Source organism: Lissotriton vulgaris, chromosome 4_1 (genome assembly GCF_964263255.1).
Source record: "Lissotriton vulgaris chromosome 4_1, aLisVul1.2, whole genome shotgun sequence".
NCBI classification, from domain to species: domain Eukaryota; kingdom Metazoa; phylum Chordata; class Amphibia; order Caudata; family Salamandridae; genus Lissotriton; species Lissotriton vulgaris.
The window spans coordinates 895100832-895172920 of record NC_141691.1 but is presented as its reverse complement, the minus strand read 5'-3'; positions in this window follow the sequence as shown (position 1 = coordinate 895172920).

The following is a 72089-nucleotide window of genomic DNA, read 5'->3' as shown; positions in this document are numbered from 1 at the left end:
TTACAAGCATGATGATGTACCCTGTGCAAGTAATATTTTGCACAGGGCTTGGAATTTTGTGTTGTGAATTCACAATCGCACAATCTCTCTTCTCCCCTGACAAAAGTTACCCGGTAAAACCTAGCAGCATTTATTGGAGAAATATTTTTTTAGAAAACAAATGAATTTCAGTGCAATAAATACCACATTGGCATGAAATGTTTCATTCCAAGGTGGAGAACTCTTGCAAAAGAAGGTATTTACTGCAGCGGGTAAATACCCCACCTGGGTGCGGTAAATACCCATCATGTTACACCCTACCTCCGGTAGGAGATTGTTTTAATGGGCATGCTTATCTTGGATTTAAGTATTTGATAGAAATACCATTCTTTTCTCGTAGAATCTTGGATATAGAACAGGGCCTAGCCACGAGCTAATCCCCCTCAAAGAGCTGCATAGAGATCATCACCTCATTGGAAGCTACATAGGATATACTTTATTAAATCATATGACACATCATATCACAAGCTATGTTATTTGACTCTGTTTTGACTTTTGGTAGAATCTGCTCTAGATAAAATATGGCTGTTTTGAAAAGAATCGTATTAGTTTTTCCAAAAGAAAAAATCCTTAAATATATACCAGTAACGGGCAGTTAGAGGTCAGCATTTTTGGACATTAAACAGTTCTCCAAGTGAGTACAGGCCTGAAGGAAAGTCACATTTTGGTGCAAATGAGGGTGAGAATGACACACTCTCACCCTGGAATAATGCATGTCATCACTTGAAACTTGCACAATGTTATGTTCAAACTATATGTCTGAATAGTCCCATGGATGGGATTATGGTGTATCATCGTCTTTTGTTTTTAACTCTCTCTGGTTGCTTTTAAAGAAATATATTTGCGATAAGGTATCTATTTGATTTTTTTTAATACCAATACATCGCAAGAGGGATGGAATATGGGTCATTTGGTTGTTGGTTACACACAATTTTAATCGGTTATCGATAAAGGGCTCATAATAATAGAAATATATATATCTTTAGGACTCAGTTTTTATGACATTGTTTTCCTGAGGAAGGCGTATTAACCGAAACGCTCGTAGAGAATAAGAGATCAATGGAGTACCCTTCACAAACTAAAATAAACAGATGAAGAAAAGCTGGAGCATCTTTTATACTCTGACTTTTGGATAGTATTAAATAATGGAAGGAATAAGATTTGTATTTATGATTCACTGTTTGGAACTTTAACTGCATTTATCATTCATTGTTTTGGAACTTCAATTCTGATGTATTTATCATAATTATTCTTGTTGATCAGAAGTCCAGTTTATGTGTATTATATGTCTAATTAACACTGGAAGAAATCACAAATGTCTTGCAGCTTGGAATTGTTGTAAAGATTATGTGTTATTAGTAGTGTGATTCAGCTGAGTTGTCTGTTGAGGTACGCTGGTCCGGTGTTGTAGAGTTCCTTGTGTGCATGGGTGAGGAGCTTGAAGGTCATCCTCTTGTTGACAGGGAGCCAGTGCAGGTCTCTTAGGTGTGGTGTGATGTGGCTGGGGCAGGGGATGTCGAGGATCAGGCGTGCAGAAGCGTTCTGGATGCGTTGAAGCCTTCTCAGGAGTTTGGCCGTGGCTCCTGCGTAAAGGGCGTTTCCATAGTCCAAACTGCTGTTGACGAGGTCCTGGGTGACCGTTTTTCTCGTTGCGGTGGGGATCCATTTGTAGATCCTGTGGAGCATGTGGAGGGTGTTGAAGCAGGAGGAAGAAATGGCGTTGACCTGCTTAGTTGTGAAGAGGGTGGAGTTGGGGATGACCCCTCGGTTGTGTGCATGGCCGGTGGGTGTTGGAGCTGTTCCCAGTGCGGTCGGCCACCAGGAGTCGTCCCAGGCCAAAGGGGTGGATCCGCGGATGAGGACCTCGGTCTTGTCCAAGTTAAGCTTTAGTCAGCTGTTGCTCATCCATTCGGCGATGGCCTTCATTCCTTCGTGGAGGTTGGTTTTGGCAGTGTGGGGGTCCTTGGTGAGGGAGAGGATCAGCTGGGTGTCATCGGCGTAGGAGATGATGTTGAGGTCGTGCAGTCGGGTGACGTGGGTGAGCGGTTCCATGTAGATGTTAAACAGCGTTGGGCTGAGGGATGAGCCCTGGGGTATGCCGCAGATAATCTCGGTGGCTTTGGAGTGGAAGGGGGGGAGGTGGATGCTCTGTGTTCTGCCGGAGAGGAAGGAGGTGGTCCAGTCCAGGGCCTTTCCTTGGATCCCAGCGTCGTGGAGGCGTGTGTGTAGTGTGCCGTGGCAGACCGTGTCGAAGGCGGCTGACAGGTCCATGAGGATGAGGGCCGCTGTTTCTCCATTGTCCAGCAGGGTCCTGATGTCGTCGGTGGCGGCGATGAGGGCAGTCTTGGTGCTGTGGTTGCTGCGGAACCCGGACTAGGAAGGGTCCAGAATGCTGTTCTCCTCGAGGTAGCCGGTCAGTTGTTTGTTGACAGTCTTCTCGATGACCTTCAGGAGCAGGGAGATGGTCCGGAAGTTCTTGAGGTCCGTGGGTCCGCCTTGGGTTTTTTGAGTAAGGCGTTGATCTTGGCGTGCTTCCAGGTCTCCGGGAAGGTTGCTGTCTCGAAGGAGATGTTGATGACTTTTCGGAGATGGGGTGCAATGGCTCTGCTGGCTTTGTTGAAGATGTGGTGTGGGCATGGGTCTGACGGATATCCGGAGTGGATGGTGTTCATGATCTTGATGGTGTCATCGTCGTTGATATTGGTCCAGGAGAGCATGCGGTTGGTGTAGATGGTGGTCGTGGGGGCGGAGGTCTCAGTGGTTGGTGGGGCGGTCGTGGCGTTGAAGCTGTTGTTGATGTCTGCGATCTTACGGTTTAAGAAGGTGGCCAGCAACTCGCACAGATCTTGCGAAGGTGGGATGTAGTTGGTATTGGAGCTGGGGTTGGAGAGTTCCTTCACGATGTTGAAGAGCTCTTTGCTGTTGTGCGCATTGTTGTCTAGGCGGTCTTTGAAGGAGGCCCTTTTGGTGGATGTGATGAGGTGATGGTGTCTGCAGGTGGCGTTCTTGTGGGCTGCGTAGCTGTCCGGTGTTCGTTCACGGAGCCAGTTCTTCTCCAGTTTTTAGCAGGTTTGCTTGGAGGTCTGGAGGTCTTCTGTGACCCAGCTGGGTTTCTTGCTGGTGTGACTGTTTGAGGGTTTCTTGAACAGGGCGAGGGTGTTGGCGCAGTCGTTGATCCACTGTCTGAGGTTGCGGGTGGCGGTGTCGGGGTAGGTGGGGTCGGCGGGTGGGCTCTGAGCGAGGGGGGTGACAAGCTGGTCTTCGGTGACTTTGCTTCAGCAGTGGTGGGGCATCTGTTAGGTGCGGTGGTGCGTGGTGTGCTTCTTGAAGGTGAAGTGGCTGCAGCGATGGTCGGTCCAGTGGAGTTCGGTGATGTGGTTGAAGGAGACGTGGGGGCTTGCGGAGAAGATGGGGTCAAGCCTGTGGCCGGCGGAGTGGGTGGGTGTTGTGACGAGTTGTCTGAGTCCGAGATTGGATGGGTTGTCAATCAGGGTGGTGGAGTTGGTGTCGTTTTTGTTCTCGAGGTGGAAGTTCAGGTCCCCGAGGAGGATGTAATCCATAGAGGCGAGGGTGTGTGTGCTGACTAAGTTTGCGATGGAGTCGCTGAACTGTGGTCAGGGTCCTGGGGGGTCTATAGAAGGGGGTTCCTCTGAGGGTGGTGTTGGGGGCAGTGTGGATCTGGAAGTGTAGGTTTTTGGTGGTGCTGAAGGTGTCATTGGTGTTGGTCGAGATTCTGCGGGTTATCTTGTAGCCTTATTAGCCACTGTAGAATTATGCAATTTAAAAGATAGTTGTCTGAGAACTTACACTATTAAAAGAAAATGAACTATGCCCTTTATGCCACTTTAATGTACACCAGAATTGATACTGTGAGTATTTGAATGGCTAGTTTGATTTACGGGAGAGCATTGATATATATGTGACCACTCGGGCAATCCTTTTCTGTAATTGTTATAGTGGTCACTGGAAGTGATAATGAAGAACTTGTTTGCCTAGAGAGGATGAGGCAATGCCTGCAACATGGCTGGGTTTTTCCTTGGATAGGTAAAGAGAATTATTGCCTTCCGAGGCTGTAGTTGTAGAAAAAATAGACAGACTTTTCCAATGCTTCTGTTTTTAATTGTACATAGTCTGTGTGCTTTGAGGGGACAAATGATAATCCTCGTTCAAGCATTGAACAGCGACCCATTATAACATGCTGGCCATAAACAAGCGCAAGCCATCTCCGCTCATTTTTTGGCAGACAGAAGAATGTCAGAATTTGATAAGTATTTGCTTAAGAACTGATGAAGCAAACTTATTTTGTTCACCCGAAACTAAAGAATACCGCCTTTCAACGAGAAATCAAAGCGCAAATAAATAGAAGAGCTACTACATTGCCGCATGCCGGTAGCACTGAATGTGACGTTAGCAAAGCAACATATAGGCTGAACAGAGAATGCAAAACGTTAGAGTACATACAAGCGAAATTTAGTAACATTGCCATTTACTGAAAAACTGAAGCATAACAAAATAGATTCGATACATTGTTACACGCCGCAAACAATGAGCATGAAGCCTACAAAGTAATATATTGGCTTAACAAGGAATGCGGAACGAAGTAGCACTCAAACGTGAGTGCTCATAGCCAAACTCACAGAAGGTGTCATTCTGTATAAAAGACATCACGAACATTTAGAGTACTAAAATAAAGGCACATAGCTTAAGAGAATAGGGAATCAGCAGAGCGAGAAGGAGCTGCTGGGGGACACAGGAGGGATTTCCCGGCGCATAACACTGGCCGCCATCTTGGGGGGAATCTGAGGCAGCAGGCTAGTTTCTTGGCGCATTACCTGCCCGCACCTGCCCGCAACCTATATAACTTGGACACGGTTGCCTGTGCAGTCACTAAGGGGATTCCTGAGGCGGAAAGCCGGGAATCATAGCTCGCTAGATTTCAATCTTTTGCTTTGTTATACTTTTTAAAAAACTCACCGCAGTACTTTTTCACATAGCCGCGCTACTCTACCTTCTGTACCGCAGCCGATTAGGAGCTGCTGGGGGACACAGGAGGAATTTCCCGGCGCATAACACTGGCCGCCATCTTGGGGGGAATCTGAGGCAGCAGGCTAGTTTCTTAGTGCATTGCCTCCTCGGCGGTGTATAAAATGACCCCATCAGACAACGCGCCAAAGGCAAGTCCGTCTACGCCCGTCCGCACCAGTCCGAGGTGGGAGGCCGGAAATGCTGCCCAATTCGCTCTGAAACCCTTGCCTGCTGGTTTCCTTTCTTATACAATCAAAGTGTTTTTGGAGATTAGAACTTTTGCTTTGAATAACAAAGGAGTGATAGCTATCTGCCTCACTAAATTTCCAGCAGTTTTAGGAGGGCCTGTAACATCTGTAAGTACCAGTGCTGTAATGAGGGGGTCGGTCTGATTGAATACTCTGCAGATTGTTTGCAAACTCCTACGGGGCCAAGCAATATTCTATGCAATGTCAGATCCCTGGTAAAACATTCTACTGAAATCTGGGATATGATGTACACCTACTCCCCGGACATATGTTTTTTAACAGAAACATGGCTTACCCCGCATAACTGTCCCGCAATAAATCTGGCAATTCCTGATGATTACAAGTTTATTCATTTGGATAGAGGGGGAAAGCCGGGAGGTGGAATTGGGCTAACCTTTTGTCTTGCCTTTGGAGATCTACAGGAACTCCAGACTCATCCCCTTTCTCCAAATTTGGTAAAACTTCCAACCACCAGTAATTTCTTTCCCTAACAGGAGCACTCTTCTTCACAACACCAGTATCACCAGCTAAAGCAATACGATTCATATGATGTATAGTACCATCATCTAATTCGACCGTGTTCCTCATAACCTTGGTAATAACTCTGGGATCCGAAAACTTAGACTGTATTTTTCCAGACTTCCTACTAGACTTGACTCTAACACATTGTCTTACTTTGACATTCACCTGTTTAGTACCATGTTTGGTATCGAAATACAATTTATTCTTACATTGAGATTTAATGATGGACTGTTTCACATGATCAGGATCCCATTCATACTTTTTACTCCTACCAATCCAACCTGGATTTAATCTACAATGAGGAAATCTTCCCCTCATCAATCCAAAAGGACTCTCTCCAACGGTATCATGTACCGTGACCCTATATGGCCAAATCAATTTGTTGAGTTCATCATCCCAATTCTTATTTCCTTTCTTTGCCAATTGCAGAACACCTTTCAAAACTCTGTTCATTCTCTCCACCACAGAATTTCCCCTAGGGTGGTATAGAGCCGTAAATCTTTGTTCAATCCCAGTATTACAAATACATTTCTTCATTAAATCAGACTTAAACTGCACACCAATATCGGTTAAAATGGAAGCTGGAAAGCCTTCCCTCAAAAAACACTTGTCCAAAAAATTAATCACCATCTGTGTATTCACACTTGTGACCACTTCTACTTCAATCCACCTTGAAAACAAATCAACAAGCACCAGAATGTACTTTGAAATGCCATCTTGCCAAACTACTGGACCCATTATATCCAAAGCAATGTGCTCCCATGGTAAACTTGGACAACCCAAAGATGACATTGGTGGATTAAGAGTTTTTTGTGACTTGTCCGCACTCTCACAATGGATACAGTCACGAACATGTCTTTCAATATCCAGGTCCACCCTAGGCCACCAGTACAAAACTTTAATATTTCTCTTGGTGCGAGAAACACCTGGGTGTCCTTCATGGTCCAAAATCACAATATTATCTCTCATGCCAACTGGAGGTATAATTTTCCCAGCTCTACACAAAAATTCACCATCAACACTTAACTCATCACGAACCTCCCAAAAAGGTCTCAACTTCGGATCCATTTTACAATCTTTACTCCATCCCTGAATGACCCTGTTTCTCACAATCAGCAATACCTCATCCTTTTTGTTCTCCTCATCCCAATTATCCGTAGATAAACCTGGGGTATCAGTAAACACTGCAGCAACACACACATCATTCCAAGGACCGAGTTCAACTTCTTTAAGAGGCAAAGGAAGTCTACTGAGGAAATCTGCAATGACATTCTTAGCACCAGGAACATATTGCACTTCATAAACAAAATCTTGAATCCTCATTGACATTCTTGCAATTCTCGCAGAAGCTTTGGACAAACTCTCTGTAGTGAGCAATTTTGTTAATGGTTTATGGTCAGATCTCAATAAAAATTTCTTTCCCCATATGAATTTTCTAAAATGGCCCATACACACGCTAATGTCTCCCGCTCTATAACCGAATACTTTGCTTCAGCAGGAGACAGCGAGCGGGATGCAAAAGCAATGACCACTTCATTTCCTTTTTCTGTGACTTGAGACAACGCACCCCCCCAAACCTGTACCACTGGCGTCAGTTGTAACAATATTGTCCGCCAGAGGATCAAAACCTTGCAGAGCAGGTGCATTCGCAATGGCTTTCTTAATACAATCAAAAGACTTCTGACAACCATCATTCCAGACAAAAGGAACTTTGTTCTTCTTTAGTAAACGCATCTCATATGTCTTTGGCGAAAAATTATAGACAAATTTCGCATAGAATTCTGCCAAGCCCAAGAATGAGCGCAATTCATCCTTTGACTTGGGAGCAGGGGCATTGAGTATAGCTTCCACTAAGGAACTTTTGGGTTTAATACCATCGCCTCAAATTTCATGGCCTAAGTACGTGACAGACCTTTCAGAAAACTTACATTTGGTACTTTCAGCTACCAAACCATTGCTCTTAAGAATAGACAAAACCTCTCTTAATAGAGCATCGTGCTGGGCTTTGTCCTTCCCCATTATCAGGATGTCATCTTGAAAAAATACGTCCTCTCTAATATGGCCAAATAAGTTTGACATGAGCCTTTGAAAAATGGCAGCTGCCGACGCCAATCCAAAAAGCATACGTCTAAACCTGTAACACCCGAAGGGTGTAGAAAACGAAGTAAATTGCTTGCTATTTTTGTCCAAAACCACTTGATGATATGCCGCCGAAAGGTCCAGAGTGGAGAACCATTTTGCACCACGTGTCAAGGCAAGCATTTCATCAATTCTGGGAAGGGGAAACTGGTCGACCAGGATGTTATTGTTAAGATACCTAAGGTCCACACATAAACGGGCCTTGCTATTGGACTTACGGGCAAAGACCAATGGAGAAACCCATTTGGCAGCTTCTATTGGTTCAATTACTTTGTTAGCAAGCATTTTGTCTAACTCTTCCTTGACTTCCTCCCTGATAATAAACGGAATATTCCTAACCTTATGAACTTTAGGACATGCTCTCTCCTTCAGGCGAATCTGATGTGTAAAGCCCTTTAATTTGCCCATGCGATTCTCAAATACTTCTGGAAATTCCTGTAATACCCACTTCTTAGTGTCTACACTTTCGCAAGATATCAACACCTGCTCTTTGCTATTCGGATTAAGGATTATGTCCAACATCTTCTGGTCCTTCCATCCCAAAACCGATGGCCCCTCCGTAGATATGCACAGTTTACCTGTACATTGTCTTTCCCTAAAGCGGAAGATCAAAGTTCTAAATCCTAACATGTCTATGCTCTTGCCAGTGTAACCTTCCGCCGCAATGTCATTTGGTTCTAAGCATTCTCCTATGTTGTTGATAAACTTACTTTTCCAAACATGTTGTGACACAATGGTAAAAGGCGAACCCGAATCAGCCGCCAATTGGATCATAACTCCCCCAAGGAAATGTAACACAAAGGTTTAGAGGAAGAATCACCACTGATATTAAGTACTACTTTCTTCATTTGTACCAAATTCACTTGAGTATCGGTGTCACTTGAGGATGAGGAGGACGTGTCCTGGACATACGCAACCTTCCCTTTTGAGGTTTTCTTGTTCTTGCGATCACAAACTCTAGAAAAATGACCTACCAAACCACATTCTATGCATTTTGCAGACTTAGTAGGGCACCTTTCATACGTAGCAGAATGTGAATAGCTGCCTCACCTGTAACATATCACAGTGTTAAACTTTTTCTGCACTTCATTACCTTCCCCTTTTTTTCTTTCTGGAAAACTCGTTTTCTTTTTCTCAAACTTCTTACTCTTGTTGCTTTCTATACCCAACTTTCTTTTCAAAAATGTTCCCAACAATTTCTTCAGTACCTTTTTTGTCTTGGGAGAGAGTGACTTTAGCACATCTTTCAGAAAGTTCAGCTTTCTTTACCATGGCGATAATGTCCTTGAGACCCTTATCACCCTCCACCCATAACTTGTCCTGTAGACTCTTATTTTTAGCATACATGACTACTTGGTCCCTAATAAGTTCTTCCTGCAATTGTGCGAACTTACACTTGGCGGCCAGTTTTTTTAATGCAGATACATACTCTTCAACTGACTCATGTTTCTCTTGTTTTCTATGAAAGAAATAATGCCTAGTAACTCCTATACACACTGAAGGAGAAAAATGATCATCAAGGTTTAACAATGCTTCCTTAAATACATCTAAATCCCCATCAGCCCTTTCTTGTGTATGTAAATCATTGAAAATGCGTAACCCCTCAGGACCAAAGGAATACAACAGCATTCTCCTCTTTCTTTCTGGAGTAAATGTACCATTAATATCCTCTAAATTTGCTATGTAATTTTGAAAATATTCTTTCCAGTCTAACCATGCTACTATAGGTTCGCCTGGAACAGATACAAATTCTTTTGCCAAGTTAATTTGAAGTTTAGGCACACTACTGTCCCCCGAAGTATTTGGTCTTGAAGAACTATTCTCCGTCGTCATGTTTTTGTATTATACTTATATGAGTCCACAGTCTAGTAACTTGATGAATGAAGTGAAAGTTATTTAAAAAATGATCAAGTTCCCAACAAGATGGAGATTCAATAAAGCTTTTCCACTTCAAGAAAAATAATAAAAACAACCTCAAGAATTTGATGCTTCATGCATATCTTTCTCCAAAATCTCTGAAAATACCTCTCAAAATCGCCGATGTCCAAAGTTGATTAAATTCGTTTTATCAACTTAATCAGCTTCACAGTGTTCGCTCGACAAAATTGCTTGGTTGTTATGGAAACTGAAAATCTTAGCTCCCAAAATGGCCGTTGTGCGTGACCTTTGAACGCGGTGAGGTGCGCTCTGATGTATTTCCTGGTGCATAAATAAAGTAAAGGAGGCCCCCTTAACTGTCAAATTTGGGACAGGGGAGAAAGCGTAGGAAACTGGAGAGCGTCCCACAAGTTTACCGCAAAATGGGTAGGAAATGGAAAACTAAACTGTAATGCGTTTTGCAATCCCTAGCAATACCAGTAGTATACTTCTATTGGTTGTCTGGACATAGAATGCAGAATATACGCTCAATTTTATACTTCTTCTCCCACCATCTACATCTATAGTTCTTGGTGGGAGAAGAAGTATAAAATTGAGCGTATATTCTGCATTCTATGTCCAGACAACCAATAGAAGTATACTACTGGTATTGCTAGGGATTGCAAAACGCATTACAGTTTAGTTTTCCATTTCCTGGTGCATAACCTCCGTGCAGGGTTAGCGCTGGTGAATGTTAAAAACTCCATGCTGGTGCACATCAGAAGCGACCTCCTCCTCGAGCCCACAGCACATACAGCTTAGCTGCAGATTCAAATGTACCATTAACATCCTCTAAATTCGCTATGTAATTTAGAAAATATTCTTCCAGTTGGTATGTGTCACGTTTCGCCACCGGAAGTCACTGACTGCCGCAAGTATGACTGAAGATTGCGATGTAGGCATTGCCGGACTACAAATCCCTACATTCTTTGCGAATCACGCGGAAAGTGATTCGTGTGACGTCACACGTGGAAGAAAAGACTGCGGTGAGAGGAGCTCCTGGCCGATAATTCTAGGATCTAAGCTGTAGCGGACCTGTGGTGAACTTTCCCGGTATTGTGCGGTAAGAGTGCGTTTCGCACTAAGGATCACCCGAGTGCTTTCGGGAGGCAAGTTGCGGTCCTGATTATGGTTGTACTGGTGGATAGAGTGGCAGCCTGAGGAGTTTCTGATATTGCTGCAGTACCGGAGTTCCCGGTTTTCTCGTTTGTCCTGATTCCTCTGTTGGCGGAGACTTTCATTGAGGTCTCTTGCAAAGGAAACTTAGTGTTGATTCTATGTGAGTGCCGATTCCTCTGTTGGTGAAGACCAGTTTCCCGGTCCTCTTGCAGAGGAACCATTTGTTGCTGGAACTAATGGGGTTCTTCAGTCACCATTCTTACGTGGTGCATTTAACCTCATAGGTTTCGGGCTCTGGAGTAAAATTAACCTTCCTGGATTTCATATTCTATAAACTTGTAGAGTAATTAAGGAACTATTGCTAAAAGAGTCTTGAACGGGTTCCTAATTATGTTTGTGGTACTGTGATCATAACAGTAACAAGCAGATACCTCCTTTATTTGGTACAGTGGACAAAACGTTGTTGTTCAAATAGCCATCAGGCTATCATTCATTTGTTCTCTTATATTTTACCAATTGTAGGAGGGAGTCTTCAGAGAGGGTTGGTGCCAAGCATAGGCAAGGCATTCTTGTTCCACCTCAAGCACAAGTTGGTAGGTGGACAAAGGGAGCAATTGGTTTATGTATATCCTGGTAAAACTAAAACCCCTGGAAAATGTGCATGTATGGCTATATACATATCTGTGTGTTCTTTTGTCTCCTCCTTAAGATATGCTTAGTTGCTTGAAGTGAATCCGCTATATCTCTCAGCTCTCTTCTACCTGATAAAGTTCCACCTTCTTTCCTTTCCGGGTGAGGGGTGGAGAAGTCATAGAATAAAGGGGGGGTAGTACCCACGACTGCTGTTGAAAGAGCGAAGTTAAAGCAGGTACTGATTTTGTATCCTCTACAGATCTCCCTCTCCGCAGGTCCTACCCTTTCCTTCCCCCGCTCGATTACCTCAACAGTCTGTGTGTTACATATGCCAGACTTGGGGTTGTCCAGAGGTGGGCCCCTATAGAGCATCAACACAACCCTGAGGATTTGGAATGGAGGAGCCTGACAGTATGCTACAGCGTGGATTTGCCAGATAATGGCATACGGTCCAATGTATTTTGGATGGAAGGCCTTCTTGTGACGGAACGCAAGGTGTTTAGTGGACAACCACACCTTATCACCTACTTCATAATCTGGTCCAGCACTATGTCGCTTTTTTTGTTTTGGGCGGGGGGGGTTTATATAGCGCAAACTCGACCCAGAGGTATTAGAGTGTTTTTCAACAGCACCAGTTGAGTTACAAAAGGACACGTTCATTTTGTTAGGCATGGGGAAATTAAGTAATTCCACCAGAACCACAGGATGTTGAGTGTCCCTGCTGAGACTTTACCCCCAGTTCCCCAGCTTCACGGTCAACCATCCTAGCCATTAGGCCACATTCTCTTGTCAGCTCTAGTGTTATACTGTTGTTTTGCTTTGTCCATTTGCTTGATTACTCGGGCATGAGTCTTTAGAATGTTCTTGCTTACTGATGTGACTGTTGGCACTGAGTCAGCTGCTGTACTGGGACTTTACATAGGCAAGTAATTGGGTTGGAACCTGTAGGTGCAGCAGATGGGTGAGGTTTATCTGGAAGAATGGCGGGCTGAATTGTATGCTATTTTCGGTAACCAAAGCATATACCCAGGACAGCTCTGCAGAAGAGACTTAACATTCAAGGTATTGTTTGAGAGTTTGATTTAACCTCCTCGGTTTGACCGTCTGATTGGGATGGTGACTGATAGATAATGCTGGGTTGATTTGTAATGCCTTGCACCAACTGGTCCAGACCATAGCCGTGAATTGGGTGCCACAGTCAGAAATGATCTTCTTAGGGATTCCATGGAGTCGCAATTGAGCCAATTCTCCAGAGGTGGGTACTTTCTTACAGGCGATGAAATAGTTGAGTTTAGAGAAACTGTCTATAACCACCAGAATGCAGGTATATCCATGGTCACTGGGTAAATCGGTACCACAATCTTAGGAACAGTGATCCTACAGCCTTTGTGGTATGGGTATGGGTAATAAGAGGCCTTTCTGCTTTCCATGGTCTTTTTTTAGCTCTAGCACAGGTTTCACAGTCTTTGGTTCATGCTTGGATATTATAATTCATTGTGGACCACCAAAGTTTTTGTTGCATATCTACCAATGTTCTCTGCTATCCTGGGTGGTCTGCACAGGGATGGTCATGATGCCAGCTGTAAACTATTTTGCGCAGACGTTCTGTTGGCACACACAATTTTGAGTCATGCGAGGGTAAATCATTTACAACTTGTCTTTTGGGCGCTTGGCTGAGCCATGTTGGCCAGTCTTGTATTTCGAAGCTGTCTTGCACAGCATCTAAAAAGTCTTTAATAGACACCATATTCACAACCTTCTTAGGATCTATGATTGATTGTGGAACTTCAGACAGGGGTGCTAAAGTGGAATCATGTCCTGTTAAGGCATCAGCCTTTTGGTTTTGAGACGCTGGCGCGGAAAGTGACCACAAAGTCGAATTCCTAAAAGAAAAGCATCCATCGCAGTTGGCGAAGAGTGAGCACTGTTGCTATTTTCATGAACTGTAGGTTGTGATGATCTGTGTATACGATGACAGTGTGTTTGTCTTCTAACAAATAATACCTCCACTGTTTAAAGAAATCCCTAATGACTAAGAGTTCTTTCTGTGTGATGGAATAGTTACTCTCCAATGGGATAGTTTCTTGGACATATAAGCCAGTGGGTAGAGCTGGCCAGTATCCAGGTGTCTTTGTGATAGTATGGCCCCAACAGCCACGTTGGAAGCATCAGCTCCCACGATGTACAGCAGCTGCAGGTTTGGATGTACAAGGACTGGCTCTGTGGTGAAGGCTGTTTTCATTTGTTAAAAAGCCTTTTGGGCTTTGAACCCACATTCAAATTGTACTTTTTTTCTCAAAAGATGTGTTATGGGGGTTATTACCTGAGAAAATGGTCATTAAAACGCAGATAAAAATTAGCAAACCCACGAAGCACTGGACATCTCAAACAGACTTTGGTGTTGGCCAGTCAGGAACTGCCTGGATTTTTTGGTCAGCCATGCGTAAGTCCTCTGGCGATAGGATCCCACTAAGAAACTCAACCTTAGTAACATGGAAGTCACATTTGTTCAACGTACAGAAATCCCATATGGTCAAATCAAATCAAAACAAGTTTTATTCGGATCACAAAATGTCCACACAAGCATACTATACAAAAATTCTAAAATCCATTTATAATTAAAAAGAAAACACATCTAAGTTAAAAAGAAGACATCAGAAAACATCAATTCATCACTTAGATTAGATGAACGCAACGCTAAACAAGTAAGCTTACGTAGCTTCGTAATTCAGACTTTCTAAATGAACAAGTTCATTCCTTTGTTTTATTGCCATCATTATATAACAGATAACTGCGTTACATGCTGAAATATTATCCAAGTACCGTAAATAGTTAAAAGCAATTTTATAGGAAAACAGGTCTATTAAATTTAAAAATGGGACCGAGATACATTTTACGAATTTCAGTGTAAAACTTACAAAACAATAATAAGTGAAGGGTACTCTGTTTGGACCTGCCATCACACGGACAATTCGGCATGATGGCGCACCACTTGCCCCTTATAGGAAATGCAAATAAAAAATGTAAAGTGCACAATCTTAATCTGGTAAGGTAGAATCTATGTTGTACGTTGGTTACAAAAACGAGGTATGGTTGTAAACCCTCAACCATGGGACCCTCAAGGTAAGAAATAACAGTTTTCTTAGAGTTTAAGGCCTCATCTCTACGGGTGGCCCTTACACCCAGAAATCTCCCTTTTAATTCAGCCTTACTAGGGTCATGATGTAGTTAAGATAGTGGTCACATGGGTTGTTTCTAAATCTTAAATAGGTTAAAATGTGGTTATTATTAACAATGCAAATTTGTCTAAATACTCGAAGAATGTCATTAAGGAAGAAATGGAAGGCTGCTGAGGTGTTGCAAAGGCCGAATGGCATCACCATATTTTCAGAGGACATACCAAGTTTTAAAAGCAGTCTACCATTCATCGCCTTTGCACATTCTCATCAAGAGGTATGGCCCTTTGAGGTCTACCTTATTATAAATAATAGCTGACTTGACCTGAACTAGCAGCACTGGAATCACGGGAAGGGGATATTTGTTCTTTACAGTTATTTTGTTCAGTGCCCTGTAGTCTTTACACTCGCAAAGCATGCTTTTTGCCTTTGGCACGATGAACAAAGAGAGGTTGCTGGGGATTTAGATGGTCTAATGAATCAGTTAGGCAAGTATTTGTCTAGGTACTCTCTTAAGTGGAAATTCCCCTTTTCAGGCAAGGCATAGATGTGCCAGTTTGGTACAACTGCTCCTGGTACAAAATCAATTTGGCAGTCATATTGCCAGTGCAGAGGTACGGTTTCAGCCTGTGTTTCATTAAATACATCTTGAAACTGTGTATATTGGTTCAGAAATAGAACTTATTTTTTGGCAGCTGTGATCACAGAATGTTTTTGTTCTCTGTGCAATGGAGTTGAGCAGTGCTGTTGACAAAAGGAGGATAGTTCTATGATGGGGTTTGAGACCCAGTCTAATCTTGGGTTATGTGACTGTAACCAAGGCATACGAAGGATAAAGCCATATTGTGAGGTGCTGATGAGGTTAAAATGAATGTGTCTGACCTGCTGTATATCAGAGAAGTTAAATTCTATTGACATGACATGACATGCCAATAGTCTGCACAGTAATGGGACCAGAGGTTAAAACCCATCCATCAACGGTCTGCTTAATTTCTGGTTTCTCTTTTAGAATGCATGGCAGGCAAAGGGCGTGTGGCATGTTTGCGTCCACAAAATTACATGTGGCTCCAGAGTCTATTTGTCCATGATGGAGTGTTTTATATTTGGTGGTACCACTAGTTCCAATTGTAAAGTCAGATGAGCTTAATGTTCACTAATTGCAGTGTGTATAGAGGGGATTTTCCAAGCGCACAAAAGATCCCCCTTCATATCTTTTGAGATTCTCGTTTGGATATCATTGGCATTCACAGCCTTGGCTGAAGGAACAGGAACTTTGATTTTAGATTTAGTCTGACACTCCTTAACAAAATGTCCCTTTTTGCCGGAATAAAGGCACTAGCCATTTTGCAATAAGAGTCCTTCTCTTGTTTAGTGAGGGCCAGATGGACTGAGCCTATTTCCATAGGCTCGCCAGGGGTTTCATTCGGATTAAAGACAGCTGTAGGTTGATTAACCCTGATTTCAGAAAGATCGGAGCATGAACAATCTTTATTTTGTTCTGCTAGGTGATGATCCTGTCGTAAGGTCAAATTGATGAGCTCAGCGTGGTCTTCGGGTTGAGGTTCTATTTAAGCTATTATATCTTTCATCTCAGCCTTAAGACCTTGATAATATACCACCAACCTTTACTCTTCCGGCCAGGCTGTCTCAGCTACAAGGTGGTTAAACTGGGTCAGATAGGTAATCAGATCATGGTTCCTTTGAGCTCTAGCTGTTCTCCATTGGCGGAAAGAATAGCTGCCCTTCTATAAAAACTTCTCAAACTCTTTTACAAAGGTCTTCCAATTGTAAAGGATGGGATTATTGCCTCAAAATAATTGTAAAGCCCATGCTGCGGCATCTCCTGCTAAGTAGGAACTCAAGAATGCCACCCTATACTGGGCATCAGGGAAGGATGCAGGTCTACACATGAAATAAAATTTAATCTTAGTGAGGAAAATCTGAACCTACCCTGGATCATCCAAGAACCATTCGGGCTGCTAACTTTATCTGTGGTGGTACTGTAACTGCGATAGTGGGAGACGAAGAACTAGTCCCGGGTTTAATGTCCTGACCTCCAGTGTGAACTACACTTGGATGGTTTTTACTCCATCAGGGTGACAGAGTAAATTATTTAATTTCCCTGTTGCAATACTGGCTACTAAAGTTTGCCAATACATTGGCAGAAACCGTCAAGGCGCTTCCCGCCAATGTATTGGAACTTTGCTCTATGGCTGCATCAAAGACGACGGGCTGTATGGTAAAGTTTCAAAAGTAAAAAAAAAACAATACCCCTTTCGCCATGGGAGACGACTCCCATGACGTGGGGGCACATTTCGTTTTTTACTGCAGCTTACCGGCAGGGTTTTCCTGGCTCTGACAGCCAATAAAAAATAGCAAAATGCCTGCCCATCTAAATTGGACAGGTGAACATGCCCTAAATATCTATGTACCGTTCGCCTCACCGAACTGGTTTAGATTTTACCACTAGCGAAAGATGGGAGGACTAGGCACTCCACTTCACAACTGACATGCTCTGACTTTCCTTAATGAGTACTGGGGGAGGGTGGGGAGAGGGGTTCCTGGATTGGTTCTCAGTTTATGTTACATTTGCCTTTGAAACCCACATGTCGAGCTCTGCAATACTGATCGTCTTGATTGGTACATGCTATATGAACAACGAGTAGGGTTGTATATATGATGTACTCTTATTCTCTTGACACATGTGAATAAAAGATTTAACCATAAATTGGACAGGAGGACAAATAGCAATTTCTCATCAGGCCATCAGAGAACTTTGGCCATAGCGGACACAGAGCAGTCTCTGCCGTTTCCAAACTATGGTATGCCTGTATCTAAATTTGACAGGCAGACCATTATGTTGGCAGCAAGTTTTCTCCATCGCCTTTACAATGGAGTAAGCTTACTGCCGACATATAATTCAGGCCCCAAATTTGGTATTTTTGGAGTAGACATGATTTCACCACAGTCAAAGGGTGACTGAAGAGGTAAAAAACAATTCAAAACTTTTCTACATAGAGGTGCCTACTCTTTCACCTTTAAGCAGTTCCAAAGCCACTCTGACTGTTCCGGAGAAGTGCTTAGTTAAAGACTGAGCTGATGCTAGTTTTGAATCAGCACTGAGCAAGGAGCTCTCCCCTTCGGGGAGAACGGGTAAATGCGTGTCTATGGGAGACATTGTTTACATTGATATGCGCTACAACTTATTCCATTACAATGTGGTTTTTACAACGACTGCGTTGTTACAAAGCGAACCATGACATCGCAAGTCGTTATAACGACTTGCTTAAGGGGGGGGGCGCTGGTGTTGGATTTACAATCCAACACTGTTAGACCCGGGATCCCTGTTGGATGAGGTAGGTACCTTAGGCCAAATAGGGACCCGCGTTTTAACATCAGGGAAAGGAAGGTCACCTTCTGAGATAGCCCCGCTCACCCTCTTGGTAGCTTGGCACGAGCAGCCTGGCTTATCTTCAAAGCAAATGTGTTAAGTATTTGCAACCACGCTCACAGCAACCCAATCATGACACCACAAATAGACTCCACACGAGTTTTATAAAAACCGAGTATAAACTTTATATAAAGAGATAAACAATAAGACCACACATTATAAAACCAACATATGCGTATTTGTAATATTTCTCCTTGCAGGCTGTTAGGCCAGCCAGCCCTTGCAAGTTCTGGTGATAATAATGAGCACTTCTAAACATTCTACTGTAATCCTAACACCATGTTATGCAAATCGTAATGCTAGAATCAGGCCCTTTTGCAATGTGAAAATAATGCAATGCATTTGCAACAATCAGGCAAGCTGCGATGTAAAAATAATGCAATCCGTAGCTCAACAATCAGGTACTTTGCAATGTAAAAATAATGCAATGCGTACTACAACTACCTGATACGTGTAAGGCAATGTGTAATACACTAATCAGGTAGTTTGTTATGCAAGAATAATGCACTGCCTAATATGCTAATCAGGTAGTTTGTTATGCAGAAACAATGCCATGCGTCATACACTAATTAGGTAGTTTGTTATGCAGAAAATATGCAATGTGTAATATACTAATCAGGTAATTCGTTATGCAGAAATGATGCAATGTGTAATACAACAATCAGGAACTCCGTTATGCAGAAATGGAGTAATCTGTACTACACTCCGGCACCGATCACAGTGCCTTAGGTGGTCTCTCTGTCACTCGTGCTTACTTGTGCAGGTAGCCTCTGACAACAGTTGCCCCCAACACGGATATGGTATACCACAAAAAGTGCAGCTCCGTGCTCCAGCCCCGGTACTGCCACTCCCTTGGCAATACGGGGCGCGATACGAGCCGAAGCAGAGGCTTGCGCTGCTGAAGTGAGAGAGAGGCCGAGAGCATCTCCCTCTGAGCCCGCGCCCCGCCCCAGGAGTCGACACACGTTACCTGGGGGACGCAAACTCACTCTCCTCTCCTCGTCCAGCGGTTTGGGCCTCTGATGCAATCTTTGGTACTTGGTGGGCTTGGGCCGGCGGCTCAGCTCCTCCGGGCTGTCGGTCTGCGCCACTACTGCTACGAAGACCTCAGGCTGCCACAGGGCACACGCACACAGCGTTGCTGAGACTTCCTTGAGCTACGGGTGCACGATCACCGGGCACTCCACACAAAGGTCTCAGGCTGCACGAAGATCACGCGGGCAGCGTCACTGAGACTCACTTTAACTCCGGGTCTTATCTTATTAAGTGAAATTTGTAGAGCACACTGACACTATAGGTTTCCTGGCGCTGAATGAAAGAGTGCAGGAATTGCTAAGGCGGACTAATCAGTTAGAGTGAAAAGCCGGGTCTTCAAAGATTTCCTGAAATTCAGAATAGAGCAGCTTGACTTGACTAATAAGGGAAGAGAATTCCAGAAGTTAGGGGCCAGATGGGCGAACCTACGGCCATCAAATGTTTTTAGTTTAAATGTTGGGGCGACCAACAGATGGAGATGAGCCGAGCGAAGGTTGCGCGCCGGACGGTGCCGCTTGATCAGAGTTTTAAGAAACTCAGGATTAATGCAATGGAGAGCCTTGAAAGTAGTGATCTTGAAGGCCGCCCTTTGCTCAACTGGCAACCAATGAAGTTTGCGCAGTAGTGGCTCGCTGATTGCCACTTTGGAGTTTTATGGAGGAGTCTGGCTGCCAGGTTTCGTACTATTTGGAGCCGGCTGATCAATGATTGTGGGAGTCCATGATATAGAGTGTTCGAAAAGTCGAGGCGGGATGATACCAGAGAGATCACTACCTGGATCAATGCTGCATGCGGTAGTAGGTGGGCTATTTTGCGGATTTTACGTAGTTAAAACATGCTGGAAGAAATCACAGCACCTACTTGAGCCTTGAGAGAGAGCTCTGCATCGATAACCACCCCCAGGCTCTTCACTGAGCTTGCCGGGGCCGGGGGGGGGGAGCCCAGTTCCTTGGGCCAGAACTGGGGACCCCAATAGGCTGGACTCTTACCAGGGAGGATAAGCTCAGTTTTTCCTGGATTTAATTTTAAATGATTATGGTTCATCCATACCTGTATATGGGTCATCACTGCTTGAAAACTTTTGGCGGCATCGGGGGAATCAAGAGGAAAGATGACCTGCAAATCATCAGCGTAGTTGAACACTGTGATGTCCCACCTCTTGAGCAAATGGATCAGTGGCCGGAGGTATAAGTTAAAAAAAAGGGGAGAAAGAGAGGAGCCCTGAGGGACTCCACAGGTCGTGGGTACCCTGGCTGCCATAAAGGGGCCAAGGCGAACAGCTTGAGCTCTGCCCGCAAGAAAGGACTTAATCCAATTAAGGGCAGGGCCCTGAATGCCGGCCTGTCTGACAAGGTGGAGAAGAATGTTATGGTCCACCGGGTCGAAGGCGGCCGACAGATCTAAGAGTACCAGGGCCTGAGGTAACCCTTTATCAGCATTCCCCCTCAAGGAGTCCAAAACTGCCAAGATGACGGCCTCGGTGGACGGAGCTGGCCTAAAGCCGGCTTGATTCGGTTCAAGATAGCTGGAATTCTCAATGAAGTGGAGAGGCACCGGGTAACATGAGCCTCAAGGAGTTTGGATAGATAGGGCAGGAGGGAGATGGGACGATAATTGGAGGGATCGGCAGGGTCCGCACCTGGTTTCTTCAACAAGGGCACCAGGATGGCCTCCTTAAAGCAACTGGGGACTGTGCCGGTGTTGAGGGAGGCATTCAACAGGGGCAATATGCAATCCGGTAGGGTGAGGCAGATGTCCCGGAGGACAGAAGGGCGGCAGCAATCATTAGGGGACCCTGATTTGACACGGGTCGCAAGCTAGACCAGGGAGTTGGGATTAAGAGTAGGGAACTGAGTTAAAAGCAAGTGATTAGTGGGAGAAGTGTCCAGCAAACCCGAGGGGGTAGAGGGAGAAATGGACTCCTTGATCTTGGCTATTTTTTCAATGAAAAAGGAATTAAGAGCGTCACAGGTCTCTTGAGTTGGAACCTGGATGGGGAGGGTTCTATCATCCCTGGTGAGCTCATTCATGATTTTAAAAATTTCTTTGGATTGGTTATGAGCAGAAAGAATTCTGTCAGAAATGTGTGTGGATTTGGCCAGGGAAATTGCACCTTTGTAGTCTTTGCGGGCCGCCACAAAGAGCAATCTGTCGGAGTTGGAGTAGTTATGTCTCCAGATCCGCTCTAGCTGACGCACCTTCAATTTCTGTTCTTTAAGGACACTAGAGAACCATCTATGTGAGTTACTGTGTCTAGTGCGTGGAAATCTGGTGAGAGGAGCGAAATGGTCACTGGCCGTTTTAAGCCAGGTGCAGATGTCACCTTCCATTGCCTCGACACTGGCATCAATGTCAGTGGTAGGTCGAGTCTTGGCCAGAGCAGCAAGGAAGCCTTGGGAGTCATACGAACTCCATTTACGTGATGACCCGCCTGCCAAGATAGGGGCCTTGACCCTACCGCTGACAGTTATGGTGGTGTCGATTAGATGGTGATCTGACCAGATGCAAGGAGAGATGGCTGGACAGGATAAAACTAACTCATGGGTCCAGATATGGTTGAGAATATGACCCTTAATATGAGTAGGCACGGAGATTTGTTGAACGAGATTGAGGCTTGTTAGAGCTTCAAACAGTTCCGTGACGTGAGGGCCAGCTCTCTCATCATTGAACCAATAGTTGAAATCACCAAAGAGGGCGATTCTGGCATGATCTGTCATTAGGTTTGCCAACTGTTCACTCAGGGAAATAGGGAACAGAGGCATGGGATGGGGAGGTCGATATAGAAGTACAATATTAAGGGCACCCGCCTCTGTTTCCAGACTGATGACCAGATTATCCACCTCAGAAATGGCAAGAGAAGCAGAGGAAATGAATTTGAATTGTTTTAGTATGATGGCTGCCACCCCGCCCCCAGTGCGACCAGGGGGGCGGTCAGCATGAAGGATGTAATAATCAGGGGGAAGGGCCGCCAAGATGTCTGGAAGAGAATCAGTAGTAAGCCATGTCTCTGTGATTAATAATATGTCAGGTTTTTCAGTAGTGAGGAGGATAAAGATGTCTACAGTACAGTTCCGGTCCACAGTAACAAGGCAAACCTTCACGAAGGTCTTGGTGCACAACGCACACACACAGGGTCGATGAGACTCACTTGGATTACGGATGCACGATAGCAAGGCATATCCTCACGAAGGTCTCACAGTGCACAACGAACACGCACACAGCGTCGATGAGACTCACTTTGATTCCGGTGCACACGATAACTGGACAATCCTCACAAAGGGTTTCAGGCTGCACAAAGCACACGCACTATGTGTCGCTGATCCTTGCTTGGACTCCAGATGCCCATGATCACAGGGCACACCTTACGAGGGTCTCAGGCTGCAACAAGCACACACACATAGGACCACATAGACTCTCCTGGAAACTTTTGTGTTCCTGTGTTTCAGCAACAGGGAGCCAGCTCACCTCAGACCCTTGGGACATAGCACACAGAAAAGTCCTTTCAAGCAAGGGGACACAGCAAACAGCAAAGTCCCTTTTGCCTTTCCTTGGTTAAAACAGCAAACTGCAGCCAAGCCCCAGAACACACAGCAAAGGTCAGTCCTCTCCTTCAGTCTATTTAGTTGTTTCTTCCTGGGCAAAGGTCCTTTTGACCATGAAGTAGCTCCAGTCTTGTTCACACTTGATCAAGCCTTTCTCAAAAGTTCAGGGGCTTCAGCTCTCGTAGTTATACCCCTCAATGGCTTTGAAATCTTTGTGTTCAGGGGGCACTGACCCCTGTTCAAACCAGTTCTGGGTGCCTCCCTGCCAGTGACATCTTCTTCCTATGATTAGTGGGGTCTGGATTCTCAATCCCTCAGCAGGAGATGGGACAATTGTTTTATAGCAGCAACCCAGGCCTCTTCACCTCTAGGGGCTTCTCCTCCCTCTACACTCCAGATGCAGATCAGCCTGTTGCTGTCTTACCTCCTCCCTTGGGTCAAGACATTCCCCGGATCCTATCGCTTTCAAATCCAGACAGTCAATCCACAGCCAGGCAGAGACACATAGGAATGTTAGAGCACAAAAACTCAGCCACTTCTAAAAGAGTGGCTTCTAAACACACACTGCAAAAAAACTCTTCATAAAAAGATGTGTTATTACATTGTGAGTTCAGGCATACTAAACTTCACTTTTGGGGAGTTAGGCTGGAAAACATATTACACAGCCGTCCCATTCTATCCTAAGGGCAAGATGGTGTTTCCACAGTGAAAAACGAAATGGAGATTATTTCACTGTCAGGACATGGCACACACCTTAGTACATGCCCTACCTTTCATATGCACTACACCCTGCCCAGGGGGTACCCTGGACCTACTATATGGGTGTCTGATGTGCATAGAAAGGGAAGAATGGCCCACCTATGGAACTCCCTACCTGATAAGGAAGGCCAACTCGGAATTTGCCTTCCGCAAACTCCTAAAAACCTGTTTTTTTAGCCTCCCCTAGCACTGAAACTTCTGGCAGTCTGTTTCCTCTTCTTGTACTCCGCAATTAGCGCTGGGACGCCTCCATTAGAGGTAGATGTGCACTCTACAAACTTAAAAATAAATTAATTAATAAATAAGGGTAAGGTCTGGCAAGTGAGTGCACTTGACAGAACAACATGGCAGTTTTACAAAACTGCGTGCTGGCCCTGCAATGGCAGCCCTGTGTTCCCTTTTTAAGGCTATTTGTGTGGGTGGCACAATTAGTGCTGCAGGCCCAGTAGTAGCATTTGCATTACCAGCCCTGGCACACATAGTGCACGTTACCAGGGACTTTACTAGTACGGCAAACATACCAATTATGGACAACCAATTACCATTACACTTTACACAGGGAGCACTTGTACTTTGACACTGTTCAGCAGTGGCAAAGTGTCCAAAGCCTCTAAGTTGGCAACACCATGTCAGAAAAAAGTTCTAGGGTGAAAGCAAAAAGTTTAGGGAACTTTAGCCAAAAAGTGCCAAGTCCTACAAACACGTTCCCTGCTGTTGCACAAACTGGATTAGGAATAGTAAATAATAATATTCCTAAATCCAGCGCGTCCCCCACAGCAAGTTGTTGTAACGACTTGGAAGTAATGGTTCCCGTCGTAACAACACGATCATTGTAACGACTGCGTTGTAATGGAATGCATTGTAGCGCATTCGTTGTAACAATATATATTCCATGTCTATAGGTCCAGGGTCATCGTCCCAGTTCATAACCTTTCAGACCACTGAGAGGAGGCTTAAAGAGAGAGGGAAAGCCAGCCGAATTACAAAATTCCCAGTGGTGTTGGAAATGATATTAGAGAACCACAAGATTCAGTTGCTAGAGGCATATGTCAAATAAATGTTGTGATAAACAAGTACACTAATCCTCTTCTAACAATGCTTTCTTTAAATTCATCCCTTTATCATTACATGTGCAACTACCCAAATTTAACCATTTGTTAGACATGTGTAAACCTCAGATCTAGCCATTGATCCTGCACCCAAGTAACTACTTTCCACTTTTCTTGAGCGTTGTGCTCCATTTCCATTATCAAAATGTCTTATCCATTGTCAAGAGTCAACCTCAAAGGATAGTCATAATATATAAGAAATTGCTAGGTTTGAGGGTACTTTGAGGGTACTTGGCCATTCCTTTTTCTGTGCTAACCTTAATTTAGCAATGTAGCCATGTAGGATAACTGTGGAATGTGAAAAGTGGTGCACAAGACTGAAAGAATGTAACCATTATGATGGCAGGAGAAACAAAACCAAACTAATTAGAAGAAACTTTTTCTTGTTTTGCAAAGGAATTGAGGTTCACGTGCTGCATGATAAGCAGACTGGCGCAACTACGAGTATCACAGCTGACTATAAGGATTGAGATCTCTGATCACCCATATTATTCCTCCTCCCTTTCAGAGATTCGCAGGAAGCAAAAGCTTGAGGATTTTCCTTTCCATTTTTCCAGTGGAATCAAATATCTGAAGGAGATTCCAACAGTAGATTTGACATCTTCAACCTTGAGCATAGTGTGGCTACTGACAATTTGAACATTTCCTGTATCTGTGGTGTTCAGAGAGTGGATTTCTGTTCCATTGGTAGTTGTGCCTTGGTCGATACATATCCTTTGGAAAAGAATGTGTGTATCTCTTACAGTGCATACCATTTTAAGACTCTCATTGGAACTCTTTGCTAGAATCCAGCTAAACATGTATCACTTATCCTTGACTCTACAATTGCACATAATTGCAGATATGTTTTCAGCCCCAGAATAAAATACATAAATCGTTCTATATTTAGATAAACACTTACAGTTTGCAGCAAGTAAAGATCGCAAGCAGACAGCCAAGAAACAGAATACTGAGACATAGGTGGTTTGAAATTCATATGAAAGCATACATTTGCACTAGTAGATGAAAGTAATTATCATGTTATTATGTTATATATTTATTTCGATACATTACTACTCGAACAAAGGTATCAATAACCTCTTTCCTCTAAAGGCTGAGGTTCTCTCTTCTCCTTTTCATGGGCATCATTTAGGGATCGCCAGAGGTCACAGCTGCAACCCAAACCTTGTTCCCTGCAACTTGTGGCACAGCTTTTGCAACCCCTGGGCTCAGGCTGCAAAGAGCAGCACCAAGAACAGAGGTACCAAGGCATTTATGTTTGATACAAAAGCTGCTTTGCAGGTGCTCTAGGCTGTCCCTGCTGGGTACAGGCCGCAGTTGAAACTTGCAACTGTTTCAATTTGTCCCACTAGCCAAGGAGTTGCTATCGTGTTGCGTCCCAACACAGCCTTCAAGGCCTCTGAGACCCATTGAGCAGGACATTAAGAATTTGTTCAATTTGCACATTTCAGTAGTCTCTGCTCACCCTTCTGTGCTGATGAACAGAGACAGCAAGTGTTTTTCGTTTTTTTTTCAGTTACCATTAGCTGCCAAGTTTTTAATTTGCTCAAGAGTGACTTTCCGTATTCTCGGTGTGCTAAGATGTTTCATTTGATTTTCTTATGTGTGACACTTTGAGTGCAAGGATTCAAAGCTCGGAACTAAATAATAGTGCCTCGTTTTGGCAGATAGTTCGTTCCCCATTCTTAACAGAAAAAGCCAACTCTCCATCAATTGATGTAGCCATAAGTCAACACGAATGGGTGAGCCATTTTACTAAAGTGTTTGCGAAAGATTCGACTGAAGACACAGACCAGCTTGAATCTCTGCCACACATTACCTATCCGTTAAATCTTCACTTTTCCCATAAAGAGGTCCAAAAAGCCCTAAAATCCTCAAAATCAGCTAAAGCACCAGGCCCGGATGGTGTTCCGGTTGACGTTTTTAAACACCTCCCAGATCTCTGGACCCCTTTACTAACCAACGTCCTGAATGCCACCATTGAAGTAGGCATTTTGGAGTCTTGGAAAACATCAACGTTGGTACCTATTTTTAAGAAAGGAGATCGAAACAGTCCAACATGCTACAGGCCGATCTCCCTCCTGGACTAACTAGGCAAGATGGCAGGACGAATACTACTCGACCGGCTCCAGGAGTGGGCCACCGACCACAAAATTATTTCAGACCTACAATATGGCTTCCGGGAGGGACTAGGAACAGTTGATCAGGCCCTAAACCTGTCCCTACTGGCGGGCAAATATCTGGAAGCTAAAGGGTCTTCTTTCCATATGGCATACGTCGATCTCTCCGCAGCGTTTGATTGCGTGGCACACTCAACGCTGTGGAGTACAATCCTGAAAATGGGAGTTCCTACGCCAATTGTGGATTTTCTTCGTGAATTGTATACAGGTACCACAGGTAGGGTAAGATTCGGGACAAAGGGTGAGCTCACTAACTCCTTTAGGGTGGAAAAGGGGGTCAGGCAGGGGTGCGTACTGGCCCCCTTCCTATTCACCCTTTACACGAATGGCTTGGAGGCTGCCATGCTACAAGGCAGCAAGGACCTCCCGTTAACAGCTCGCCGGCAGATACCAGCACTCCTATATGCCGACGATGCTGTTATTTTAGCAAGAACACCAAACGAGCTACAAATGGCCTTGAACAGATACTGTGACTTTATGGCAAGCCTAAATCTGAAACTAAACGCAAAAAAACCGTATACAATGCACGCAGGGGAGAAAAGAAACGCAAAATATAGGAAGCTATTGGTACAGGGCGAACATCTGGATAGGACTAAAACCTATCCCTATTTAGGGATAGTCATTGACGAAAAATTCAAATGGTCCCCAGCTATTAACGCAAGAAAATTGGTATTCCTCCGAGAGACATCTTCGCTAAAAACCTTCTCGCAAAGATTAGGGCAGAGACCAATTAAAGAACTAGTGCAAATATATAATTCAAAATGTGTAAGCACAGCAACATATGGGGCGGGGATCTGGGGCTTCACAAACGTGGACTCAATACAAAGAATAGAGAACTCTTTCCTCAGATATCTGTTGGCGGTGCCTAAAACCTGTTCCACCTATGCCTGCCACACTGAGCTGGGCATTGATTACATCACAGACATTATAAAATTGCAACCAATAATGCTGTGGCGAAGAATATGGGCTACCGAGCAATGCCATTTGACCAGGACGATTATTCAAGACATTTTAACGTTAGACTATTCTAAGAAGATCAAATGGCTGTCATATGCCAAAGCGTTACTAACGGATCTTGGATACAGGAGGTACTTTGATCATCCATCGCTGATAAAGGAAATCCCAAAAAAGAACTTAAAAAGAGAGTGTCTAATTCATCTACGTCAGCTACGCTTATTATCCGAGGTCCATAAGCCTTCAGTCCAACACTCCTTACTAGTCCAGGTTGTGTTTACTGCTGAACCCTACTTGAATTTTAAAATAACACAGTTTGAAAGAATGCTGCTTACCCGTTTTAGACTTGATCTGTTCCATTTATTAGTTGCATTTCCCGAGCAAAATGTTAGGACATCTACCCTTCCTATGTGCCCTTGTGATTTGGTGTCCACACAATCAACGATACACACAGTGCTATTCTGCAAATTCTTTATTGAGCCCCGGAAACGTTGGATACTGCCTATTTTGAAGTTCTGGGTTTTTCGTCAATGTCGCCCAGCGTATCTGGCATTACAGTATCTTGAAAATGAAAATTATGCTAAAGCGATTGTATTTTACCTCAAATTTTGTATACGCCATCGCACAAATTTATAAGTATGAACACCATTGCTATTTTGCACTAACGAAGGAACTGAGATAATAGGAAAACTGTACGTTACCGCACATGTCGTAAAAACTTGCGCAAACGGAACTGAGAAGCACTTGTTACTTTTATGCCTTCTTGTAAACAAAATGTACACTTAACAGCTTTTAACTTTTTCTGATAAACTTGTAACTGCGATTTTTTTTTTCTTTGAACTTTTATGGTGTTTTTATGAAACTACCGAATAAAGTTGATATTGAATTGAATTGAGTGCAAGTTTATTGCAAATAAAACTAAGCAATTGTGTCTTGGAAATGAGAAGAAATTTCACAAATACACAGCACAAAACAATGAGACACAAGTATGAAAGGATTTTGTGATCACAAAATCCCTATTTTATATGTACAAATTCTAAACCAAGAGTCGAAAAATGTTGCGACCCATACCGAATCGAAATTTGGAAGAGGTGTGAAAGGGGTGTTTCTACCAAATAGGAATTTAGTATGGTATGTGTCAATGGTTTGTGACTGTAATTCTGATCGCACATCATTTAACAATAATTGACTCCACAAAGGAAAAGGTAACTGATTCACAAAGGGGAAGTGGTCTCGGGAATCGGATTGGCAGGCTAGTGGGAGTAGGCAGTGTATCACTGCTTGCTCCCACTGTAGTTTTTGCAAATGGAAAACATTTTTTTAAAGCAGACCACTTTCTTTAAGATAGAAAAGATTTCCATTTGGCAATGTAAACACAGGGTCACAAATTGCATCGTTCCTAATATATATTTAGACAGGATGTAGGCTGGTTTGCAAAATGTGATTCCTTTTACAAAATTTGGATGCCGAATTTGCAACAAATACTTGTGAATGAAATCTTAGGCCATGTGGCCTATGGTGTTTTGTGTTTTCCTTCAGAGGTATTAGTATTTTTTACAACTGTCAAGGTCACCACTTCAGGTGTCAGCCCTGCCTAGTGTCACACATCACAATTAGTTCAACTAATTCAAATTAAGTAATTTGACCACATTAAAGCACTGATTTAAATGTCCACACATGTATTTAGAGCTCCAGATAGCCACTCTAATTTTCCATGGTACCTGGTAATAAATATTTGTCTTGCATGGTGTCTCACTGAGCATGAAATAAACTGAGGGGTAGCATTAGGTGCTACTGCCAATTTAGGTCCTAACACCAGTTAAGGGAAGGCCACGCTGTTGTCTGTGGTAGTGCTAGCAACATGGATTCATAGCCACAAATGAGTTCTGTGTGTGGTGGACTAGGCATGCAGCCTGCTTTACTCTCAGAGCTCTGTGATTGGGTGGCAGAGGGACACTCTGTCCCAACCCTGAGACAGGATTTACAGAGAAGCAGGACACTGTTGCAGTCTATCTGACAGTGTACCACTACTTCTTACTGACTCCATAAAAATATTCAGATTCAGAGTCCCCTGGCCGCCTAATATGGCTGCACTGCACCTGAGCAGAAAGAGTGCCCTCATGACATAGTAGCTGCACCCAGCAGCATGAGAAAAGGTGCCTGTGATTCATCACATTGCACACCCACTGATGTTTGTTTTGGGTGCAGAATGACTGCCTAGCCCACAAATAAGACATGTGCTGCTGCTGCGCTTGCATCTATAGAGCCACGGGAGGTCGGGTCCTATCAAACAAAAGAAGGGTGGGGGGCAGCGCTTCCAGGCTGATCACTGCCATCCTGCAGGTGATGGGTTCAGGAGCGAGTTGTGGAGAAACCTTTTGGGTACATTCGTATATGCCTACTTAAAATCTTTGCTTACTTTGCTGGGACTTTTCCTAGTGGTAGCTTGGCAATGCTGGTTGTCAACTGGTCCTATTCTCCATACTCCTATATATAATAATAATGAGCACTTCTAAACATTCTACTGTAATCCTAACACCATGTTATGCAGATCGTAATGCTAGAATCAGGCCCTTTTGCAATGTGAAAATAATGCAATACATATGCAACAATCAGGCAAGCTGTGATGTAAAAATAATGCAATCCGTAGCTCTACAATCAGGTACTTTGCAATGTAAAAATAATGCAATGCGTAATACAACTACCAGGTACGTGTAAGGCAATGTGTAATACACTAATCAGGTAGTTTGTTATGCAAGAATAATGCACTGCCTAATATGCTAATCAGGTAGTTTGTTATGCAGAAACAATGCCATGCGTCATACACTAATTAGGTAGTTTGTTATGCAGAAAATATGCAATGCGTAATACACTAATCAGGTAATTTGTTAGGCAGAAATTATGCAATGTGTAATACAACAATCAGGAACTCCGTTATGCAGAAATGGAGTAATCTGTACTACACTCCGGCACCGATCACAGTGCCTCAGGTGGTCTTTCTGTCACTCGTGCTTACTCGTGCAGGTAGCCTCTGACAACAGTTGCCCCCAACACGGATATGGTATAACACAAAAAGTGCAGCTCAGAGCTCCCGCCCCGGTACTGCCACTCCCTTGGCAATACAGGGCGCGATACGAGCCGAAGCAGATGCTTGTACTGCTGAAGTGAGAGAGAGGCCGAGAGCATCTCCCTCTGAGCCCGCGCCCCGCCCCAGGAGTCGACACATGTTACCTGGGGGGCGCAAACTCACTCTCCTCTCCTCGTCCAGCGGTTTGGGCCTCCGATGCAATCTTTGGTACTTGGCAACGGCGGGCTCGGGCCGGCGGCTCAGCTCCTCCGGGGCTGTCGGTCTGCGCCGCTACTGCTATGAAAACCTCAGGCTGCCACATGGCACACGCACACAGCGTCGCTGAGACTTCCTTCAGCTACGGGTGCACGATCACCGGGCACTCCACACGAAGGTCTCAGGCTGCACGAAGATCACGCGGGCAGCGTTACTGAGACTCACTTTAACTCCGGGTGCACAGTAACCAGGCAAATCTTTACGAAGGTCTGGGTGGACAACGCACACACACAGCGTCGATGAGACTCACTGGGATTCCGGATGCACGATAGCAAGGCAAATCCTCACGAAGGTCTCATGGTGCACAACAAACACGCACACGGAGTCGATGAGACTCACTTTGATCCCGGTGCACACGATAACTGGACAATCCTCACAAAGGGTTTCAGGCTGCACAAAGCACACGCACACCGTGTCGCTGATCCTTGCTTGGACTCCAGGTGCCCATGATCACATACAAGGGTCTCAGGCTGCAACAAGCACACACACATAGGGCCACAGAGACTCTCCTTGAAACTTTTCTGTTCCTGTGTTTCCGCAACAGGGAGCCAGCTCACCTCAGGCCCTTGGGACATAGCACACAGCAAAGTCCTTTCAAGCAAGGGGACACAACAAACAGCAAAGTCCCTTTAGCCTTTCCGTGGTTAAAACAGCAAACTGCAGGCCAGCCCCAGAACACACAGCAAAGGTCAGTCCTGTCCCTCAGTCTATTTAGTTGTTTCTTCATTGGCAAAGGTCCTTTTGACCATGAAGTAGCTCCAGTCTTGTTCACACTTGATCAAGCCTTTCTCCAAAGTTCAGGGGCTTCAGCTCCCATAGTTATACCCCTCAATGGCCTTGAGGTCTTTGTGTTCAGGGGGCACTGACCCCTGTTCAAACCAGTTCTGTGTGCCTCCCTGCCATTGACACCTTCTTCCTCCTCAGCAGGAGATGGGGAAATTGTTTTATAACAGCAACCCAGGCCTCTTCACCTCTAGGGGCTTCTCTTCCCTCTACACTCCAGATGCAGATCAGCCTGTTGCTGTCTCACCTCTTCCCATGGGTCAAGACATTCCCCGGATCCTATCGCTTTCAAATCCAGACAGTCAATCCACAGCCAGGCAGAGACACGCAGAAATGTTAGAGCACAAAAACTCAACCACATTTGGCACACGGAAAGAGCTAGACTGACCTGCAACGCTTGCTGCCACAATCACCGCTGGGGCCCTGACGCTGTGTGCTCTTTCCCGCCGCCGTTGCCTGCAACATTGCACGGCCGCAGTGGGGGAAGACTACAGCTCCCAGCGTGCACAGGGGCCTGAACCGCCCACTTCCTGGCAGAGCACGCCCAGAGGCGCTTAAAGATCAGCTGCTACCTCGGTGGAGCGGGGACATTTGCCACACGGAAAGGGGCTAGACTGACCTGCAACGCTTGCTGCCACAATCACCCCTGGGGCCCTGATGCTGTGTGTTCTTCCCCGCCGCCATTGCCTGCAACACCGCACGGCCGCAGTGGGGGAAGACTACAGCTCCCAGCGTGCACAGGGGCCTGAACCACCCACTTCCTGGCGAAGCGCGCCCGGAGGCGCTTAAAGATCAGCTGCTACCTCTGCGTCGCGGACGCGCACGGGTGGTGCCGGGCGGAGCCCGGGCAGAGGGCTGGCCGCCTGTGGCCGTCCGGGGATGGCGAGGGACGGGACGGGTCATTCCCCTAACATCCCCAGAACGCCAACATGGGTAAGCGTAAAATGCCTTCACCTATTAATGGAGGGGGAATAAAGGCCAAAGTACCCCGAAATGCATCTAGCATTATTTCCTACTTGACCACGGCAGTAGGGGCTTTGAACACTGAAATAGCGAATACTGAACGCGAACTGGGACTAGAAATCAATAAATCCCACATAGAGGAGGGGGTAACTCAGCCAATCGCCAGGTACCCTTGGAGCCAACGATTATAGTTGACCGCCCAAACTCCACTATTACTGTTACTACAGATGTAATCTCATTGCTAGACCCGGTCCCTGAAAATTGTGCATCTGTGCCCAGAAATAGCCCAGCAGAAGAGGTTTCAAATCCAGTAAGGAAATAGTGCAAAAGACAATATAAAAAGGGGAAGTGCCTAAATAAGGATTTGATGGCTAAAGAATCTGTTATCCTGAGCCCTCTCGAATCTTCAATCAAGGAAATGGTGGAAACTATACTCACTGAAAAAGTGGAATCTGTATTGACAACTATCGCTAGTGACATTATTGACACTTTAAAAGACTGTGTTGCGGGGATTTTAAAAAAATGTAAATGTTTGAATGCCTTCATGTTAGCTAAAGACTTGTTACCCCCTGTAACCTCAGGTGTCACCCTGATTCCTTTGGGGGTTCACTCCTCCAATGAGTTTAGCGAGCGGGTTGAGAGCCTAGTCCCATCGACTAACGTGGATATGGCTCTTGCTGAGCCCCCCAGTAATATACTACCCCCCCAGCTAAGTCAAGTTATCGAGGGACCAGAGCCACGGGGTCGATCTTTATTGTCCGGGGAAATTGATGTGAGGAAGGCCCCCATAATAAGTAAACCCTTGATCACCCAACCGACTATTAATTTGCCCCCGGAGGCTACCCCGTATGTTGCTATTATTATTAACATTCCTCCCATTGTAGCTGGTGAGAGGGAAGCACCTGAGGCCCTGTTGAAAAACATTAAGAATTGGTGTGAAGAAAACTGCTTAGGGGAAAAGAATACATATATCGTAGTATATTAACGGGGAGACAGGTGGGATGGTTGGGCCGCACGAAAAAAATTATAAAAGGAGATTGCGTTATTGTTAATTTTGTTAACCCGAAAGAGGCATCACGCCTCTTCTGGGATGCCTCACAGCTAGACACTCTGGACCAAGGGATTCGAGCACTACCATTGGGCTTTTTTTACCCAGATACTAGATTAGGCACTATGGGAGGGAGGCCCTTCCAGGCTAGGAACAGAGCTAACCTGAAGCACCCTATGCACATTTTACCACCTCAGCCAGATAGAGCCCAAACATATAGCTGGGCTACCATAAATACGGGACTACGTCCAAAGACACCTAGCGATTCTAGTAGGAAGAATACGGAGGCCCTGGTCTTACAGAACCGTTTTTCCCCTCTGTCTCAAGTGGGAGAAATAGACTGACTGGTTGGCCCCCAGAGTAGGCCCCAAAAAATTCATCATAAAGAAACACCTGTCAGGGGGGGGTGGAGATGAAGGTAAAACTGTTGAGCTGGAACATTGCAGGGCTACGCTCAAAAAGAGAAGATGACATTTGGCTCAATTTTTTAAAGTACTATGATATCATAGCTTTACAGGAGACCTGGGGTAGGGGGTATAATTTCTGGGTGACTGGATATTCCTTGTATTTTGTTCCTGCGTGTAGCTCGGCAGCAGGGCGAGATAAAGGGGGTCTTATGTTCCTGTTATCAGTTAATATAGTTGGAATGCCAAAAAGCTAGACACCGCCTCGGATAATTACTTAATAGTGGAATTAACTAGGAAAAATAATTCTAAACTTCTGTTAGTTAATTTTTATAATTCTATACTAGATGGGCAATTAAATGAGCATCTTTGCTCACTAGGAACTTTTTTAGAATCAAACCACTTTCGTCCATTATAGTCTAATGGGGGATTTTAATATTCATTTATGTAATTTGAAATGTCAATACTATGATCTGGAGGGCCCTGCACATTCAGTAGTCCAACACTTCGAACACAGTTCTAAAGGGGAGGTGCCAGAGGAACTTATCTCAAAGATTGATCTGTATGAACCAGGATTTCACAATAATAAGGATCGTGTTGTAACGTACTCTGCTAAGGAGTCCGAATCAATTATAGACTATATATTTATTTCCCCGGGATTATTAAGTCATGTGATCTTCTATAACGCTGTTTTATCAGCTTTCAGCGATCACAACCCGGTAATCTTGGAACTGGACAATAGCAATAATTTCCTTAACAAACCAACTAACACAGTAGCAGAAACCGCCCTAAAAACCAAAGTCCAAGGGAGGAGACTAAAGTGGAGCAAAGTCATTCCTGAAGACTTTGCTAATATTATCAATCAAAAGGCTGGCAATTAATTAAATATCTGCCTGGATCCATCTAGCCAGGGGGCGGGGAGTAATCTCTTCATTCAAAGCCATTTGTCTCCTAGTGGACAAAGAACTTACGGTAAAAACCCGTCAAAATAAAACCCTTGATAAGGGGTGGTTTGACAGTAACTGCTCAAGAGCACTGTATGTTAGAAGTTAACATCGCAGAGGAGGATTGGTTAGGCCTCTTTAAATCTATTTATGGTAGTGACCTGATTTTAGAACCTTTTGAGGCCGTTCCAATTATACCATCAAGACCGCAATTTGTTTTTCGGGTGAGGAGGTCGAGAAGGCTATCTTGACCACATCTGGAGGTAAGGCCCCTGGGCCTGATGGTGTCCCTGCGGATATGTATAAAGACAATCCTAGATACTGGGCCAAACTTTTAACTAATGTATTTAATTCCGCAGTAAGCTCTGGGTTCCCTGCATCATGGTCATGCTCAACAATTATTCCTGTATTTTAAAAGGGGCAAAGAGAGGACCCTAGATGCTACAGGCCCATATCTCTTTTAGATTCGTCCTTCAAAATTTTAGGGAAAGTCATCCTGGCAAAACTAGATGACTGGGTTTCAAAGAAAGACCTCCTTTCTAATGCTCAATACGGGTTCAGGGCGGGTAGAGGGACCGAAGACCAGTGCCTCAACTTGCAGTTAATAATAAATAAATACACGGTTGCCTCTAGAGGCTCGGTCTATCTGGGGTTCATGGATTTGTTCACAGCCTTTGACCTAGTCAATAGGTCAAGGCTGTGGACAATACTCCTGGATCTGGGTCTCGACCAGGCGCTTGTGTATTTCCTGGCAGAATTACACGGAGATCTATATGCCTCAATTAGAATGTCCCAGGAGGGTAAATGCACAGCAAGATTTAAGTCAGGGAGAGGGATACGCCAAGGGTGTATACTATCCCCAATTTTATTCACCTTATATATAAACTCTCTGGAAGACGCACTGGGGAAGGCCACGCTTGATATACCGCGTATGGGAGGAACGCCGACACCCGTACTCCTGTACGCGGATGATATCGTTCTTTTAGCTCGGACACCACTGGGCCTACAAAGGCTATTAAACTCCTTTGGTGAGTTTATGAAGTGTTTAGATCTAGTGATCAATGTGGGAAAATCACATGTGATGACAGTTGGAGTTAGAAAATATAGCACAAACAACTTCCACTGTAATGGTAGTGTGATCTCCAGAGTTAAGGTTTTTACATATCTGGGTGTAGTATTTGTTGATAGAGGCACCTGGGTTCCCCAAATTAAGTCTAAAGTTAACACCGTTAGAAGATCATCTGCTGCAATTTTAGGTTTTGCTAAGTAGTTAGGAGGGAAACCTTGCGAAGCAATCCTATCCATCTATAGAGCAAAAACCATCGCCATTGCCAGATACGGGGCTGCAATATGGGGTATAAAAACTCTGAGTCAATCCAGAAAGAGGAAAATAAATGTTTCCGCGCCCTCCTTGGCTTACCCCAGCTGATTTTAAGTGGATTAAAGTAAATTGTATTAAAACCAGAGAGCAGGAACGAGAGAATGAACAAGTTAGAAAACCTATGGTTAGGGAGCACTACTTATTAATCTCGACTTTGGGGTCGATTCCGATTCGGGAAAAACCGCTCCGAATAGCCGTTCGGAGCGTTTTTCCCATACGAATCGTACCCTGCAATGTCCCCCGTACGTACGACGAAGTACGATTCGTACCAGGAGCCGTACTCCGTACGAGTCGTACAAGACACCGTACGACTCTAATCTCCGTACAATTCTCCCTCGGAACCCGCTGTACGCGACATCTGTACGGTTCGCGGCTGGTTTTTACGACCCAGCAAGTATGATACGTGTCGGGTACGCACCGTACAACCCTTTTTCTATGGGAGCTGAAAACAGCCGTAAAAGCAGAGTTTGTGCCGAAACAGGTACAGAACGGCCCCCCGGGTACAGTGCGTACCCCCCATGATCGCAGGGGTACGCACCGTACCCCTGCGATCATGGGGTGTATGAGCCGTACCCCCATTGTACGATCAGTGTACGAGCCGTACCCCCATTGTACGATCGGTGTACGAGCCGTACCCCATGTACAAAGGGGGTACGGCTCGTACACCGATCGTACAATGGGGGTATGGCTCGTACACCGATCGTACAATGGGGGTACGGCTCGTACACCGATTGTACATGGGGTACGGCTCATACACCGATCGTACACCAATCGTACAATGGGGTACGGCTCGTACACCGATCGTACAATGGGGGTACGGCTCGTACACCGATTGTACATGGGGTACGGCTCATACACCGATCGTACACCGATCGTACACCAATCGTACAATGGGGGTACGGCTCGTACAGCCCATAATCGCAGGGGTACGGTGCGTACCCCTGAGATCATGGGGTGTACGGACCGTACGGTGTGTATGTGTTTGTGTGCTTTTCCGTACGACTTGCCCCTACCTGACGTGGACCGTACGAATTGCGTCCTCATACCTCGGTCCGGATCGTGCTCGTTGGGTCATACGGCATGTGTACGAGTCGTACTGTATGTGTACGAGTCGTACGGTTCACGGTTTCAGCCTTGCAATACGTACAGATCGCGACGATTCAGACGGATTCACGGAATACGGATCATACTTAGCGACTCGGACGGACGGGTACGATTCGTACGGTGAGGGCTCCGCATACAAATCGTACGGACGTTTTTTTTCCCAAATCGGAATTGACCTCTAGGTCTATCCAACCATATCTCACGATAGTTTTGATTCCTTTCCATCGTTGGGTATTGACAAAGTTTAGATTTAATCAGATGCATATACTTTTTTTTTTTTCTTTTTTATTATTTGTCCTCATACATGCCACCAGTTAATAAATGCTCTAAATAGGCGCTCTTCAAGCCACTGACACAAACTATCCTTCCCAGCCCTCGTGTTTGTGGATAGCCATAGAAGATTGCCCAGAGGTATGGTCGTTACCCGTCCAACTTCCTCTCGTGATGGTACTTGCTGCTTAGGAAGGACAGGACCACTAACCTCTGGCATAATCATTGGACTATTGGTTTATTTTTCAATCCATGCACTCAATGCTGACCACAAGTTGGCAGACTTTTCGCCCCCACATAAGATGTCAAGTTTACTCACCGCCATGATGTTTTTAAGGAAATCTGCAAACGTCGGGGGGGGATACAGACTTCCAAACTTTACAGATCTCTCTTCTAGCGATAACTATTACATAAAAAATAAACTGTGACAAGTTACTATTAAGTACATAATCAGATAGCAGACCAAAGAAGACTAATCTGGAGGTGCATAAAATTGGAACTGAAAGTACCTCCTCTAAAAACTTACACACTTGTCCCCAAAAGTTACTTATGTTAGGACATTCGAAGAACATGTGGATATCATTTGCGCCCTGTAAATTGCACCTTGGGCAAGAATATTGACCTGCAGAGATCCTGGAAAGTTTCGCTGGGGTCCAATACACTCTGTACATTGTGTATAAATGGTTTCTTCTTAGGTTAGAAGGTTTAATTATTTTTTGAGATATGGAGAAAGAATCTATCCACAATTTCTCTAATTCCTCGGAGGTCTGGACTGGGGAAGGGTCCCATAATGTAACAATCTCTGATTCCAAATTATCTTTGTTATTTAATAATAGATTATACCATTGTGCCGTCTCCCCTTTCATTCCTCTAGGGTTACTAAATAACTCCAAAAGAGGGTTCTCATCGTCTGTATCCCAGTTTTGGTTTCCCCACCAAGCCGAAAGTTGATAAAACTTAAACCTTGTGAGCGTACCACCGGTTAAACCAACTAGAAATTCCCATTTTAAAACTTTCGCTGCATCACATAAGTCCCCCCATCTCAAGAGACCAGCTCTTTTTAAAGGGAGAGCCAGTTGGTCCATTAAACAATCAGGGGTACCAGGGGAGTCCCAGATTGGGGAATATTGATGGTAGTACTGGATACATAACAACTTACAGATCTGCAACCAATAATATAAAGCTGCCTTTAGGACTTTCAGCCTAACTTTTTTTTTAAACTTTTTGTCACCAAACTTAAACAGAAAGAAATCAGTACCATAAGGAAGATCCTGCAGCATGGCCTGGAAAAGTAAACTGTTTGAGGTAAAGTCCAATTTATTGGCTAATATCCTAAAGTTTTTAAGCTGGAAGGCATAGCAATAAAGTAATAAATCCGGGAGAGCTAAGCCACCTAATTTTAATCCCCTCCTTAACTTCTTCCAAGCTATCCTTGGGGTTTTTGTTGCCCAAACAAAATACCCAATCCTACCTTGCAAGTTGAGGATATCTTTTCTACTAAAAACTAAAGGAATAGAATTAAACAAAAATGTTACCTTAGGTAAGATAATCATTTTAACTAGATTAACTCTGCCATAGATGTTTAAAGGCAGAGTATTCCACTTAGACAGAAGTTTTTTGATCTCCTTTACCACTATTTCCCAACTGGTCTTTGGAATATCATCTAATTTATGGGTTAAATGAATGCCTAGGTATCTCATTTTAAGCTTAGCTTCTGGAATTGGGACTAAATTGTTCCAACACATAACCTCAGTTTTGTCCTTGTTAATACTGTAACCTGAAACAAAACCAAAGTTCTCCGCAAGCCTAAATAATCTAGGAATTGCTTCAAGAGGGTTTGAAGTATAAAGGAGAAGGTCATCTGCATACAATGCTGTCCTGATTGATAATTCACCTATATTAAACGAAGAAATAATAGAATCTTGCCTTAAAGAACAAACGAAGGGCTCAATATATATGTCAAACAACAATGGAGACAAGGGACATCCTTGCCTTGTTCCTCTACAAATGTTCAGCCAGTCTGACAAACCACCATTTACCAGAATCTTAGCTCTCGGACCCCTGTATAAAGATTCCACACTCTTGATGTAAGTCTCAGGGAAGCCAAATTTCTTCATCGCTAACCATAAGTATTGCCAATTCACTTGATCGAAGGCTTTGGCTGCGTCTATTGCAACAATGGCGAGTGATTTTTTCTTCTGAATTGCGTGATCTATGACTCCGATTACTTGGAATGTAAGTTCATTTAGTTGTCGACCAGGAATGAATCCACGCTGGTCCGGATGTATAATAGTTTTTTTCACCTTAGCCAATCTATTTGCCAAGATACCTGAATAGATTTTTAAATCAGAGTTCAATAAAGATATGGGCCGATATGATTCTATTCTTTCTTGGTCTTTATTCGGTTTCACAATTAATGAGATGGTTGCATCCAACCAGGAGGACGGAATTTGCTGTCCCTGAATGAAGATTTCATTGAATAATTTCTGCAGTGGAGCTAGAAGTTCGTCCATGTTATCCTTGTAGATCTCTATCGGAAGCCCATCAGGACCTGCAGCTTTATTTCTTGCCATTTTCTTCAGTTGGGATCTGATCTCACCTTCAGTTATTTCCTTTGCCAAAGAGGATATGTCTTCATTACTCAACTGTGGTAAATTTCCCAGAATGTCCAGATTTTCTAATTCATCAGATGAGCAATTCACTTTTTCACGATAAAGATCTTCATAGAGAGATCTAGCCTCCTCCTTAATGTCTTTGTCTTCTGACAAAACAGAACCAGTTCCACGTTGTATTAAAGATTTAATGTTATTTCTAGTCCTCTCCGACCTAGCTTTCCAAGCTAGCAGTGATCCGCATTTCTCACCATATTCAAAGTTGCGCAACTTGCTTACCTCCCATTTATCTTTAAGTATTTTTTCGGTCCTTAATCTGAGGTTAGTTTGTAGGTCTGCTAGTTCTTTTTCTAATCTTAATATCTCAGTTTGCTCGTTGGAGATGGCAAAAAGAAGCTGCTGTTCTTTTATTTTAATTAAACTAAGATCATTTACATCCCTTTCTTTATTTAACTTTCTGTTCAGAACCATTTGGGAGCCATATATTCCTCTTAAAAAAGATTTAAGAGCATCCCATATGATATGATCTGGAGCTGAGTCATTATTAAATAAGAAAAACTCTGATATACTTTCCTTAATTTTAATGTTAAAGTCTTCATTAAGCAAAATAGTCCTGTCCAAGGTCCACCTATATTCTAAAGATTTTTTTGGGGGAATATTAATGCTTAACTTAACCACTGAGTGATCAGACAGCCCATTCGGAATATACGTGATAGAAAGTGTGTTTGCTAACATCGATCTATCGAGCAGAAAATAATCTATCCTGGAGAACTGATGGTATTTTTTGCTATAGAACAAATACTCTCTCTGGGTACCATGTTTAACTCTCCAAACATCACATAACATATACTCTTTGATAATATTCTTCAGGATAGAGATCGATTTCTTTGGACAATTATATCTGGCCTTTGAGGTGCGGTCCATTTCAGGGTCTAATAACAGATTAAAATCACCTCCTAGCACTATAGGAATGGTATATTGTAGCAGATAACTTTCTAGTTTATGTAAAAAACAAGGATTATCCTCGTTTGGACCATAGTAGACCCCACATAAAAGTTTGACTGCACTTATTGATACTACTGCGGCCAACCACCTTCCTGACTGATCTGTAGCCCAATCGTGAACAACAATTCCTTTATTGGCACAAATTATAATTGCCACCCCTCTCGTAGTGCCAGATTGTTTAGAACAGAAAATATCTTGAACCCACTTGTGCTTTATAAAAATATTTCTACATTCTTTCGCTTCCAAGTGAGTTTCTTGCAAAAAAATTAACGAAGCTCCAGCATGATGCATATACTTTTAACTGATTGTCAAATATGGTGTGAGCCAGAGGATGCTTCCCCCTGTAGGTGTGACGGGTATTGGATACTAGTAATTTCATGTTCTTCTGTTCTTTGCACAGACTAGCCAGAAGAAAGTTTATTGTTCCATCGTTAAAGGATAAGGGATTCCTGCAAGTCAAACCAGCACTACTTTATTTGCAGTTAATGGAATCCCCTGTAATCATGTATGGAGTGGCAAATTTTTTAGTGGCTTCCATTCGTTGTAGGAATCGGAGTGCGATGGATTAACTGATATTGTTCCTGTACATTTATTAAGTCTAATGAAATATGTTTTTTTAAAACAAAATGCACATGTATATATATATATTTTTTAACTGTTTTATGCGTATTAATGTAACCCCTCCATTTTCTTTATTGTTACTTTTATGATTTTTTTATTATTCGAATAAAGTGGTATTGAATTGAATTGAATTGAAAATCCAGACAGTCAATCCACAGCCAGGCAGAGACACATAGAAATGTTAGAGCACAAAAACTCAGCCACTTCTAAAAGAGTGGCTTCTAAACACACACTGCAAAAACCACCTTCATAAAAAGATGTTATTACATTGTGAGCTCAGGCATACTAAACTTCACCTTTCCATCTTAAGTCTTTGGGGAGTTAGGCTGGAAAACATATTACACAGCCGTCCCATTCTATCCTATGGGCAAGATGCTGTTTCCACAGTGAAAAACGAAATGAAGATTATTTCACTGTCAGGACATGGCACACACCTTAGTACATGCCCTACCTTTCATATGCACTACACCCTGCCCAGGGGCTACCCTGGACCTACTATATGGGTGTCTGATGTGCATAGAAAGGGAAGAATGGCCCACCTATGGAACTCCCTACCTGAGTTCATAATGAAGGCCAACTAGGAATTTGCCTTCCGCAAACTCCTAAAAACCTGTTTTTTTAGCCTCCCCTAGCACTGAAAATTCTGGCAGTCTGCTTCCTCTTTCTGTACTCCGCAATTAGCGCTGGGACACCTCCATTGGAGGTAGCTGTGCACTCTACAAACTTAAAAATAAATTAATTAATAAATAAGGGTAAGGTCTGGCAGGTGAGTGCCCTTGACAAACCAACTGTGTGCTGGCCCTGCAATGGCATCCCTGTGTTCCCTTTTTAAGGCTATTTGTGTGGGTTGCACAATTAGTGCTGCAGGCCCAGTAGTAGCATTTGCATTACCAGCCCTGGCACACGTAGTGCACGTTACTAGGGACTTTACTAGTACGGCAAACATACCAATCATGGACAAGCAATTACCATTACACTTTACACAGGGAGCACTTGCACTTTGACACTGTTTAGCAGTGGCAAAGTGTCCAAAGCCTCTAAATTGGCAACACCATATCAGAAAAAAGGTCTAGGGGAAAAGCAAAAAGTTTAGGGAACTTTAGCCAAAAAGTGCCAAGTCCTACAAACACCTTCCCTGCTGTTGCACAAACTGGAGTAGGAATAGTAAATAATAATATTCCTAAATCCAGCGTGTCCCCTACAGCAAGTCGTTGTAACAACTTGCAAAGTAATGGTTCCCGTTGTAACAACACGATCGATGTAACAACTGCGTTGTAATGGAGTGCATTGTAGCACATTCCTTGTAACAATATATATTCCATGTCTATAGGTCCAGGGTCATCGTCCCAGTTCATAACCTTTCAGACCACTGAGAGGAGGCTTAAAGAGAGAGGGAAAGCCAGCCGAATTACAAAATTCCCAGTGGTGTTGGAAAGGATATTAGAGAACCACAAGATTCAGTTGCTTTAGGTATATGCCAAATAAATGTTGTGATAAACAAGTACATTAATCCTGTTCTAACAATACTTTCTTTAAATTCATCCCATTATCATTACATGTGCAACTACCCAAATTTAACCATTTGTTAGACATGTGTAAACCTCAGATCTAGCCATTGATCCTGCACCCAAGTAACTACTTTCCACTTTTCTTGAGCGTTGTGCTCCATTTCCATTATCAAAATGTCTTATCCATTGTCAAGAGTCAACCTCAAAGGATAGTCATAATATATAAGAAATTGCTAGGTTTGAGGGTACTTGACCATTCCTTTTTCTGTGCTAACCTTAATTTAGCAATGTAGCCATGTAGGATAACTGTGGAATGTGAAAAGTGGTGCACAAGACTGAAAGAATGTAACCATTATGATGGCAGGAGAAACAAAACCAAACTATTTAGAAGAAACTTTTTCTTGTTTTGCAAAGGAATTGAGGTTCACGTGCTCAATGATAAGCAGACTGGCGTAACTACGAGTATCAGAGGAGGTGACTATAAGGGTTGAGATCTCTGATCACCCATATAATTCCTCCTCCCTTTCAGAGATTCGCAGGAAGCAAAAGCTTGAGGATTTTCCTTTCCATTTTTCCAGTGGAATCAAATATCTGAAGGAGATTCCAACAGTGGATTTGACATCTTCAACCTTGAGCATATTTCAACACTTCCTGTATCTGTGGTGTTCAGAGAGTGGATTTCTGTTCCATTGGTAGTTGTGCCTGGGTCGATATATATCCTTTAGAAAAGAATGTGTGTAACTCTTACAGTGCATACAATTTGAAGACTCTCATTGGAACTCTTTGCTAGAATCCAGCTAAACATGTATCACTTATCCTTGACTCTACAATTGCACATGATTGCAGATATGTTTTCAGCCCCAGGATAAAATACATAAATCGTTCTATATTTAGATAAACACTAACAGTTTGCAACAAGTAAAGATCACAAGCAGACAGCCAAGAAACAGAATACTGAGACATAGGTGGTTTGAACTTCATATGAAGGCATACATTTGCACTAGTAGATGAAAGTAATTATTATGTTATTATGTTATATATTTATTTCGATACATTGCTACTCAAACAAAGGTATCAATAACCTCTTTCCTCTAAAGGCTGAAGTTCTCTCTTCTCCTTTTCATGGGCATCATTTAGGGATTGCCAGAGGTCACAGCTGCAACCCAAACCTTGTTCCCTGCAACTTGTGGCACAGCTCTTGCAACCCCTGGACTCAGGCTGCAAAGAGCAGCACCAAGAACAGAGGTACCAAGGCATTTATGTTTGATAGAAAAGCTGCTTTGCGGGTGCTCCAGGTTGTACCTGCTGGGTACAGTCCACAGTTGAAACTTGCAACTGTTTCAATTTGTCCCACCAGCCAAGGAGTTGCTATCTTGTTGCCTCCCAACACAGCCTTCAAGGCCTCTTAGACCCATTGAGCAGGACATTAGGAATTTGTTCGATTTGCACATTTCAGAAGTCTCTGCTCACCCTTCTGTGCTGATGAACAGTGACAGTAAGTGCTTTTAGTTTTTTTTCCAGTTACCATTAGCTGCCAAGTTTTTAATTTGCTTAAGAGTGACTTTCCGTTTTCTCGGTGTGCTAAGATGTTTCATTTGATTTTCTTATGTGTGACACTTTGAGTGCAAGTTTATTGCAAATAAAACTAAGCAATTGTGTCTTGGAAATTAGAAGACATTTCACAAATACACAGCACAAAACAATGAGCTACTAGTATGAAAGGATTTTGCGATCACAAACTCTGCAATTTGAAAAATCACTGGATTTATGACCACTAAATCCCTATTTTATATGTACAAATTCTAATTCAAGAATCGAAAAATGTTGCGACCCATACCGAATCGAAATTTGGAAGAGGTGTGAAAGTGAAAGGGGTGTTTCTACCAAATTGCGATTTAGTATGGTATGTGTCAATGGTTTGTGACTGTAATTCTGATCGCACATCAGTTAACAATAATCGACTCCACAAAGGAAAAGGTAACTGATTCACAAAGGGGAAGTGGTCTCGGGAATCGGATTGGCAGGCTAGTGGGAGTAGGCAGTGTATCACTGCTTGCTCCCACTGTAGTTTTTGCAAATGGAAAACATTTTTTTAAAGCAGACCACTTTCTTTAAGATAGAAAAGATTTCCATTTGGTAATTTAAACACAGGGTCACAAATTGCATCTTTCCTAATGTATATTTAGACAGGATGTAGGCTGGTTTGCAAAATGTGATTCCTTTTACAAAATTTGGATGCCGAATTTGCAACAAATACTTGTGAATGAAATCTTGGTACATGTGGCCTATGGTGTTTTGTGTTTTCCTTCAGAGGCATTAGTATTTTTACAACTGTCAAGGTCACCAATTCAGTTGTCAGCCCTGCCTAGTGTCACACATCACAATTAGCTCAACTGATTCAAATTAAGTAATGTGACCACATTAAAGCACTGATTTAAATGTCCACACATGTATTTAGAGCTCCAGATAGCCACTCTAATTTTGCATGGTACCTGGTAATAAATATTTGTCTTGCATGGTGTCTCACTGAGCATGAAATAAACTGAGGGGTAGCATTAGGTGCTACTGCCAATTTAGGTCCTAACACCAGTCAAGGGAAGGCCACGCTGTTGTCTGTGGTAGTGCTAGCAACATGGATTCATAGCCACAAAGGAGTTCTGTGTGTGGTGGACTAGACACGCAGCCTGCTTTACTCTCAGCGCTCTGTGATTGGGTGACAGAGGGACACTCTGTCCCAACCCTGAGACAGGATTTGCAGAAAAACAGGACACAGTCGCAGCCTATCTGACAGTGTACCACTACTTCTTACTGACTCCATAAACATATTCAGATTCAGAGTCCCCTGGCTCAGGCTGCCTAATAAGGGGTCTTAGCCTGCTGCCCTGCACTGCACCTGAGCAGAAAGAGTGCCCTGATGACATAGTAGCTGCACCCAGCAGCATGAGAAAATGGTGCCTGTGATTCATCACATTGCACAGCCACTGATGTTTGTTTGGGGTGCAGAATGACTGTCCAGCTCACAAATAAGACATGTGCTGCTGCTGCGCTTGCATCTATAGAGCCACGGTAGGTCGGGCCCCATCAAACAAAAGAAGGGTGGTGGGCAGTGCTTCCAGGCTGATCACTGCCATCCTGCAGGTGATGGGTTCAGGAGCGAGTTGTGGATAAACCTTTTGGGTACATTCGTATATGCCTACTTAAAATCTTTGCTTACTTTGCTGGGACTTTTCCTACTGGTAGCTTGGCAGTGTTGGTTGTCAACTGGTCCTATTCTCCATACTCCTCAGATAACAGAAGCCCTTATTGTTAATAAGGCAGATGTTCCACTCCTCAATAGATATTTCCTCTCATGATTGTCCAGTTCAATGGTGGTAACTGCACAAAGCAGAAAATGTCGGGTAAAGTCAATGTAGAAACAACAATCACCCAATCAGTGGCAGGTGGAAGAGCTAAGACTGGCTAGTCTAAATTTAACTGCACTGAATGATGTAACCAGGATTAAATGTCAGGCATAGGCCCATGAGGTGCTGCACCATCACGAGGAAGGGTGAGGGAAATATATTTGACATACTCTGCTTGGTTTACTCAGCTAGGGCTGCATGAAAATGTTCAATGCTTGCAGTGATGCAGGCAAATTAGTAAAATGTATCAGTGTAACCCGGAAGATATTTAGATATTGGGGGCTGCAATTGAACATTGGGCTTTAATTGGACAGCAAGTGAAAAATTATGGCTGCCGGTGGGTATGTACTGGGTGCATTCCTGGCATGGTAGCAGCACTTTTGGTATATGTATATATAACTAAAATAGACTTCCCTTTCCAACTTTTTCATTATTTCATTAATCCTGAACATATTGAATACTCTTACCATTAATGTAATTTTTATTAGTTTGGTGAAATCAGTTTCTGTGACGTTGTGAGGGTTAAAGGTCATGTGACATCACTTGCTATTATGCAATTGGGGGATTATCTGATGTATCTTCCAGTGATACAATCACTGGTCAAAGGGCATGAGATGTCACTTCTACTGACCCTGGCATTTTTGTGAATCGACATCCATGCCCCTTTTCCCACAAAGTTTCATACTCCTATGAACTCATGCTAGGGATTGAGTCTGGGCGAAGATGTGGTGCTTTCATCAAATTCCAGAGTTCCATGGGAAACAGACTAGGTCTTGACAGTAGAAGGGTATAGTCATAAGTCCTTTTCAAAAAGCTACCCTGACTCCGTTGTTGAAATAATAAATGTAAGGTCAAAAGATATAAGTAGACACAGACTGATAGAAGAATTATAATAGTTTCACTTCAATAAAGATTAGTGCCTAAAGCCTTAAACACACAATTATTAGTCTTTTAGTAAAGAAACCATTGACCCACCCAACATAACCTATAAACTATAGACCCTTCTTGAAACTCCCTTTATTAGTAAAATTGTGAAGATAAGGCAACATACCAGCTACAGGATTTCATAGAATAAATAATACTGTATGTGGCAGGCAATTCGGGTTTGGTCTGGAGAGATTAACTGAAGCTGCAATAGCTGAGATCATAGAATACCTGCTCTTCTCATTTGATGAAAGGCAAACTTCAACACTAATCCTTCTTGACTTCATTGCACCACCCGCTACTGTGGATCAACAGGAAAAATGGAAAAGGACTAATGGAATGGCTGTCTATTGGTGCCAATCATTCTTGTCAAATCGCAATCCACAAATCAGAATTGGTTGTTCCTTTTTGCTAGTGAAATATATATGTTTAGAGTTTCCCATTGAGCTTCACTTTCCCCCACTTCTATCCAATATCTATGAGACCACTGTCCAGATTATATCCCAAAGCAACCTGGAGTTCACAATGTACAAGGTTGATAGCCACATTTTCATCAATCTGTGTAGCAATGATGATTGGGACAAAATATCACTACTTGAAACATGTACACTTGTACACTTGTGGTTGAAGCAGCAAAATTAAAGCAGATTCTTCAAAAATCGAGAACCGTCAGGTGTTAGCTGGCCATTTGATGAACAAAAGAACTAGGAGCCTCTCCCACCACTGGTCAAGCAGTAAAGAACCTAGCAGTATGAACAAATAACTCTGAATTCATTACAATGAATTCATGAAGTTTGAACACAACACATCAGAAACAGTGAGCAGAGATTGCTTTTTGACCCGCTGTGTGCAAAGTTTATGCATTAACTCCAAGAAATTCTGAGTTATATGTTTGAACTATCGGGCATATTATCAAGACAGGCGATAAAATTATCCCTGCTTTAGCGGCAGAAAACTGCAGCTAAAACGGCGATAATGGGCTTGCTAATATGCTCTATGGTATTCCAATTGAAGCCCAGGTTAGATGTCCTTCACATCTATCATGGGCTTCAATTGGAATTCCATAGAGCATAATATCAAGCCCATAATCGCCGTTTTAGAGGCAGTTTTCTGCCGCTAAAGCGGCGATAATTTTATCGCCTGTCTTGATAATATGCCCCTATGTTTCAACTTCATCTTGAAGTCAATATTGTGAAAAAATAAATCTTCTATAGTTGATTAACACAAACTTTGAACTTGAACTATTTTCCAACTAGTAAAATTGATTAATTTACTAGGAATAAGTAATGAGTGTTCATGTTATTGACAGAAACAAACATGAATCATCATGCATGCTTAATAACTTTCTATATTCGTTTGTTTAATCCACTCTATGCCACTCTATGTCATGCCACTCTGCCATTCCTCTCTATGGCACTACACCACTCCACTCTATGCCACACCACTCTTCTCTGCTCCACTGTATGCCACTCCACTCCACGCCACTCAACTCTAGCTATTCAAATCTATCCCACTCCACTCTACGCCACTCCATTCTATGCCACGTCAATTTATGCCACTCCATTCTACATGACTGCACTCTGTATTATTACACATTACGCCACTTCACTATGCGCTATTCTACTCTATGACACTTGACTCTACACCACTCTACGACACTCCACTCTAAGCTATTACACACTATGAAACTTCCCTCTAAGCCACTCCAATCTATGCCACTTCACTCTATGCACTCCACTCCTCTCTACAATATTTCACTCTATGCCACTTGACTCAAAGCCACTCTACTGTACACCAATTCACTCCACGCTATTCCACTGTACACCACTCCACTGTACACCACTCCACTGTATGCTATCCCACTCTACACTGGGAAACAGCCATTACAATGCAGCCGTTACCACGCAGGTACCGTTCCAACATATTCGCATTACCACGCAGGATTTTACACTGATATGCCTTTACCACACATGCATTTACGACAAATTTTATTCCACTCTTCGCCACTCTACTCTACCACTCTCCACTCTACAACACGTTACTCCATGCCATTCCACTCTATGCCACTCCACTCTACATCACTCCACTCTATGCTATTAAACTCTATGCACTTCACTGTATTCCAGTCCACTCTGCCAGTCCACTGTACGCAGTTCCACTCTATGCCACTAAATTCTACGGCACTCTACTGAATGCCACTCCCCTCTATGCCACTCCACTCTACACCACTCCACTCCTCGTTATTTCACTCTATTCCACTTAACTCTATGCCTCTGCACTGTACACTATTCCACTCCACGCCAACACACTCAATGCGACTCCACGCTACCCCACTCAACTCTATGCTATTGAACACTACGCCACTCCACTCTACAGCACTGTATTATATGTCACTCTACAACATTCCTCTCTACACAACAGTACTCTACGATATTCCATTCTACGCTACTTGACACTATGGCACCCTACGGTATTCCACTCTACATCACTCCACGCTATTTCACCCCACGCCACTCCACTGTATGCCACTCTACGCACTCCACTCTGAGCTATTCCACTGTATGCCACTCCACTCTATGTGACTCCCCTCTACTCTATTCCACTCTACGCTACTCAACACCACTGCACCATACGCCACTCTACTCTATGCCACTCCGATCTATGCTGCTCCACTCTGCGCTGTTCTACTGTAGGTCTCTCGACTCAACGTCACGCCACTCTGCGCTATTGAGCTCTGCCACTCCACTCAACCCCACTCCACTCTACACCACTCCATTCTATGATATTCCGCATTACACCATTGACTATGCCATTCCACTCTATGCCACTACACTGTACTTTATTCCATGCTATGCCACTACACTTTATGCCACTATACTCTACACCACTCCACTCTGTACTGTTTCACTGTACACAACTCCCCCCTACGCCACTCCTTTCTACATCACTCCACTCTGTGCTATTCAACTGTATGCAATGCCACTCTACCCCACTGTACCATACTCCACTCTACACCACTCCAGTATATGCCATGCTACTCCATGCCACTCCACTCTATACCTCTCTCGCCACTCCACTCTATGATACTACACTCTGTGCCACTCCACTCCATACCACTGCACTATGTGCCACTAAACATTACATCACTCTGCCCTATGCTACTCACTCTATACTATTCCACTCCACACTTGTCCACTCTAACTTAGTCCCCTGTACGCCACACCACTCCACTCTACGCTATTTCACTGTATGACATTCCACCCTACACAACTCCACTCAATGCCAATCCACTCTACGGCACTCAACTGTACGCCATTCCATGCTAAACCCATACACTCTATGCCACTCAACTCTATTCTATTCCACTCTATGCCACTCCGCTATACACCACTTGAATACACACCACTCCACTCTAAGTCACTTCACTCCATGCCACTCCACTGCACACTATTCCACTCTACGACACTTGACTCTACGCCACTGAATGGTACGCTACTCTACTCAATGCAACTCCACCCTATTCCACTATACGCCACTTCACTCTATGCCACTCTATACCACTCCACTCTACACTATTCCGCTCTACATCACTCCACTCTATAGAAATAATATGTCCATCATATGCTTGAAAAAGCATTTTATGTCAAAAGAAAACACTGAATTTTCATAATGAATCGAGTCAAACACCATGAGCATTTAATTATAAGCTATAAAATACATAAACTACGAAAGAACCAACTAACTAAAAAAATTCCAAGAGCTTGGACACATACTTGAAGCACTGATCCATACTTCCGTGAAAAGAGTTACCATCACAATAATAAATGTGTACTTTCAGTCACACGTGAAGGCCGGTGTTATGAAGCCTTACATGGAAATTTAGTAGAGGAAGTAAAAAAAGAACAAGTAAAAAAGAAACAATATATAGTTTGTTATTTGCAGAAACAAACAGAACCCCAAATATGAATGGAAATGCACTTCTATATGTAATATCAGAGACACATCCATTATGAATCTAAGGACATTTCTAATAACATATAAAATGTCAATATTGCTGACAAAAATCAAACTCCTCCAAAACTTAGATGTATGCTAATTTCTGAATATTACTAACCTCCAATGACATTCTTCAGAATGTTGTAGAATTCACATGTGTGACACCTCATTCCATCATGTCAAAAGGGTCTCCACATTTCATTCAATGGTAAGAAAACTTGTGCAGACATAACAAAACACAATCATTTTAATTAGAAGAACTGAACTATGCTCGACTTCTGTCTAATCCAGCACAACTCAAGAATATTACGGACTATATCCAATCCAAATACTTTGAGGTGCTCTCTGAGAACAATAATGGTCCAGACGTTGCCTTTACTCAGAATGAATCCGAAAATCCATAAATGGACTTAGCCAATTAAAAAATTATTTTTCTTGAATGTCAAGAAACAATTTCTGAAATTCATAATCAGTTTTGCATTTGTTGCCAAAGAACACATTATAAGTAGCAATTAAAAGTTATTGATCTCTTTGAAAAAACAAAAATGACGATAAATTGGCATGGAGCAATCTAACTCTCTATTTTCTGAAGAAAGATACAATCTCTGCGAATGCTATGTAATCAGCAATTACTGCCTTGCAAAACTCTACCATAATTTAATGCCTTCACATGCAATTCATAACAATTTGTAAATATATCTAATCCTTTCAGCATTACAGCAACCGAATATATATGAAAGCATTTAATTCAAATAGTACATCCTTTTCAACCAATAGTTACAATGCAACCAAAATCTTTACATTTTCAGCCACTTGAATTTGTATGCACACTGAAAGGAAAAGTTGTTTTGTTTTCCTCCCATTATATTTCAGCAAACACATAACCACTCTTGGAATTAAATGCAAAATAGAGGAAACTTTAGTGGTTTAAGTCAATGGAATACCTACAAAAGAATAAAACAGGCCAACTATTAATCAGCATAGTTCAGACACCACTACACTATCTTTAGAAAAACAACATATACAATGCAAACTACATCTCTTCTACATACTCATTATTTGGAAAAGCAAATCAAGCAGGACAATTTGAACGGGTTACTGAAGAATAACATGAACAAATATATGAGCATTATAGAATACAACTGCTACACTAAAGAGACATGATGGGTGATGCTGTAGAACTGTATCAAATGAAGGAACATAAAGAAAGCCTATAAGTGTCTGGGAAACAGCACTACAAGCTTGATGTTTTTCCCCACTGGAAAAGGTGGACAATATAATGTTCGTCCAGTTCAAATGACAGCATGTGAGTTCTGATCTACAAGATTATATTCAGAGGATACACACTTTTGACAAGATATTTCTTATATTTTCACACTGCTATATGAATGGGAACTTTCTGTAATTTCTTATGCTATTGCACATGCAATGCAGGCTGGAACTAGCATTACTAATATAACAGCACAGGATTTTGTTGAAAAGATGCATGAAAATGATGTAAATCTAGAATTTAACTTAACATTATGGCATGTCAATGAGGAACAAATGAATATTTTGAAGACACAGAGAATTGAAATGTATGGTCAAAATTGTAGGAACACCTACTTAGTTTATTACTTTAAGCTAGGCTGAGTATGGCTGGGACGATTTGTATTAATTTCTTCTTGAAGCTAAAGCAAATATGCTGGACATGAACTACAAAACACCCACAGAAATATGTAAGCCCGTGTGGTAAACTTCTCTCGGCACGCTGAGTTTTCTGAATTCAGGCACTCTGCGGAGTAATGCGGAATTCCTGAATTCCACCATTCGGGTGCAAAGCGGAGTTTTTTTCATGTTCTTTCACATTTTTATATGTTTGCGCGCTTGTGGTTTTTTTTGGTGCTCAACCATGAGCGGCAAGACTCTCGGCCGCTTGCTAGCATGTCCGAGACTTCTCACACCCTTAGAGAGCTCCCGCAAGACTTTCCGCTTATTCACACGGTTTCCAACTGCAACTGCACTAATCTAGCATTCTTAGTGCCGATCACTGTCACAAACGGAAAGGTCGAGCTGCTTTTCTGCTTGAGAATGCAGCTAAAAAGCATTTGGAGTGGATTTTCTCCTCAAACTCGCAGATGGAGGTTTTTTGTTGCGAGAAGCTATTTTTTTAAAAACATTTTTTTCCCAACCAGAAAGAAGTGCCCCAGAGACTCCAACTTCCTCTTCCTGTCCAGTAGGCTCCTCCCACTTTTTTACGTTGGGATTTGGAGCTGGAAGGATTACTCTCCTTATCTGTTGCATATATACCACTGGATTTAAGGACTTTGTTTTGGGATATCACAAGAAAGATGAAAAACTGGTGTACAAGGGGTTTGTTTGTTTGACTGGGGCCATGCACCTGGATTTATTTGTACTTTTATTGTGGTGGGTGGCCTGCAGTTTTCTTTTGCAAAGGAAAAATGTTGCACAGTTCAGTACATTTTCTTCTCCATGTTTTTTAATAAGTTTGCAATATTGATTGATTTAATTCACTATGTGGCCTAGTTTGCCAACGTGCCTTCCAGCCAATAGGCCCTGTACTATTCATGGGTTCATGAAACAACTGTTTCTGGGGTGTCTGTAGAATTGAAACATCATTCAGGCAATGTATGGCTTTGGATTAAATTACAAAATGTGTTTTTGTGGTATTTCACATTTTTTGTTCCTGCAAATAGTGTTTAGCTGGGTTAATACCTTTGGAGGCTGGTATAAACTGTTTTATCCCTGTTAATTTCAGTTTTCCGCATTGCTTAATTAATGCTGTTTTCTCTGTGTTACTATGCTTCTTTTGTCTGGGCAGTGTATGGGTGTATGTGTGTTTGGCATAGGCCACCATTTGCCTTGTTGTTCATTATGTTGTGTGGCCAGGGGCCATTTTGTATAGCCTTTGTCCTCCCTAAGCCTGCATGTGTTCTTCATTTTGAAGGCCTCTTGCTTGATGTTGTTCTAACCATGTGACTGGCGGCTATTATGTGTAGCCAGCCAGTATGCTTTCCCCATAGGCATACATTTCTTCTTTGCTTATGGCCATGCCTCCTTGCTGGTTGTTGTGACCATATGACTGGTGGTGATTCTGTGTAGCCAGCCAGTGTGCTTTTCCCATAGGCTTGCATTTCTTCTTTGTTTGTGGCTATGTCTGCTTGCTGGTTGTTGCTGTTGTCTGACCATGTGGCTAGCGGCCATTTTGTGTAGCCAGCCAGCATGCTTACTGCATAGGCCTGCATGTCTTCTTTCTTTGTGGCCATGCTTTTCTTACTGTTTGTTGTTGCTGTGACCATCTGATTGGCGACCATTTTGTGTAGCCAGCCAGTGTGGTTTTCCCTTAGGCCTCTATGTCTTCTCTGTTTGTGTCCATGTCTCCGTGTTGGTTGTTGTAGTGTTGACCACATGGCTGGCAGCCATTTTGTGTAGCCAGCCGGTGTGCTTTTGCCATAGCCATGCATGCCTTCTCTGTGTGTGAGTGACCATGCCTCCATGCTGGTTGTTGTTATTGTTCTGACCTTGGGCTGGTGGCCATTTTGTGTAGTCGGCCAGTGTGCTTTTGCCAAAGGCTTGCATGTGTTATTCTTCTATCATTACGTTGCGGCCATTCCTCCTTGCTTGCTGGTTCACTATGTGGTGATCGGTGGCCATTTTTATGTAGGTAGCTAGTGTGCTTTTGCCATGGGCCTGCATGTCTTCTCTTTGTTCCCAATGCCTTTTGCTCTGTGTTGTTGTTGATGGCCATGTGGCAATGGCAGGCCATATTGTGTGTCCAGCCACTGTGGCCCTTTCCCATCAGTGGCAGCTCGCAGGGGGAGTGCTGTGGGGTGGAGGGGTAGAGCGGGGCAGGGTGGGGGGTAGTGGAGTCGTACATACGACGTCCATAAGTAAAGTAAGTAAATAAAATGAATTACCTTGCGCTCCCTTCATCGCCGAGTTGGCGATGCATGGAGCGCAAGGTAAATAGTCTTATTTATTTATTTACTTACTTTACTTGCGGATGTCGTATGTCTAACTCCATTACCCCCCACCCTGCAATTCCCCAGCCCCACTGCCCGCAGCACTCCCACTGCCAGCCGCCACTGTTTTCCAGAAGCTTGCATGGATGGTTGAGCAGTTTAATACATTAAAATGAATGAAATGCATGAGGATAATGTCACTTATTTAGAAATTTTTTATCTCAATGTTTTTCAAATTTAGTTTTTAATGTTTTATTTGCTTTATTATTTTAGATTTGTAATATATTGTTTTTGGCATTTTTTAAAACCATTTTCATAACATCTGGCATCAATTAATCAAACCCATGTCTGCTATTAGTACACAGCATTGACATTGTCTCGAGGGGTATAATTTAGTAGTGAAATTATTGAAATGCACAATAAATTGCAGAAAGAGGGTAATGGACCCAGGGAAACAAAAGACCATAAAGCGAAAAGATTTAAGGAAATGCTTTCAACATATATTTAATTATATGACACAATCAAAACATAAATAATTAAACAAACAATCAGAAATGCGCTGTGTTACATTAAATGTCATGTAACCTGTGATGTTGTGCTCAGGTGCTCGTGAGAGGTGAATGGCGATAGTGACACATGAAGGAATATATACAGGGGGAAATGAGGCGCAACCAGGGTTATTCAGACAGTGAAGTCATCTATGATGTCCGGACAGTTTGTAAAATTAAGGACAAGTTAATTCTTCTGGGCAATCACAAAAAAGGCGGTGCGAATTATGCTCTGGGGGTTGATAGTGTTTTGGCCTATATACAATGTCAGGCCATCATCAGGACCAGGTTACAGATTTGGGACATACTGTGAGTGAGAATTAATCGTAAGTCACGGAGGATGTCCAGACGGGCGGTGCGTTAGCAGGATAGGTGGTGAATCGCTGCTTCAAAGGTCAATTGTATGCACAGCAGGCTTCCGATAAGGGCTCGTAATCGAATTAAATTGCTGGGTGAAATAAAGTAGTCCAATTAGGGATCTCAATTGCCAGAAACTTGGTAATGACGGGCGTCCAAATGAGTCATGTTGATCGTAGGGGCAGCCGGAGTCAATCACCAGGGGACTGGAAGCCGGGTTCAGTCTGCTTGAAAACAGAGGGCCTTATTTATGAAGGCCTTGCCCCGCCGGTGCGTCACTTTTAACATGGGAAAAAGTGACGCACCGGTGGCACAAGGCTTTCATAAATGAGGCCCAGAGGGTGCCATACGGAGGAAACTGTAATTCAGTCTCCTCCGGACTCACGCCGGTACCGCATTGCTCCCTCTGTTTTCAAGCAGACTAAACCTGGCTGCTCCAGTCCCCCGGTAATCACAGGTTACATGACATTTAATGTAACTCAGTAATTATTTATGTTTTGATCATATAATATGATTAAATATATGTGGGAAGCATTTCCTTAAATCTTTTTGCTTTACGGTCTTTTCTTTCCCTGTGCCTCTTTGCCCTCTCTCTGCAATTATTGTGCAGTTTAATTATTTGACTACCAAATGATACCCTTCGAGACATTACCCCGATCTCTATCGGATTTATGGGTAACCTCCTATAGTCTGCTACTATATGCTATAAGTGCACAACAGCATTCATTGTGCAAGGATTATATTATTGTCATTTGTCAGCTGCACCTCCCTGAGTGCCACATCCCACGTGATGCACGTAAAGCAAACTATTACATCTGTATGTTTTGTTGTTGTTGCTCTTTCGTATGCTTCCTGAGTGTACGCCATAAAAGTTTCTGTTGGTATAGTTTTCCGTTTTATGAATGAACACTGTATTGTTAATTATGTATAATACATTACCACGCTAAATTATATTGTTTGTTTGTACTACTACTTGAACTGCAACAATGCCACATTTCACTGATATTTTTATTGCTTGTTTGCTTTTAGGTGCACAAGAGAAGAGACATCACCCACAGTACTGCCAGACAGAAGGCCTGTGCATGATGTGACTTGTGACTGACTATGCAACATGGTCCTATCTTCATCTTGTTGTGAAGCTAAGTGCCTCTGCCAATTGACAGCTTAAAGATGGCCCCAAATAAAGGTGCTGCCAAGAAAGTAGCTAGTGGGGAGCTTAAGAAGAAGAATTCCACCACTGGCGTACTGACCCCAACATTTTTCAAGAAAGCTGTGCCTGCCGCACCGTCCCCCGGCAAGCAAGCTGAGAGCAGCACTCCTGCGTCAACAGCACCACTCCCCAATCTAATCCAAGGACCATGTCTGTCAGTGAGGCAGCCAGAGCAATCATGTTGACTGCAACAAATAATGATGTTGAATTAGATTTGTCCTTTTTGCAAAGTAGTACTCAATAGTTTCAGGAAACACAGCAAAGTGGATAGCAGCCACAGCCAGCAATGGTACATTTGTCGGATGTTGGAGCAGAAGAGGAGTTTGAGCTTTCTTCATTGTAAGAAGTTGAACCTCCTCTTTTAGAATCATTGGCTCTCAGTTGTTCAGCAAGGGAAAGGAAGGGTATTACAGCACCATCTTCTCCAAGCACCACTTCTGATGATGATGATGACAGGGAAATGGAGTGTACCCTGACAGAGACCAGGAAAAAACACGAGAGGCAAGGGAAAAGAAAAGTTCCAGAAAGACTTATACTTATGAAAGGGGATGAAGAAGAGGATGACGATAATGAGGTAGCCATGGTGGAATGTGACAAAGAGGAATCTGACTTTGCTATTCAACCAGCTCTGAGGGACGTGGCACAGGTAGCACTGCTTTCAGCTCCCAAATTTGCAAAGCCCCAGCTGAGACCTGAACCAACCCCTGCCTCAGGAGAAGCAGAGAGGCAACCAACAACATGCCCACCTACCTCCAGTTCTTCTTCAGGCATTGGCAGAGGCATGGTAAAAATGTACTCCTCCCCAGTTTGGGACTGTTTTACAGTTAGCAAAGACGGGAAGCACCCTGCAGTCTGCACCATTTGCTACACAAATGTTCGTCAAGGTAAGCCTGGTACACATTATTGTACTGGAGGCAACACGACCCATTTAAAAAAACATCACACAATCAAGTGGGAGAAGCACCTTAAAAAAATTGCTGAACATGGTGGTGGTGGTGGTGGGGAGCAGGGCCGGACTGGGAACTGAAACCAGCCCTGGCTCGGCTGGCCCCCCAGGATGGGGGGGGTTTGAGGGGGTGCGGCTGAGCTGTTTGCAAGGGCCCGTTTCTGCCAATTTTGTTACCATGGACCGCTATTGCGGGTCTTGGTAACAAAAACAGCCCCCCAGTGGCCCAAAACCGGCCCCCACCCTGGTGGCCCATTGGTGAAACGCCTGGTGCCCGCTACAGCCAGTCTGGCCCAGGTGGTGAGAGCCCGGGAACATAAGCTACAAGTTCAATCACAGAAGAAGGTGATGATGAGATGATGATGAGGATCAAGAGGGTGACATCTTCACGCAAAGAAGCCCTGTCCCCAGCAGTGTGCCAGCCGAGTCACTGACTTCAGTGACTTCACAATAGCACAAGAAGACTTAGAGTGAGATGATGGAGACACCGCAGCATACAGTGACTGCCCCACCCATACAACGCACATGGAGTCTACCACTAGCATCTGCTTCTTAAAAGACACATGTGTCATTGCCCCATGAAAAGAAGAAAATCCAGGTTACTATTATGAACATGTTTAGGCAGGAGAGGCCCTATGAGTCAAACCATCCAACTGAATGTTTGTACAATTGGAAACTGGCATAAATGTTAGCGCTGGACCTCCTCCTTTTTTCTTTTGTGGAAGGAGTGGGATTCTTAGAATTTGTTGTGTAAAGAAACCAATAGCAAGCTTCTAATTAACCACATGAAAATATTTTTGGTGCAATAAGACAGTAGATACGCTACATACCCTACAGAAGATAAACACTTGGTATATCTTCTGTATGATACATAGTGTGGTTACTGTCTTATTGCACCTAGAATATTTTCATGTGGTTAATTAGAATCTTGCTATTGGTTTATTTACACAATTAATTGTTTCCCTGCGCACAGCAAGAACATTGTTGTGGTAGGGGTCCGCTTTTTTCTAAAGTATTCTTAGAATATGTGGCAGCCATCTACCCAAAATGGAAGGTACCAAGTAGGACCTATTTTGCCAGAGTGGCTGTTCCAGCGCTGCATCACAAGCGCTGCAGTTGGTTGGACAAGCTTTTCAGCAAAGTGTTGTTCACACCATCCACCTGACAACAGACATGTGACCAGTTGTCAGGCGACTGATTACATGTGCATCACTGCATTCGGCGGCATGCAACAGTGGCCATGTTCGCAATGGAGAAATAACACACAGCTGTAAACATCTTGGAGGAATTTACCAGCAAGGTGTATGAATGGCTGCGACCCAGAGGTCTTAGCATTGGATTTGCTGCCATAAACAATGGCAGTAACATAGTCAAAGCCATGTCAGATTGAGGCTATTTTAGGATCCTGTGTTATGCCATTGCATCAACCTGGTGGAGCAAGACCTCCTCAAAAAGGAAGACATAGTCAGCAATATACTGAAGGACTGGGTTATTTAGAACCCAGCGGTGCCAGGGCACAACACCTGAAACCTTCGTGGGTAACCTGCTCCGGCGTATGAATCACAGAGACACGGGACACTTCCTTCGGCGTCAAAGATTCAAGGTTTATTTGCTGCAGGGAAACACAGAAATCACGGAAGTACAACAAGTGTAGTTCAGAGTGTCTGCTTCAAATTGGTTCTGCGGATCGCTCCTTTTATACATGGTTTTCCCATAGAGTTACATTGAACACAAAAGTTTATGACCCGGTTCCCATAATTATCCCCCAGAGGGGTCGCTTTGGTCACTTTGATACACACAAGGCCCGGAACATAAGTGCGGAAACATTTGGCGGTTCCCAACTGTAAAAACCCATCTTCCCAACATTAGTGCATTCCAATCGGCAATAAAACAGATCAGAATAGGAACAAGAACAGGTGTAGAGGAAGACGGAGACAGTGGGGAAATCGGAAAGGGTGTAAAAGGGAGGTATCGAGAAACACGAGATACAGGCATCAAAGGGACGTGCCTAATGAGATGCACGGCTAAGACAATAAACCGGCACGGCGAGATGAGCCTCGAGCGGGGCCATCTGCCTTACAGTATCATCCCCCTCATCATAAAGACACTTACAAAAGACATGTGTCTTCCGCAAATATCTTGGGAGTCCCAGGGTCGCGAAGCGGACAGCGTCCGTTCGCTGGCTACTTGAGGGCAAGAGACAAAATGGATGCCGTATCTAAGATGGAACCCGTGGGTACAGATAGAAATACCCACGTAACAAACGAACGGTTTAGGTTAGCGCAGCGAAACTGCGTACACCCACTAAACTCGTCATTTGCGGTTCATAGATACCAGACTCAACCATATTCGTGCGAGTCGAAAACACCACTTACAATTGTCACGGAACCTCAGACGCTCCTTTTGCCCTCATGTAGGCAAGCACTAGTCGGAATCATACTCAATATTCATCAGACCATCTAGATGTTGCAGTAGCATAGCTCTGTCCAACCGAGTCCCCTTGGTAACAGGAGGCTGTCTCATATACGTTGTAGCACAGAGGCCACATAAGGCAGGACCGCACTGCACACAAAGGCAACACGTGAACAGGAACGCCACAACGACTCCGATGATCATCAGAATCTTCCAACCCCAAGTTGACATCAGGCCCCAAAACCACCCAAGTAACGTCCAATCCCCTACATCCACGTGTATGGATTCGGAGATCTTATGCAACTTCGAGATGGCTTGATAAACGGTCGGAGCATTATCAGGAATGAAAATACAGCAGCTCGAATGGATCACCTTACATACCCCACCACGATCTGCTAAGATCACGTCTAAAACCATACGTTTTTGTAACGTCATAAGTCTATCCGCCTGAAGTTCTGTGGTGATATTACCAAGGGCACTGGCAGTAATGTTAGCTGTCGATTCCACCACTCGAGTCAACTGTCTCAGGTTCCTACTATTAACCATAGGTCCCCAAAACGGGAGGAAACCCTTGAAAAAGTCTCCTGCCTCTTGACCGGCAGTGTCCTCTTCGCTAATTACGCCTCTCACAACTCTAGTCTTGTGATAATCTGCATCTACGGTAAACGTCGGAGGCAACAAATTTGCGATAAAACATGAGCACATAAAGTCAGAGGGCAACCATGCATACGCACGATCATGGCAGATAAAGTATGTACCCTTGGCAGCCAGAAACACAGGGGACGAGACCATCGGCAGAATGTAATTTTCAGTGCAAGCACTCTCTCCAAGTCGGGCTTTCGATCTTCGGCCACGACCTATGAGACAAAAATTACCAATGTGGGGTACGACCCATATCGGAGGTGAGCTTTTGAGCTGTTTTTCACTAGTGAACACGCTATACTCGCCTCTACTCAGGACCCTGTAGGCTTGTACCTCTTCTTCAGGAATAAGCGAGGGATCATAGATATCACTATCTAAATCCTCTATTGCTATAGACAAAGGTTTTTGATACGAGGTAGGACCAGAGTAGGGAGAGCGTGGTTCTCGAATGGGGTGGAAACCTAGTGCGCTTCGAAACATTGTTTGAAATGCTCGAGCAGACCCTTGGGAACTATACGGCAACACCAGATATGGGATTCCCTTATCCGTAGTATGTGGCATCAACCCACACACCCAACAATTAGTAGTGTTAACCACTAACTGATGCTGATGGAGGAGCTGAATAAAGGAATTGTTGCGGAATTCTGCACGTCTAGCCTGCTCGTGTTCAGGTAAGATATGAAAAGAATGAGGGGAAGCAGTGGAGGTAAGTTTAGGGTCAGGGGTAGGAGTAGGTGTAGCAGAAGGTAAGAAATAAGACATTGTGTAATACACCCCACCCGCCATTAATGCAGAAACAATCAAAAACAATACGAATATTTGAAACATAAAACATTTGGTACGACTAAGTTGCTGCAGCTTGAATCTTTGAGCTTGAGCTTCTTCCAAATCCATCAACTTCGAAAATGCCATTCCCTATGACCGTCCGCAACGTTTCTTGACGCACTTCATTCTGCGTAGCAGTAGTCAATCCCTAGGAGTTCCCAGGAACCGACGGTCTTTAACCTAGCGTCAAGACCAACTAAGCAGAAGGAAGTACGCGCGCGGCCCTACGGCCTTTATTTCACAAATATATACATATATATATGCGCAAACAATGTTTCTCAGCTGTGGAAGCAAAAGGTGTAAGGAACGAAACTCAATGAATATATACAAAAATAATCACAATAATACAAATGTTCAAAACTGATCACGGAAAGCGGGATAATACAATTGTCAAGGGACAGAACAGGATCTTTTATTAGTCTCTGGTGCTAGATCGCAAAAAGTATCGGGTTTTCCCAGGACGTGTCTGTTCGTCAAACAAAGGATCCTTTGATGAGACAACGTCCTGCTGATCAGTTGAGTGTTCTGGTCTTGAGTCTTTTGATGACAAATGTTCAACAGTGTCTTTCTGCTGCACTGAGGATTCTCCGACAGGTTGTGCGTCGCTAAAAGGTACAAACGCCGGCAACCCTTCGGTTTCAGTTGATGCAATGCCTCTCCTCACCCACGGGTCTGCCGGCAAAGGGATAGGGACTTTTTTGGTGTGGGTGGCGTGCACCCAGTTTTTCCGTCCCTCAAGACGAACAGCAGTCCTCGTGGCAAGGAGAACCTGGTAGGGTCCAGTGAACCTCGGATCCAAATTGTTCTTGCGCGAAAAGTTGCGCGTCACCACCCAATCTCCGGGCTGGAGCTGGTGGCCTGGACCCTCCGTCTGCGTCGGCAGTGCGTCGTGAACCTGTTGGTGAATTAACCTCAGTTTAGCAGTCAAGTCATGAAGATAATCGATCAACATTGGATATTCAAGATCACAGAACATACCTGGCCTAGGAACCCCCAAACATTCGCAGGACGACCGAACACTATTTCATAGGGACTAAGCCCTACTCGGGAGTGTACAGTCGCCCTAGTTGACAGTAATGCTAAGGGTAAAGCGTCAGGCCACGAAAGACCAGTCGTAGCCTGAATCTTTGCTAGTTTCAGTTTAAGGGTGCCATTATACCCTTCAACCAAACCAGCTGACTGGGGATGATTGGCACTATGGAATTTCTGATTAATTCCAAGGCCCTTACACACACTCTTCATCACACTTCCCACAAACTCACTTCCGTTATCTGACCACACGACTCTAGGCATTCCGTACCGAGGAAAGTATTCCTTCAGTAGGATTTTCGCAGTAGACAAAGCAGTATTGTCTTTGAGAGGATAGGCCTCGATCCATCGGGAGAATGCGCAAACCACAACTAAAACGTACTTCAGGTTATTGCATCGCTCCATATGGATGAAGTCCAGTTGAATCACCTCAAAGGGACATGAAGGGGGAGCAAAACTGCCAGGAGGAGTTGGGGTTCCCTTGCCAGGATTGTATAACATGCACACCATACAATTCTTAACCAAGCGTTCAGCACATTTCGCGATACCATCATTCCTCCACACCGGAGACAACAACTTACAAATACCTTTTGCGCTAATATGTGCTAACCCATGTGCCATTGTCACAACGGCCAGTACATACGCATCAGGCAACAACCATCTTTTCTGATCCGACAAATCAATCCAACAACCATTCATATCCAACTTTCCCGTACTTTCTTTCCACTTCGTTTTTTCAGTCTCGGTGGCCTCTTTCTGAATTTCTTTCACACTCTCAATAGTGTCTTCGCACATACTCGACTCTATAGGCCACCTAACCGAACTCGTCACATACATTCGAGTGCTAAGGTTCCGGGCAGTCTCCTTAGCAATCTCATCCGCAAACGCATTACCACGACCAACATCATCCGTCACCTTACGATGCGCACTACATTTAACAATCGCTACCTGCTTAGGCAACGTAAGTGCATCTAAGAGGTCGTTCACAAGCTGGCCATGCTGAATCTTCGTACCATGCGATGTCAGAAAACCTCTCTCTCTCCACAACCGTCCAAAACTATGGGCGACGCCAAACGCATATTGGCTGTCGGTAAACACATTCACACGTTTCCCTTTCGCTAACACGCACGCTCTGGTGAGAGCGATCAGCTCTGCAGCTTGGGCAGAATTCTGATTCAATCTTGCAGTCTCAACAACAGTATTCAACGTTACAACAGCATAAGCAGTAGTCACATCGCCATTCGGCAACTTAAAACACGAACCATCCACATACAGCGTTCCATCTGGGTCTTCCAATGGGGTGTTTTTAAGGTCCACTCGACCTTTTGTTTCCTCCTCTGTCCTCAAATAACAATCATGTTCTGTTATTTCATCTGACTCTGAGCTAATTGGTAACAAAGTTGCCGGGTTCAGGACATTACAACGTTTTATTTGAATGTGGCTTGCCAACAGCGTCAACTCGTACCCAGACAACCTCGCACTCGTCAAGTGCTGAGTTTTTGTACGATTCAAAAGAGTGTCGACTGCATGCGGAACCATCACCGTAAGCATATTATCCATGACCAATCCTGCTGATTGTCGGATGGAGACCGCAGCTGCCGCTGTTGCTCTCAAGCAACTCGGCAATGCTCTAGCTACTGGGTCCAAGGTCGAGGAAAAATAGGCACATGGACGTTGCTTACCACCAAAAGGTTGCGTTAAGACACTCAACGCACAACCTTCTCTTTCGTGAACATATAATGTAAACGGCTTGCTATAGTCAGGAGTACCTAACACAGGAGCCGAACACAATGAATCACGTAATTCAGAAAAACTTTTCTGACATTCTTCCGTCCATGGTAAAGGAGTTGAAACATCCTTGCACGTAAGAGCCACTAATGGTTTCGCTAGCAATGAAAAGTTAGGAATCCATTGCCTGCAGTACGACGTGATACCTAGAAAGGCACGCACATCTCTTTGGGTTTTTGGCACAGCCATTCGTGCAATTGCTGCAATTCTCTCTGGGGTCAACCGCCTTCCCTCCTTTGACAATAAGTGACCTAGATAGGTTACTTCTTGACAACAATATTGGAGTTTAGAAGGTGACACCTTGTGATTTAACTCGCAGAGATGTTGCAGCAACGACACCGTAGCAATTTTGCAAACGTCCTGAGTATCTGCAGCCACCAATAGGTCATCGACGTATTGGATTAAGGCCGCACCAGCCGGCAACGTAAACGCATCCAGCTGACCCTTCAAGGCTTGACTGTAAATCGATGGACTTTCACAGTAGCCCTGAGGAGCGCGTTTGAACCGGAAGCTGCGTCCACCGAGAGAGAAACCGAAAAGGTCCCTGCTCTCCTCTGCAATCGGGATGCTGAAACGCATTCTTCAAGTCAATCACCGAAAACCACGATGCAGAAGCTGGAATCAGAGTCAGTAGCGCCGTGATGTCAGGCACAACGGGGAACTGAGGAATCACAATTTTATTTACTTCCCGTAAATCGATAACAAAACGATAAACAGGTGGCTTCGAAGGATCAGTACGTTTAAGAATGGGCAGTACAGGGCTGTTGCACACGTTTCCCCGAGTCTCTTCAATAACGTCTTTCTCGATCAAATCATAGATGATCGCTAACAATGCTCGTTCACCATCAAGAGAGATCCGATACTGGGGAATACGTGGCAATCGCACATTAGATTTCAACTGAACAACATAAGGGGAGATGTCAAGCAGGCCCACATCATTGGGACCCGTTGCCCACAAAGACGCAGGAAGAGAACTCAATTCCGGTGGAAGCTTATCGAGGGACAAATACATAGGAGAGACAACCCTCTCTCCTAACGTAAGCTTTACACCCGCAGGAGAACAATACAAAGTTGCATACAAACGTTTAAGCAAATCCAGACCCAAAAGATTCTCACCACAACCAGTAGTCAAAATCAACTGAGCTTCTAGCTCACGAGGCCCAATTGTAAGGGGCAAAGGGCGCGAAACTGGATTGCTAACGGGGGCGCCAGAGAATCCAACGGAAACATTTGTTAAGCCAGACAAAGGTGCGCCAGGGAGTTTCGAATGCATAATGGAACTTTTCGCTGCACCAGTGTCCAACAGAAAAGGCTCAACGACGCCCGATGTAGCAACTGCGACGTAAGGCCCTCTCTGATCAACCGGAACTGATACCACTCCCTCTCCTTGTCTTTGGCTGTCCTAGTAATTACTGTCGTCAGTTCCCTGATCGACGTAATAATCGTCTACATTGTACTGCGCAGATCGTCCTTGCGATGATCCACGTTGATCAAAACAGTTATTAGAGTTTGATGAGTTGTCTGAACGATCATTTTGAACACCGCGACCCCTACCACGTGGTGCCTGCTGTGAACCACCACGACCTCCTCTAGACGAATTACCAATATTTCGATCGCTCAGGACGGGACAATTGAATTTGATATGACCCTCCTGTCTACAATAGGCACATTGATTGTACCCTAACGAGGATCTTTGGAAAGAGGAGTCATTACGAGGTTGTGATCGGTTCGATTGCGACTGCGATCTATTCTGTTGGGGCGCATTTTGATTCGAACGTGGAGGAAACGCTTGCTGAAGCAACACTTTAGTTTTAAGCTCTTTCGTCTTTTTATCAGCGCGGTCGTTCTCTTCTTTCTCTCTGTTCTCATAATATTGTGCCGTGGCCAATATCTGAGCTGAAGTAGAAACGGCCCACGCACTCTCTGAATTCTTTAATTTATTGCTCAAATCGGGCAATAAGTTGGAAACAAATTTATCCACGAACAACCTTTGACCACCCTCAGTGCTCATATCCTGACCACTATGATCAATGAATGCCTCCTCAAACCTCGTAAAGAAGTCGGAGACACTCTCGTCCTTCTTCTGTTTACAAGCTGATAATTTGTCCCAATTTACCCTCATAGCTGGCATAAGAGTTTTCATTAACGTTATTATTCTTTGAGGGAGAGCAGCAATCAACTGGTCGGGTTTAGCACCACCAGTTTGTAACCCATCAGCCGCTATAATGGCCGCCCAATCACCACCTAATTCATTGGGATGGTTTTCCTGACGAATCTTAGCCCATACCGGTTGCGGAACAACATTGCCAAACAACATATCAATATCGGCAAGATTCATTATCGTAGCGTCTACGAGCTGCGATAATTCCTTATAGTACCCTGCAGGATTTTTACGAGGGTCAGGCAGAGATTGCTTCACCTGTAACACTTCTGAGCGTTTCCATGGGAGATGTATCCACACTCTCTGGAAATGCGCCAATGTCGCAGGGTTAGCATTAGGATCAGCTGGCATCCATACCGGCGGGACTTCGCGCATAGGAAATTGACCAGATTCATCTGGCAGTCTTTCAACATCCTCAACAAACAAGGCTTGGGGTATAGGAGTGGGACGAAAAGATAGCAACCGCTCAACAGCACGTCGAACGTTGGTATCCACTATCAGTCCAGTTGAGAACTGAAGCTGTAGATCAGACAAAGCGGTCAGCACCTCGTCAGGTGCGTCGGCCGATATCTGATCGCGAAGGACCTTACACATTTCTTCGAACACAAATCTCTGGGTTGGTATATTAAATTGACAAAATGTGTCGAGTACAACGCGTGGCGGATTTCGAAGAGGATGCATCATCCAACCCATCGCCATATTATATAGCGAAGCGCGTTCTCTGTTACCAGGAAGCTGACTACGTCTCTGAGGACCATCCGAACCAGCGGACCCAAGAACAGGTCCGAGCGAATGAAAGAAGCTAGCCGCAAGAGGAGAATTACGACTACGAGTAGAGGGAGAAGTATAGGACACAGGACTAACAAGTGAAGGAGTAGAAACAGAAGCAACAACAGGAGTTAACAGAGCAGGTGCAGTAGCGGGAGCAGGAGTATGTGGAAGCGGAGGAGCAGTAGGGATAGCGACAGGCAAAGGAGCAGGAACAGTCGGAAGAACGGGTGCAGGTTGAGGAACAGGCAAAGGAAGAATAGGTGCAGGAACAGGTACAGGGGGAAGCACAGGAGCTGTGGTACCCTGCACATACGGAGGTGGCGACTTCATAAGATAGGACATTAAAGGATCCTCAACTGGTTCTTCCTTCTTATCCGACTCCGTAGGCAAAGCAGGATAGCATTTATCTATAGACATACGCTGTAGCCTATCAAACACTTCCTTTTCCTTAACCTCCTTATCACGCTGAAACTGCTCTGCTTTCTTTACAATGGTAGCAACATTATCTCGCTGATTTCGTTTAGTCTGTCTGATTTCTTTCTGTTTGGCTTCTTTACGCCACAACCGAAAGGCATCAAACATGGCCGGCCTTGACTTTTTCGCAAATCATTTAGCCTCTAGGTTATCTAAAATCGGGGTTTCAAAGCTACCATGAGGTGGCCAACTGAGGACACTGTCTTTCTTCGTATAGCGGACCCAGTAATCATTAAAAGTAATCGGGCCTAGCCCATGTTTACTGTATAATTCATAAGTCGGAGTTCCAACCGGAGGTATCGGACACGAGTCCTCCAATCGGGAATCCACACCACAAGGTCTGAAACAACTAAACAAAATCAGTAAGGAGTATCATTTATGTACCATCCCATCTGTCGGATCACTCGGCGGCGCTCCTTGACCTTCAGTTTCAATCCCAACCCATCATTAGATCATGGTCAATCGATAGGTCTCTCCTCACATCTCCCGAGGACTTGGAATATATTAGAGTGGAAACACAAGAGTTCCTTAAAGTCAACATTGGTTCCGCTTGCTCTAGTACAGTATGGGACGCCTTCAAATGTTTTTTGAGAGGTGTTATCAAGAACAAAACTTCGTTTCGTAAAAAACAGTATACCCAAGGGGTCGCGCTGATAGAGGCAGATATATCGATTGTCCAAACTGAGTTAGACAGTCTTGACATTGCTCCTGAACATGTCATTTTGGCTAAACAGGAGGAGTTGTCAAAGCTTAAAGGGCGGTTAGCTTCTCTTCTAAACCAACGCATCCTGCAAAGGTGGGAAGCTAGCAAGTTAGCTAATTTTGAATTTGGCGAAGGGGCGGGCAAACTCTTAGCCTGGAAGTCAAGAACTGACCAGACCCGTAACAATATTGAGTCGATATCTACTGGCCTGGGAACAGTATCATCTGACCCAGAGATTAGGTCAGCTTTTAAAGACTTTTTTCAAGCCATCTACCGTGAAGACAACAACATTTCCTTTGATAATGTAAGAAACTGGCTTAGCAAAATCTCACTCCCATCATTAACTATTGAACAAGCGGCCTCTTTGGACCAACCTATAACGGTAGAAGAGGTATCAGAAGCCATACTCAAAAGCAGTAACGGGAAGGCGGCGGGGCCTGACGGTCTCCCGGCAGAGATTTATAAACATCTTGTACCTGACATTGCCCCTTTTCTTACCAGGTTATTTAATCAAGTCCTGATAGTTGGCGATATACCACCCATAACCTGGAATAAAGCATCAATTACGCTAATATTGAAACCAGGAAAGGCATCCACCGCCTGCGGCTCGTATCGCCCTATCTCAATACTCAACGCAGACTATAAGATCTTCGCCTCACTGTTAGCTAAAAGGTTGGGCCAGGTCGCCCCTTCAGTCCTACATTCAAATCAAAAGGGCTTTGTTAAAGGCCGCCAGCTCTTTGAGCTGACTTATGACCTAATAGGAGCGATCGACATGGCAACTAGTTCATCGTTGCCTCTGGCTATTCTCACGTTGGACGCAGCCAAGGCCTTTGACAGGGTCAATTGGGTATACCTGTCGGGGGCCTTGGAAAAATTCGGCGTGGGACAGGCCTTTCGTAGAGCGGTGGAATTGCTATACCATAGCCCTTCGGCCTCGGTACTGGTTAATGGGGGTCTGTCGGAACCATTTACCATCACAAGGGGCACCCGGCAGGGGTGCCCGCTTTCACCCCTCTTGTTCGATCTATATATTGAGCCATTTGCTCAAAAAATACGGGAAGATACTAAAATCACACCTTTTAGATATAGAGATTGGACAAAAAAAGTATCCCTGTATGCCGATGATATTATGATCATTACCTCTGACATTAATTCCGCATTTCCGAGAGCCATAAAATTAGCACAACAATCTGGCAAGATCTCTGGCTACGAAATTAATGCCACGAAGACTGAGGTCATGGTGTAGAATGGCATAGCAGTGGGGCTTCCTGTGCAACCCTGTGATAATATGAGATATCTCGGCATAAAGATCATAAAGGATATAAAGTTGATCGCCTCTACAAATTTTACTTTAGTGGCCAAAGAATGTAGGAAACTAATGAGCTCCTGGGCACATCTTCCTTTATCGCTCCTAGGTCGGTCAAACTTAGTTAAGATGTCTATACTACCAAGGTTGACTTTTATTTTAAATAGTTTGCCACTTTATTTTGAGAAAACACTGATAGCAAAGATGCAGAGTGACATTACTTCATTTGTTTGGAGGAATAAGACTACCAGAATTGCTTGGACCAAACTGAGGCGACGTAGGGAGAAGGGTGGTTTGGCTGGTCCTGACCTCCAGATTTATGCTTGGGCCTTTCAGTTGACACACGCCCGTATGTTACTCAAAACTCCAGCACATCAAGGCATCGGGCTCATGTTCACAGCATTATTGCAGTGTGAGGGTCTAAACCAGTCAGGTTTTTTATTTAAGTTTGGAGATCCTAAATTCTTTAAGAAGATCAAACTGAAGGTATTGCAGGACCTTGCAAGAACTTGGTATAACCTTCGAGTTGCTACCAAAATAGGCTACCACTCTAATAGATCTCCTATATGGGATCTTCCTGCTCCCCCTGGCTGGACCAAAGACACATTGATTAGCCCACTGAAAGACGCTGGTATATCATCATGGGGAGATTTATTTTTTGAAGGGGATATGTTCTCCTGGGAGCACCTAGTCAGTCTGGTAGGTCCCAATCTCTCTAGATTAAAATTCCTACAAATTTCAAGTTGGGCACAAGCACAAAAAATAGGGCCACCTTTTCGACAACAACCACCTCTAGG